Source organism: Pleurodeles waltl, chromosome 2_1 (genome assembly GCF_031143425.1).
Source record: "Pleurodeles waltl isolate 20211129_DDA chromosome 2_1, aPleWal1.hap1.20221129, whole genome shotgun sequence".
NCBI classification, from domain to species: Eukaryota; Metazoa; Chordata; class Amphibia; order Caudata; family Salamandridae; genus Pleurodeles; species Pleurodeles waltl.
The window spans coordinates 552,604,425-552,676,513 of NC_090438.1; positions in this window are offsets into that span (position 1 = coordinate 552,604,425).

The window sequence follows — 72,089 nt, forward strand, 5'->3', positions numbered from 1 at the left end:
AGTTTTCAAAACTGCACAGGTTTGCTAGGTTTCCCTAGGTGCTGGCTGAGCTACAGGCCAAAATCCAAAGCTAGGCACTTTGTAAAAAACAGCTCAGTTTTCTTTGTGAAAAGTTGATGTGTCCACGTTGTGTTTTGGGGCATTTCCTTTCGTGGGCCCTAGGCCTACCCACACAAGTGAGGTACCATTTTTATCAGGAGACTTGGGAGAACGCTGGGTGGAAGGAAATTTGTGGCTCCTCTCAGATTCCAGAACTTTCTGTCACCGAAATGAGAGGAAAAAGTCTTTTTTTGGCCAAATTTTGAGGTTTGCAAAGGATTCTGGGTAACAGAACCTGGTCAGAGCCCCACAAGTCACCCCATCTTGGATTTCCCTATGTGTCTAGTTTTCAAAAATGTGCTGGTTTGCTAGGTTTCCCCAGGTGCCGGCTGAGCTAAAAGCCAAAATCCACAGGTAGGCACGTTGTAAAAAACACCTCTGTTTTCTGTGGAAAAATGTGATGTGTCCACGTTGTGTTTTGGGCCATTTCCTTTCACGGGCGCTAGGCCTACCCACACAAGTGAGGTACCATTTTTATTGGGAGACTTGAGGGAACGCTGGGTGGAAGGAAATGAGAGGAAAAAGTGGTTTTTGGGCCAAATTTTGAGGTTTGCAAAGGATTCTGGGTAACAGAACCTGATCAGAGCCCCACAAGTCACCCCCTCTTGGACTCTCCTAGGTTTCTAGTTTTCAAAACTGTGCAGGTTTGCTAAGTTTCCTTAGGTGCCGGCTGAGTTAGAGGCCAAACTCCACAGCTAGGCAGTTTGTAAAAAACAGCTCTGTTTTCTTTGTGAAAATGTGATGTGTCCACCTTACGTTTTGGGGCATTTCCTTTTGCGGGCACTAGGCCTACCCACGCAAGTGAGGTACCATTTGTATCGGGAGACAAGGGGGAACACAGAATAGCAAAACAAGTGTTATTGCCCCTTGTCTTTCTCCACATTTTTTCCTTCCAAATGTAAGACAGTGTGTAAAAAATACGTCTATTTGAGAAATGGCCAGTAATTCACATGCTAGTATGGGCACCCTGAAATTTGTAGAGATGTGCAAATAACCACTGCTTCTCAACACCTTATCTTGTGGCCATTTTGGAAATACCAAGGTTTTCTTGATACCTATTTTTTACTTTTTATATTTCAGCAAATTAATTGCTGCATACCCGGTATAGAATGAAAACCCATTGCAAGGTGCAGCTCATTTATTGGCTCTGGGTACCGAGGGTTCTTGATGAACCTACAAGCCCTATACATCCCTGCAACCAGAAGAGTCCAGCAGACGTAACAGTATATTGCTTTCAAACATCTGACATTGCAGGAAAAAGTTACAGAGAAAAACGTAGAGAAAAATGGCTGTTTTTTTTCACCTCAATTTCAATACTTTTTTATTTCAGATGTTATTTTCTGTACGAAACACTTGTAGGACCTAGAGAAATGACCACTTGCTGAATTCAGAAATTTGTCTACTTTTCAGAAATGTTTAGCTGTCTGGGATCCAGCATTGGTTTCTCACCCATTTCGGGCACTAACTGGAAGGAGGCTGACAGCACAAAAAATAGTACAAATGGGGTATGTCCCAGTAAAATGTCAAAATTGTGTTTAAAAATTGGGTTTTCTAATTCAAGTCTGCCTGTTCCTAAAAGCTGGGAAGATGGTGATATTACCACCACAAACCCTTTGTTGATGCCATTTTCAGGGAAAAGAACACGAGCCACCTTCTGCAGCCTTTTTTTTCCTATTTTTTTTGAAAAAACAAAATATTTGCTGTATTTTGGCTAATTTCTTGGTCTCCTGCAGGGGAAGCCACAAAGACTGGGTACCTCTAGAATCCATAGGATGTTGGAAAAAAAGGACACACATTTGGCGTGGGTAGCTTTTGTGAACAAAAAGTTATGAGGGCCAGAGCGAGAACTGCCCCAAATAGCCAATAAAAGGCTTGGCACAGGAGGGGAAAAGGCCTGGCAGCGAAGGGGTTAAAGACCCATTCTGTAGCATGTATATCAATTGTTTGAAAATGTAATTGTGGTCGTAAACCATTGCCCAGTTACCAACTATTGAGTTAGAGTGGTAACTGATTGGCAAAGAAGAAGGTGTCCCTTTTGAGCCCCTTGACCTTTAGAAATCACAGTGGCAGATCCATAAGGAGCAGTTAGCGTTTAAGAGATCAAAATGTAAAATCCCAGACTGCTTTAAAAACAATTTTGAAATACTTTTAGAGGGATAGTAATTTGCTGTCCTTGTGATGGTATCCAATCAAGGGAGTCACAATTTGCGACGTGACTCATTAAAAGTAAGGGCCATATTTATACTTTTTGACGCACAACTGCGCCAACGCAGTTGTGCGTCAAAAATGTTAACGCCATTCCAAAGCGCCATGCGGGCGCCTTATTTATGGAATGACGTTAGCCGGCGCAGCTGACTGGTGTGCGTAAAAAAAAATGACCCACACCATGCAGCGCCGGCATAGGGGAAAATGGAGCTTGGGCGTCAAAAAATGGGGCAAGTCAGGTCTGAGGCAAAATATTGGCCTCAACCCGATTTGCGCCATTTATTTTGACTCCCAACCCCCATTGAAATGACTCCTGTCTTAGCAGAGACAGGAGTCATGCCCCCTTGCCCAATGGCCATGCCCAGGGGACTTATGTCCCCTGGGCATGGTCATTGGGCATAGTGGCATGTAGGGGGGCACAAATCAGGCACCCCTATGCCACAAAAAAATAAAAATAAAAATACTTACCTGAACTTACCTTAGGTTCCCTGGGATGGGTCCCTCCATCCTTGGGCGTCCTCCTGGGGTGGGCAAGGGTGGCAGGGGGTGTCCCTGGGGGCATGGGAGGGCACCTCTGGGCTCCTTCCGCGCCCACAGGTCCCTTAACGCCTGCCCTGACCAGGCGTTAAAAAATGACGCAAAAGCGGCTGGTCGTCATTTTTTTTGACCCGCCCACTACCGTGCGTCATTTTTGCACGGGAGCTTAAATAAGGCGCACATGCCTTGGAGTCATTTTTTTAGACGGGAACGCCTACCTTGCATCTCATTAACGCAAGGTAGGTGTCCACGCTAAAAAATTACGCAAACTCCAAGATCTTTGGCGCTAGACGGGTCTAAAGCCAAAGTATAAATATGGAGTTAGCTTTGCGTCGGATTTGCGTAAAAAAAAACGATGCAATTCCGGCGCAAACAGAGTATAAATATGCCCCTAAATTTGTCTGGTGGTTCGGCGACCCGTTCGAATTAGGCTTTTTTTTTTTAAACTGGCCTAGTAGTACATAGGTTGGTTTGAAAAACTGGATACTGGTCAAAGAATGTTGGTTTGTAAGTTGTGACCCATATTCATCTTCCAGTAAGTTGGTAATCTAGCCCAGAATTTTCAATTTTTCCTTAACGTTTGACAGGAATAAATGTAAATACATTGAAGTCTTGTATGTACAAAAACCATAATTTGTGAGCCAGTCTTCTGAGAGGACAAGGTACATGATGAAACAATTTTGTTTGTTATATGGTATACCTGAGTGAATAACATAAAGCAGCCTTAATGACACATGGGTGTTTTGCTAATTATCACAACATAACAGCATAACCCTACAAATGTGTATGCCTAAAACAATTGCTTCGTATAGCATCTTTGAAGCCACAAGACATCCATAATAATATAGGGTTCAAATCCTGCTATTCTCTGCTCTTAGGTAAGGATTGTGAAAAAGACTGCTCTTGTGTCAGTATCATGAACAAACAAGCAATGAAGATAATGGTTGGGTTAACACTGGTTTGTCACTTCCCTGGGAATTCACAGATCTGCAGAAGTTGATGTAGTGGTGGATGGTAGTTTATTGTCTCTTCAAACATTCCATTCTTCCAGGGGGTTGCAACAGAGAGGAGGAAGATGCTTGCCACTGTGGTGCCTCCAATCACCATCTTCCCTTTCCTGCCACAGACTAATGCTGACAAAGGGCCCTAATATGAGACTGGTGGCTAGACTCATGGTGGAGGTCAGACCGCTGTGGCTGTAGACGTTCCAACCGCCACATTATGACCCTTCAGGTAGAATCGCCAAAAGACCACCGTCTCCACAAGGATCTTTGATCCCGATGGGATGACCGCAGTCGTGGTTTTAATCAGTCACACCAGCACTGAAGTCAGCGCCACCCTGCTTACAACCATGTTCTCCACCAGCCTTTTCATGTCAGTTCAACCACCATAAAAAGGCTGGCAGAGAACAAGTGCTGGAGGCCACACTTCCAAAGACATAGGCAGTCATTTTGAACACAGCGGAAAACACCACTGACCGCCGTGGCGACGGTGAACAGAAGACCGCCATTGGCGGTGAACAGAAACCCGCCATATAATGAACCATCTGATTCAGACAAAAATCACTAGTCCACCAGTCTCTGCCAGGACCCTGTTGGCGGAAAAGCTGGACCTCCCACCCCGCCACCGCCAAGCACACCCACATCCCGCCCTCCAAATAATGATGCACAAATCACCTTGGCGGTCAGTGGAAGGCGAACAACCATTGGTGTGCAGACGACCACGGGCGGCATGTGGACCCAACAGTAAGAAGTGCACACATTCGATAAGTTAGAAACCCACACACCTGACACACATCCACACCATAAAATCACTCACAGACACACCCCACAATCCTTTGCAACAAAAGTAGGCCAATGAAGACAGAGACCACCAGAAGCAACACCGAACCATCACAATCCACAAGACTCACACCCAACCACAGAAGAGCACCCTCACCGTGATTGCACCTCAGACACAATTCACCACACTCATCATGTCACCCTCCAAACATCCACGCTTCACAGAAAGGGAGCTAAGGACCATGGTGGATGAGATCCTGAAGGTGGAGCCACAACTAATCAGGGCTCAGGTGCCGCATACACCCATGACCAGGAAGATAGAGCTAAGGCAGACGATTGTCAACAAGGTCAATGCAGTGGGACACCATCCACGCACCAGGGATGGCATCCGCAAGAGATGGAATGACCTGCGGGGAAAGGTCAGGGCCATGGCATCCAGGCACCACTTTGCAATCCAGAAGGCTGGGGAGGGACCTCCACCAACACCACCCAACTACACTGACTGGGAGGAAAAGGTATTGGCCATCCTGCACCCTGAGGGCCTCACTGGACTCACCAGAGGAATGGCTTTGGGTAAGTCATCTACATTTACCCCATATCCGTCACACCTGGAATGCATGCACCACCCCACCCCTCAAAACACCCACCAGGACCACTACCCCACCCAGCCCACAGGCACTGAATCCACTGCCCCTGCATGCCCACAAACCCACTAACAGGCCCACATCCCTCCCCTGTGCACAGCCACCCATCCCTGCTCATGTAAGCAGTGATGGACCTACCAAATACGTACAACAATGCTGCCACTATGTTGCCATTTAGGATAACCACCTTTGACCCACTGCCATCACTGTAATTTGTACGATTCAATCCCTAAACCAAATACAACACATATCACACCAGTAACATTGTCCCCTGTCATTATGTGTGAACAAAGTGAAGTATGGATGCAACTGGTTGATAACTACTTTATTTGTACCTGTGTAGCACGAAATGACCCACTCACCTTACATGTTGTTGTGCCTAAATATGTTTAGAAAAAGAAACACTAAATTGTATTCTGTCCTATATAGGCCTGGACAGTGGCAATTAGTACATTCCAACCCCCATTAGATGACAAGGCACACTGACAGTATGATTCACAGACACCAATCTCAGCCCTTAGTCCCACATAGTTACTGGAAATAGAGCTGTATCAGTTGGGTCTTGGAACTGACATCTTCCCCTTCCTCATCATCACCATCACACTCGTCCCCTCTCTGAGGAACCTGGCCTGGATATACAGCACCCTCCACCTCCAAGAGGGGGATAGAAGTCATGTTGCGCAGCATGCAGCAGGCCACCACTATTCTACACACCTTTTCAGGCCCATAGGCCAGGGAACCGCCAGAGATATGTAGGCAACGGAATATAGCCTTCAGGAGACCTATTGTGCGCTCTATCACCCTCCTAGTACGTCCATGGGCCTCACTGTAATTCCTCTCTGCATCTGTCCCAGGATTCCTCACTGGGGCCAGGAGCCAAAGCAAGTTGGGATAGCCAGCATCATCTAGAAGAAGGTGCAAAACAGAACTGTCATTGACAAGCCTCAGAGGCAGACAGCCTGGCTGTCTGCTAGGTGGCAGTTAGTGACAGAAACACCTACCTATGATCTACCCTCTGTCCTCTTGTAGTTGTTCCATCTTGTGTGGCACTCTACTGTTTCTCAGCACAAAGGAATCATGGACTGAACCACGGAACATGGCCTTCACATGTGAGATGTACCGGTCTGCAGTACATACCAATTGAATGTTCATGGAGTGAAAGTTATTCCTGTTTCTGAACAACTGTTCACTGGCTCTTCGGGGGATGATAGGTATGTAGGTGCCATTGATGGCACCTATCACATGGAGAATGTTTGCAAAGGCATAGAAGTCTGACTTGATGGCAGGGAGGTCAGTACTTTGGGGAAACCTCATATAGGACTGCAGGTGTTATACGAATGCATTCAGGAATCTTGTCAGTATCATGCTAAACATTGGCTGTGAACATCCAGCACCCATGCCCATTGTCACTTGAAATGAGCCCGTGGCCAGGAAATGGAGTGCAGAGAGCTCCAGTAGGGATGGCATGCTGATTACGATTTGCCAGAGTCAGTGCAGGATCCAGTAATGCACTAAGTTCAAGAATAGTTGCACGGGTGAGTCTGTAATTGATAATGATGTGACGCTCCACCATGGTCCGTATATCCACAAGTGGTCTGTACACAGATGGGGCCCTTCCTCGCCACAAGGGTCAGTACCTAGGAGGAGTTGGAAACACGTTTGAGGAACACACATACAATGGCACAAACTGTCAGTCATTGAGCACTGCTGACTTGATTGTAGGGACACAAATGCATAATGTGTTTGACATAACATCAACTAGACCACAATCATTGAGCAGGGCTTGTCAGGTGTCGTAATGTTAATGGTCACATGCATATGTGTGTTTGGTGAACATTAGGGCCTGCATTGTGCAGTTGGCTGTATTATAAATGTGTAGTTATTGCCAAAATGTCTGCCCCCTGTAATCCAAAACTGTTGTGCTGGAGGGGACCTCATACCACTAGCGGTTGACATAACAGCATAAGGCGGTGTTTTCCGCGGCGCGCAAAGTGATTGGTTAACATGGATGTCAATGGGGAATCCTAGCGTATCATGATCGCCGCCGGCGGTGAAGGTGCATACCGCCGCGGTGCGTACGCGAAGTCATCACCCCAACTTCACTTGACTCCCTGATCTCGTGCAAGCAGGTACTCCACTGAGTGTACTACTGTGTCCTGCCTCTGGTCATGGAAGTGGCTCGTGTTGCAGGGGAAAGGGCCCAGGCCCTCACCCAAGAGGAATTGGAGAGGCTCGTGGACGGGGTCCTGCCCCTGTACGCCAAGCTCTACGGACGGCCAGAGGTACAGGTGAGTAGGGGGATTGTGGGCAATGGTTGCGTGTAATGGATGGTGTTGGCAGCATATATGTGTTCACCTCTGACCCTGGATGTGCCATGGTTCCTGACATGCTGCAAGTGTATGTGCTGTTAGTCAGTTTGTACTATCCGTTCCATAGTGAACGTATAGACAGCTGTATATGCTTGCCAAGTGCCTGACCTCAGTGTTACATTTCTGTGTGTCCCTTTTAGGTCAGCGCCCACCAGAAGAGGGCACTCTGGCATGTCATCGCCAAGGAGGTGCGAACCCTGGGAGTCTACAACCGGTGGAGCACCCACTACTGAATGAGGTGGGAGGACCTGCGATTCTGGGTGTGAAAAATCTGCTAGGCCCAGCTGGGGAAGTCCTCCCAATGGGGAAGGGGTGCCCGTGGGGCACTGACCCCCTTTATACTACGCATCCTGGCGGTGGCGTACCCAGACCTGGATGAACGCTTGAAGGCTGCACAGCAGTCACGAGGGGGTGAGTACACATACCATATATTTGACCCCTGATGTATGTGTGTGTGTGCATTCAGGTTTATGCTGCTTATTTGCAGAGACTCCGACTGATGTCCATCTACATGATGGCCCCCGTAGGGAGTAGGGGTGTTTTGGTCAGGTCTCCGACACGCGAGGTCCTTAAGTTGTTTAGGGAATGGGTGTAGAGCAGGGTTCTGGACACTAGTCAGGGGATTGGCCATGGGTATAGTGGAAGGTGCTTCCTGTTGGAGTGTCTTCTGGGTTGGTGTATGTATGAACCACTATGTTCACTCCTTTCAGTTATTTAAAAGAGTCTCTCCTGTTTTGTCTCCCCATCCCTGTTCTCTTGTGTTGTCTGTTTACATCAGCATCATCTGGCGAGGGAGCTAAGGCACCAGTGAGTGGGGATGCAGCAGCCCAAGGATCCTCGGAGGCAGAGTCATCCTACGCCAAGGGGACCAGTGGGTTGGAGTACCAAGGGGGAGGCAAATACCACTGGAGGTAGTGACTCCGACACCTCCTCCGATGGGGGCTCCCTGGCGGTGGTGGACCCTAGTGGGCCCACACCTACTGTATCATCTTCTGCCAACCCCATGCCATCACCGCCCTCCCATTTGCTCCCCACTGAGTTGCCCGTGCCCGCTCACCCAGAAGGGTGGGTGTCTCCTTCGCCCCAGGCACCTCTTCCCCTGCTCCAGTCAGCCCTGCTGCCCCCATTGAGGAGGCAATTGAACTCCTGAGAACCATCTATGTAGGGCTGACAACCATCGTCAGTGCTACCAGGGGCTAGCATCAGGGATGCAGCAGACCAATGCCTATCTGAATGGCATTCACGGTGCTGTGTCTGGCCTACAGAGATCTTTTCAGGCTCCGGCCTCCTCTTTGATGGCAGCTAGTGTCCCTGGTCATTCCGTCCCCCCTCCAACCTCCTCTATCCCTTCCAGCAGCCCACTACCTTCACCCATCCAAAGCACGCATTCTGACACCCAGGCACACACCTCAACACACAACAAGCGCACTTCTAAATACAAGCAACACACCTACCACCACAAGCATTCACACAGCCAGCATACACATGCACACACAGCAACATCCACTTCCCTCAGTGTGCCCACCTCTTCCGCTTCCCTGTTTGTCCCCTCTACATGCACACCCCCAGGCACTGCATCTTCATTCACTGTTGCTGAGCCTATTCCTGCAGTCACCACAATAGCACACATCCATACATGCACCCCAGACACCACACCTGCACTCACCAAAACTACTTTAGTTGACACATGCAGCACACACACCAGACTTGCAGACACCCACACAACATACATTCACATTGGCAGCCTGTCTTCTCCCACTGTGTCCACCCCCCCTCCAAAAACACAGAAACGCACCAAAACACCCACCCATCACACATCTACCACACCTCAGCATATTGTCAAGTTACCTGCACTCACAACACGCACCCCTATACCACTTACGTCCACACCCGCTGCCTCCACTCCCACGCCCTCCTCCAGGTTCAACCCAATTGCTCCAAAAAAACTTTTCCTCTCCCATGCTGACCTCTTCCAACCCACTGGCCCACCCCATTTTGTCCCTAAATGTGCATACCTCCTTGCCCTTTCCACTCCTTCCACTTCACATCCCACCCCTGTCCACCCTTCACATTCCCTTGCCCCTTCCCCAGAGAGGAAGAAGCCCTGTGCTGAGCCAATTCCATCTGGCTCCCCCCAGTCTTAGGAAACTCCCCCACCTTCCAAGGCCAAACCCAAACCCCCTCCACCTTCCGAACACAAATCCAAGCCCCACCCCGTCGTAAATCCCCACCCCTACCACACCTGCCCCTGTTCCCTGAGGTGCCTGGATGTCCCATTTTTGCCCCTATAAGGTGGAGTATCGTAGCACTTCGGGGAGTCAGGTTGGGGCCAGTGTAGCCCATGGGACTTATGACACTATGGACTGACCATTGGCCTTACTTGAGAATCGTTTGCTCAGAGAGCTGCATTAAACCTTTATGTAAGGCCTGTGTTTTGGTGGCACACTGTGGATCCCTGGTCTCTTGTTTCATTGTTTGTGGGTGTTTGGCATTTGTATGTACTTTGGGCAGGTTGGATTTGCCTTGTGTTGGGTAAGTACCTCTTGCTGTGGGGTGTATGGCTTGTGCTGCGGTGAAGGGTTGGGGGAGCGTTGCGGGTGGGTGGAGTGGGTGGATATGTAACTGTGCCCTTTCTTGCCTTGTTTCGTAGGTTGCAGTACTTACCGTCGTCATCTTCGTCAGCTGTCTCGGTCGTGGAGGTAAATAGCAAGGAGCAGGGCTGGTATGATCTGCAGCTCTCTTTCCATGTCTGCTTTGGCGTGTTGTGTGAGCCTCCTGTGAGTGTTTCCTTATATTTGGTTTGTTTCCATCTGGCTTTGCATGGCGGTGGTTCCCACCCCGGAACTGTCAGTGATCTAGTGGTTCATTATTTGATGGGCGGATTGGGTCTTTCTGTCGGCCTGTGGGCGGACTCTGCCGTTGTTGTATGCACTCCTCTGCTGGCGGTGGGTGGTTTTCAAGATGCCTGTGTTTCTTTTGCTTCATTATTTGGTGGTCCTGGCCGCTCCTCTGTTGGCGATTTTTACCACCGCCACCGGCGGTGCGGTGTTTCCTGCCATGTCCATAATGAGGGCCATTGTCATGGGCAGTGCAGGGTCCCCCTATCCAGCACCGTTGGATTGCACACTGTCTGCTTAGAATACAGTGAGCTTTCCGAGGTTGCTAGGTGGAAAGCTTGTGTGACAGCATTGGACTTGGCTCCATGTGTAGCCGATTCTCATGCCGCTGCATGTTTTTTATTGGGCTGACCAGCGGAAACCTTGGTTTCCGTCAATCAGCCTAGTGAAAAACTTGTAATAGGGGTGGTGGGGAGAGCACCAAGCATGATGGTGGTCTCCGCATTGGGAATTTGGCTGTCAGGTTTTTCTGACTCCTAAACTCATAATCAACCCCAAAGACTCTATCAGGGGAGCTACCAGAAGCACTGTCTCTATTGTGATTACAGCTCTGACATAGGCTTGCAAGCACGGTGCCCACTCTCTTGTTTCTCATTTTGGACACAGACTTTTTTTCCTATGTAGGAAAAAAAAAGAAAGGGGAAAAAAAAACATCTGCACATCTGACTTGAATTCTCAGTGCTTTAATCTCTGCTGTGTATTACTCTAGTAAACCTAGACGTGTCACAGCTTCACAGACATATTACTGGAAGTGTTTGTGAATTCCAAAATGAGTAATCCTTCACCTGTTTGTTGGAATACTTTTTAAGATGCAGGTTAACTGCTTTCTTTGTGAAATGTACCACAGAGTCTAGCAATATCAAATGTAATACGTGGATTGTACCTAGCTTCTAGCACTTTCATTAAAAACAGAACAGTAGATGGTTGGTGTTGGACTTGACCCTCTCTGCAGGGTCACCCCAAAGTGTTTTGACTTTGTTTCTCATGTTTTTTTTGGCTTTTCTTGTGTGCTTTACTACTGCTAACCAATGTTAAAGTGCTTGTGCTCTCTCCTTTAAACATGGTCAAATTGGACTACAATGAATTGGCACCTTGTATTTACTTCTAACTTCCTAGTAAAGTAAACATCTACCCAGGACCTGTAAATTAAATGTGACTAGTGGGCCTGTAGCATGTATTGTGCCACCCATTCAAGTATCATTTTTGAAATATCTCTGATCTGCTGTTGCATCCTGTGTGCTTTTTTCACACTGCCAATTCAACCTGGCAAAATAAACCTTTTGCCAGGCCTAAACCCTCTTTTTAAGTGCATATTTCACTTTTAGGGTAGACCTTAAACAGTCCCTAGGGCAGGGTTCATTGTATTTTAAACATTGGAAATGTAGGTTTAAGTTTTACATGTCCCGGCAGTGAAAAACTCCTAAATTAATTTTTACTACTGTTGGAAATTGGCCCTCTATGAAGGGTCACCCCACATGATCTGCCCTCCTAATCCTCTTTTTATGACCTTGTCTTTGTTGGATTTGTTGGGTTTAGGACTCTGGGTACTTTGCCACTGCTAACAAGTGCTAAAATGCATGTGCCCTCTGCCTAAAACATGGTAACATTGGCTCATGCTCAATTGGCATATTTAATTTAATTTAATTTACCTAATTTACCTATAAGTCCCTAGTAAAGTGCCCAGGTCCTGCAAATTGAATGCTACTAGTAGGCCTGCAGGATTAATTGTGATAAATTCTGATCTGAGAAGAATAGACTTGTCATATTTGGTATGGTTGGAATGATAGTGAGAAAACCTACTTACTGGTGAAGGCAAATTTTACATTACTATTTTAGAAAGGTCAGTTTTAGAATGTAAGCAGATCTCTGCCCTGACTGCCATCTGTGCCTTGCAGCCTGACTCCAACCAAATGATGGTCTGTGCTGGTTGACACCTCCCCTTGTATTCCCCTCAGACAGCCATAAACACAGGACACTCGGCTGCATCTGCATTCATCTGCATACAGATGGGTTTCCCTGGTCAGGAAGGGTCCAGGGTCTCTCTCATTCATTTAAAAAGCCAGTGGCCTCACCTCACACAAAGGACTGATAACCTCCGCAGGGCTCATTGTAGACAGGGCAGCTGCCCCATGACTCTGCTGGAAGGACTCGACCATCCTTCACAAGTGCTCTTCAAGGGCTTGTGTTGAGCTTGCTTCCTGTTCTGAGGTCTCAGGGCTATCAAAGACTTCATCAAAGCAAAGAAAATCCAGCACATCAGAAAATCCATGCAATGCCTGCAAAATTTGAAGCAACGCCGGCCGGATCAATGCAGCGCCTGCTACAAGGCTGAAAATCTCCACCTCACCTGCTGGATTGATGCAGCACCTGATGCCTCTGCTCAACATGTTCTCGGTTTCCCATGCATCGTCCCTGGGCATAAAAAATCCCCAATTGCAATGAGGAACCAAGGCTGCACTCCCAGAAACCTATGCATTGCCTTGCAGCGTGGAAAGAAATGATGCATCGCCTTTGCCTTCTTCGAAAAATCAACAGATCGCTTTACTTTTCAACGCATCTCCGCCATATTTGCCCCTCTGCATCATTATTTATGACCCATCACAGGAACTGTGTGTTAAAAGGATATAAACACTGGTTCTTAAAAATTAAGACTCATTCAAACTTTTAAAAAGTGATAGCTTAACTTGCGCCCATTGAATTTTTTTTGGTTTTGGTCCTATTTTATTCAAATAAATATCTATTTTCCTACACTGGTGTTGAGTACATTTTGTACAGTTTTTACTGTGTTACTGTAAGTGTTATTGCACAAATGCTTTACACATTGCCTTCTAAATTAAGCCGGCATGCTCTGTGGCAAGCTAATGCCATGTGGCAAGCTACCAGAGGGTGAGCACAGAATAAGTTAGGTTGTGTTGTGACTTACCCTGACTAGGATTATGGTCCCTACTTGGACAGGGTGCATACCACCTGTCAACTAGAGACCCAATTTCAGCTTGAACCTGACTGAGTAAAGTACAAGCACCATGGATCCATTTTGCGCAACTGCCACCTTCAGTTCAAGTTCAACTTGTTTGATTACATTCTTCCACTGGAACTAAGCAACCTTAACAGTTAACTGTCTGTGTTTTTTCGTGTGGAACTCTGACTTTCACTTACCTTCCAGCAAACCTTTCAGGTGGACCGTGCACCTTTACATGAATAGAACTCATGCTACATCAAATTGCTATTTTAGGGACACTATTATCTCATTCAGAGTATATAAGTTTCAGTCTTTTCTGTGTAGATGTATCTGATATGGAAGGTTATGAGATCAATATGTTAATCCACTTCCATTGCTTTACAGTGATTGCTTTTATCATTCAAATCTGATTTGCTTATGATGTTTTTTGTTGATATTAGTTGTTTTTGTATGAAATAAGAGGTATGTGAAACAAAAATTCATTGTTCATAGGGTGGAATGTGATGCTATTAATTGTGTTTGACCAATGACTTTGTGTTTCACCACTGCGCATATTAGTTGCTCAATGTTCACTAGTAGCACATTATGGGTCGTCTTTACAACATTGGCGGTAAAAGCCGCTTACCGCCGTGCAGAAGACCGCCAATACACCGCCGCGGCCGCGGAATTCTGCCACAACTATTATGACCCACATCTTGGAAACCGCCGAAATTCAGACACCCACACAACTCCGCCACACCAAAGGTCAGTGTTAAACTGGTGAAAACAAATCCTCCACCTCCACGCCAACAGAAACACGCCCATGCTATTACGACCCACGAATCCACGCAGCGGTCTTTCAACCGCGGTATTCCATTGGCAATACACACCGCCGCGCTCGCAATACACACACATCTCCAAAACACCGCCACATTGGACAATTCCAAATACACACACCTGATACAAATACACACACCACTCCCACAAACCCAACACAATATAAAACACACACCCACATCACCCACAAACCCCTACGACAAAAAATTAGAGACGAAGGCCAGAGAGACTGCACAGCATAGACAACCCCACCACACAGAGGCACACAACACCATCACCCATTCAACATCCACGCACAAAACACCTTACACCACTACACATCATCACACACATCAACACTCACACCGCCCCACACATCACACACACCACCCCATGTCACACCAAAGACACCCCCGGTTTTCCGAGGAGGAGCTCAGGGTCAGGGTGGAGGAAATCGTCCGGGTACAGCCACAGCTATTTGGCTCACAGGTGCAGCACACATCCATAACCAGGAAGATGGAGCTATGGTGCAGAATAGTGGACAGGGTCAACGCTGTGGGACAGCACCCAAGAAATCCGGAGGACACCAGGAAGAGGTGGAACGACCTACGGGGGAAGATGCGTTCAACGGTCTCCAGGCACAACATCGCGGTTCAGCGGACTGGCGGCGGACCCCCACCTCCTCCCCCACAACTAACAACATGGGAGGAGCAAGTCTTGACCATCATGCATCCAGAGGGCCTCGGAGGAGTTGGTGGGGGAATGGACACTGGTAAGTCAAATCTTAACTATCATATCCCTCACCCTACCTGCATGCTATCACACACTCCCACCCTCACCCCCTCCCCTATCACTCAAACTCCTCACTAATGTACTCATAACACAAACCACACATCCCAACACCAAGCCCTGCATGACACAACTAAGCATGGACACCCATCACTAAAGCATGCTCACTGCACATACCCAGAACAAACCCCCAACCATCATCACACAAGCCCCCCCCACAGGAATGCTTGCACTGGTGTACACGCACACCCACCCATTGCACACCATGACACACACACATGCAATAATCATGCTCTTATGCCCCTGCAGGATCACGAAGGACCGTCACCACACCGGAGGGTCCAGACATCTCCACTCCACCCACAGAAGAGGCACACAGTGACGATAGAAGCTCTAACCTTCTGGATCCTGATGACCAGCCCGGACCATGGTGGGCCTCGGGACAGTCGGTTCCCCTTGCACAGGCACAGCCCAACACTGACCTTCCACCCTCTGGTAACACCAGTACAGCACCCACCCAGCGGGCCCAAACCTCCGTACCCAGGACAGGTCAATCAGCTGTGTGTCCACCACTACAGGGAACCCAGGAGAACCCACCACCCAAACAACAACAGGGACCTGGGGGCAGTGGTAGTGGGCACACGGTCCAGGGGACGGAGGCACAGGAACACAGGGGAACTGGGAGGGCTGCTGTGCGACAGGGGACGGACAGGCCAAGGGCATACCACCACTCCCAGGAGACAATGGCGACGTTCCTGGTCAAGTTTCAGGAGACCCAGCGTCTGCAGGAGGACCAGTATTTGGGGTTCAGGGAGGAGCTCAGGACCATCAGCTCCGCCTTGGGCACCATCGTAGGGGTGCTGAAGGACATACAGCAGACCTTGAGGGACACTGTTGCACTCCAAGGGGCCCCTGACACTAGCATGGACGATGAACTTTCCACCACCTCCGCCGGCGCTAGTGGACAGGACGCCCAGCCACAGGACCACCACACCAGCACCCCACCCCCTGCAGACGGACAACCACCACGCAAGCGGTCCCTGAGATCCAGGAAAAGGACAGAGCAAGATGGCAAGACCCCCGCCAGGAAATGAGACCACCCTGATTGTCCTCCCACTGTCCCACTTTGTTACCCTGTCCATACTTAAACTGCCCCAGCTCCACTTCCTATGCCCATATGGGCAGTGCACCTGTGTGACCAATAGACTGTACTCTGCCATGGACATTCCTCCACCATCCCCCATCACCATTTTACAACCCCCCTCCATTTTTGAGCACTTAAATAAACACCCTTGAAGCACAAAACAATCAGGAGTCAGTCTGTGATTTGGTTAATTTGTATTATCAATGACAGTGTCAAAAAGTGATTCTAGTTGTAAAGGCAACATACCAATGTCACACATCACAAGTCCTTGAAGGATGCATGCAGATGACACACGTTGGTAACCACACCTGTGAAACCGTAATGGAAAGAAACGACTCAGTTACAATTAATCCCATGAAATTACACACAGGATAGAGGAAGACGTGTGACAGTGAATGTAATGGTAAAAATGAAAATGTTCTCACCTGTGTGTCACTGGAAATATTGCTGTATGACTAACTCCCTGTTGTCGTTGTCTTCTTCCTCAGCTTCCTCCTCATCACTGTCCACAGGCTCCCCAGCTGCCACAACACCGTCATCTGGACCATCCTCCTGCAGAAAAGGCACCTGGCGTCGCAAAGCAAGATTGTGAAGCATCGAGCAGGCGATGATGATCTGGCACACCTTCTTCGGTGAGTAGAATAGGGAACCACCTGTCATATGGAGGCACCTGAACCTGGCCTTCAGGAGTCCGAAGGTGCGTTCGATCACCCTCCTAGTCCGCCCATGGGCCTCATTGTAGCGTTCCTCTGCCCTGGTCCTGGGATTCCTCACTGGGGTCAATAGCCAGGCCAGGTTGGGGTAACCAGAGTCCCCTAATAGCCACACATGGTGCCTCTGGAGTTGACCCATCATATTAGGGATGCTGCTATTCCGCAGGATGTAGGCGTCATGCACAGAGCCAGGGAACATAGCATTAACCTGGGAGATGTACTGGTCGGCCAAACATACCATCTGTACATTCATTGAATGATAACTCTTCCTGTTCCTGTACACCTGTTCACTCCTGTGGGGGGGGGGACCAGAGCTACATGGGTCCCATCAATAGCACCTATGATGTTGGGGATATATCCAAGGGCATAGAAGTCACCTTTCACTGTAGCCAAATCTTCCACCTCAGGGAAAATGATGTATCTCCTTACGTGTTTCAACAGGGCAGACAACACTCTGGACAGCACTTTTGAAAACATAGGCTGGGACATCCCTGATGCCATGGCCACTGTTGTCTGAAATGACCCACTTGCAAGGAAATGGAGCACTGACAGCACCTGCATGTCAGGGGGGATTCCAGTGGGATGGCGGATTGGTGACATCAGGTCTGGCTCCAACTGGGTAAATAGTTCCTGGATAGTGGAACGGTCAAACCTGTAGGTGACGATTAAATGTTGCTCCTCCGTTGTCAACAGGTCCACCAGCGGTCGGTACACCGGAGGATTCCGCCATCTCCTCACATGTCCCAGCTGACGGTGCCTAGGAAGGACAACACCGACGATCGAGTCAATTTTTTTCCAGGTATGTACCCACAGTTACACAGCAGACGACACCAAACACAAAACCCTTCCTGTATGTGTGTTGAGTGTAGGCCTAGTTATGTGTGACGCAGTAGTAAAAGAAGCCATGTGGGCCCCTGAAATGGCGGCTGCCTGACCTCTAAACTGGGACAATGGGATTGTGGGGTAACTGCGTTGCACACCGTTGCGGTAGGCGGTCGTAAACCGTGGCGCAATGCTGCATTGGTTAACATTGGACCCTATGGGTCCCAGGAGCCAATGAACAAGTGCGCCGGCGATGATGATACGCACTGCCGCGGACGTCACCGCTGCGGACATCACCGCCATTTTCTATCTGTTCAATCACTAGATACCTGATCTTCGACAGGAGAGGACCTACACTGCAAGTGCTGCTGTGACCTCGGTCTGGAAGCGACGATGGCTGCTGCGTCTGGGGAAAGGGCCCCTGCCTTCACTGCTCAGGAGTTGGAGAAACTGGTAGACGGGGTCCTCCCCCAGTACACACTACTCTACGGTCCTCCAGACCAACAGGTTAGTACACAGTTAGCACGTTATATGGGCTAGAGCTGGGTGGAGAGGGCTGGTTTTAAGAGGGAAGGGGGCACCCCATGTCACACCAAAGACACCCCCGGTTTTCCGAGGAGGAGCTCAGGGTCATGGTGGAGGAAATCGTCCGGGTACAGCCACAGCTATTTGGCTCACAGGTGCAGCACACATCCATAACCAGGAAGATGGAGCTATGGCGCAGAATAGTGGACAGGGTCAACGCTGTGGGACAGCACCCAAGAAATCCGGAGGACACCAGGAAGAGGTGGAACGACCTACAGGGGAAGATGCGTTCAACGGTCTCCAGGCACAACATCGCGGTTCAGCGGACTGACGGCGGACCCCCACCTCCTCCACCACAACTAACAACATGGGAGGAGCAAGTCTTGACCATCATGCATACAGAGGGCCTCGGAGGAGTCGGTGGGGGAATGGACACTGGTAAGTCAAATCTTAACTATCATATCCCTCACCCTACCTGCATGCTATCACACACTCCCACCCTCACCCCCTCCCCTATCACTCAAACTCCTCACTAATGTACTCATAACACAAACCACACATCCCAACACCAAGCCCTGCATGACACAACTAAGCATGGACACCCATCACTAAAGCATGCTCACTGCACATACCCAGAACAAACCCCCAACCATCATCACACAAGCCCCCCCCACAGGAATGCTTGCACTGGTGTACACGCACACCCACCCATTGCACACCATGACACACACACATGCAATAATCATGCTCTTATGCCCCTGCAGGATCACAAAGGACCGTCACCACACCGGAGGGTCCAGACATCTCCACTCTACCCACAGAAGAGGCACACAGTGACGATAGAAGCTCTAACCTCCTGGATCCTGATGATCAGCCCGGACCATGGTGGGCCTCGGGACAGTCGGTTCCCCTTGCACAGGCACAGCCCAACACTGACCTTCCACCCTCTGGTAACACCAGTACAGCACCCACCCAGCGGGCCCAAACCTCCGTACCCAGGACAGGTCAATGAGCTGTGTGTCGATCCACTACAGGGAATCCAGGAGAACCCACCACCCAAACAACAACAGGGACCTGGGGGCAGTGGAAGTGGGCACACGGTCCAGAGGACTGAAGGCACAGGAACACAGGGGAACTGGGAGGGCTGCTGTGCGACAGGGGGCGGACAGGCCAAGAGCATTCCTCCACTCCCAGGAGACAATGGCGACGTTCCTGGTCAAGTTTCAGGAGACCCAGCGTCTGCAGGAGGACCAGTATTTGGGGTTCAGGGAGGAGCTCAGGACCATCAGCTCCGCCTTGGGCACCATCGTAGGGGTGCTGAAGGACATAGAGCAGACCTTGAGGGACACCGTTGCACTCCAAGGGGCCCCTGACACTAGCATGGACGATGAACTTCCCACCACCTCCGCCGGCGCTAGTGGACAGGACGCCCAGCCACAGGACCACCACACCAGCACCCCACCCCCTGCAGACGGACAACCACCACGCAAGCGGTCCCTGAGATCCAGGAAAAGGACAGAGCAAGATGGCAAGACCCCCGCCAGGAAATGAGACCACCCTGATTGTCCTCCCACTGTCCCACTTTGTTACCCTGTCCATACTTAAACTGCCCCAGCTCCACTTCCTATGCCCATATGGGCAGTGCACCTGTGTGACCAATAGACTGTACTCTGCCATGGACATTCCTCCACCATCCCCCATCACCATTTTACAACCCCCCTCCATTTTTGAGCACTTAAATAAACACCCTTGAAGCACAAAACAATCAGGAGTCAGTCTGTGATTTGGTTAATTTGTATTATCAATGACAGTGTCAAAAAGCGATTCTAGTTGTAAAGGCAACATACCAATGTCACACATCACAAGTCCTTGAAGGATGCATGCAGATGACACACGTTGGTAACCACACCTGTGAAACCGTAATGGAAAGAAACGACTCAGTTACCAATTAATCCAATGAAATTACACACAGGATAGAGGAAGACGTGTGACAGTGAATGTAATGGTAAAAATGAAAATGTTCTCACCTGTGTGTCACTGGAAATATTGCTGTATGACTAACTCCCTGTTGTCGTTGTCTTCTTCCTCAGCTTCCTCCTCATCACTGTCCACAGGCTCCCCAGCTGCCACAACACCGTCATCTGGACCATCCTCCTGCAGAAAAGGCACCTGGCGTCGCAAAGCAAGATTGTGAAGCATCGAGCAGGCGATGATGATCTGGCACACCTTCTTCGGTGAGTAGAATAGGGAACCACCTGTCATATGGAGGCACCTGAACCTGGCCTTCAGGAGTCCGAAGGTGCGTTCGATCACCCTCCTAGTCCGCCCATGGGCCTCATTGTAGCGTTCCTCTGCCCTGGTCCTGGGATTCCTCACTGGGGTCAATAGCCAGGACAGGTTGGGGTAACCAGAGTCCCCTAATAGCCACACATGGTGCCTCTGGAGTTGACCCATCATATCAGGGATGCTGCTATTCCGCAGGATGTAGGCGTCATGCACAGAGCCAGGAAATATAGCATTAACCTGGGAGATGTACTGGTCGGCCAAACATACCATCTGTACATTCATTGAATGATAACTCTTCCTGTTCCTGTACACCTGTTCACTCCTGTGGGGGGGGGGGACCAGAGCTACATGGGTCCCATCAATAGCACCTATGATGTTGGGGATATGTCCAAGGGCATAGAAGTCACCTTTCACTGTAGCCAAATCTTCCACCTCAGGGAAAATGATGTATCTCCTTGCGTGTTTCAACAGGGCAAACAACACTCTGGACAGCACTTTTGAAAACATAGGCTGGGACATCCCTGATGCCATGGCCACTGTTGTCTGAAATGACCCACTTGCAAGGAAATGGAGCACTGACAGCACCTGCACGTCAGGGGGGATTCCAGTGGGATGGCGGATTGGTGACATCAGGTCTGGCTCCAACTGGGTAAATAGTTCCTGGATAGTGGAACGGTCAAACCTGTAGGTGACGATTAAATGTTGCTCCTCCATTGTCAACAGGTCCACCAGCGGTCGGTACACCGGAGGATTCCGCCATCTCCTCACATGTCCCAGCTGACGGTGCCTAGGAAGGACAACACCGACGATCGAGTCAATTTTTTTCCAGGTATGTACCCACAGTTACACAGCAGACGACACCAAACACAAAACCCTTCCTGTATGTGTGTTGAGTGTAGGCCTAGCTATGTGTGATGCAGTAGTAAAAGAAGCCATGTGGGCCCCTGAAATGGCGGCTGCCTGACCTCTAAACTGGGACAATGGGATTGTGGGGTAACTGCGTTGCCGTTGCACACCGTCGCGGTAGGCGGTCGTAAACCGTGGCGCAATGTTGCATTGGTTAACATTGGACCCTATGGGTCCCAGGAGCCAATGAACAAGTGCGCCGGCGATGATGATACGCACTGCCGCGGACGTCACCACTGCGGACATCACCGCCATTTTCTATCTGTTCAATCACTAGATACCTTATCTTCGACAGGAGAGGACCTACACTGCAAGTGCTGCTGTGACCTCAGTCTGGAAGCGACGATGGCTGCTGCGTCTGGGGAAAGGGCCCCTGCCTTCACTGCTCAGGAGTTGGAGAAACTGGTAGACGGGGTCCTCCCCCAGTACACACTACTCTACGGTCCTCCAGACCAACAGGTTAGTACACAGTTAGCACGTTGTATGGGCTAGAGCTGGGTGGAGAGAGCTGGTTTTAAGAGAGAAGGGGGCAGAGTTCAGGGAACAATAATGCATGTGAATGAATGTGCCACATGTCTAGGGTAGGGAGGGGGGCCACTCACATCGACGGTGCAGTTGGTAATGATTTTGCTTCTTCCCTTGTTCATGTCATCTAGGTCAGCGCCCACCAGAAGAAGGACATTTGGCGTGCCATCGCCAAGGACGTCCGGACCCTGGGGGTCCACCAGAGACGGGGCACCCACTGCCGGAAAAGATGGTAGGACATTCGCCGCTGGAGCAAGAAGACGGCGGAGGCTCAGCTTGGGATGGCCTCCCAACGTGGGAGGGGTGCCCTTTGCCCCATGATCCCCCTGATATTCCGGATCCTGGCGGTGGCCTACCCTGAGTTGGATGGGTGCTTGAGGGCATCACAGCAGACACAAGGGGGTGAGTACTCTCTCATTCTGTGGACTTTGTGCGCAGTGGAGGGGTTGGGGTGGGGGGGGAGGCCTGTGGGTGTACCTAGGCTAGGGCGAGTTCCGTAGGCTAGGACCCTCCGTAATGCAGGCCATGTGGCACTCTACCCCACCGCAGTAGAGTGCCAAGTACAGGTATAGATGCCCCTGTGGCATCCATGTGTGCAGATGTCCACCATAGCCATGTAGGCCAGATCCCAGAAATTGCATCTGCAGAGGCCAGGAGCACAGCAAAGTGCAGGGGGCTGCTGTGTCTGTATTGTCCGCCAACGGTAGCAGTATGCCATTCACTCAACCTGTCTTTCTTCTGTTTCCCCCCCCCTTTTTGTGCTCTCCCTGTTCTTTTGTGCATCAGCATCATCAGGCGGAGGTATAGTGGCACCGGGGCACGAGGGAGCTGCATCCCACATGGCCATGGACGGCCACACCACGGACTCAGAATGCACCAGTGGGACGGAGGGCGAGGGGAGCTTCACGTCGGCCACCGGATCACCAAGCAGTGACACGGACTCGTCCGCCGATGGGAGCTCCCTTGTGGTGGCGTCACCATCTGTGCGCCCCACTTCAACAGGTACAGCCGCCACCTCCCCTACCAGCACCGACCTCCCAGCAGCCCCTCAGCGTTCGCCCCGTGCCCGCTTACCCAGGAGGGTGGGCATCACCTTCGCCCCAGGCACCTCAGGCCCTGCCCCAGTCACCCCTGCTGCCCTCAGTGAGGAGGCCATTGACCTCCTCAGGTCACTCACTGTTGGGCAGTCTACCATTGTGAATGCCATCCAGGGTGTAGAAAGGGAGTTGCAACACCGTAATGCATTCCTGAAGGGCATTCATTCTGGTCAGGCTGTCCTTCAGCGAACCCTGCAATCTCTGGCCTCAGCACTGATGGCAGCCATTGTCCCTGAGTCTAGCCTCCCCCCTCTAACCTCCTCCACCAAGTCCCAATCCCCTGTACCCCAGCCCATCCCAAACACACCTACAGACCAGCATGCACACACGTCAACACACAAGGGAAGCTCAGGCAAACATAGGCACCACACAACCGACAGGCACTCACGCAAGCATCACCCACATACAGGCACAGCAACATCCACTGCCTCCACTGTGTCCCCCTCCTCGTCGTCTGCTTCCTCCCTCCCAGTCTCGTCTACACTCTCACCTGCATGCACTACATCTACAGGCACCAGGACTCGCACCAGACCACCCAGCACCACACCCCGCTCACCTGCACTCACCACCCCCACTACCATTTACACGTCCCCTGTGTCCTCTCCCAGTGTGTCTGTGATGCCCCCTCCCAAAGTACACAAACGCGGGCACCCACACACCCAACATCCATCCACCTCATGACAGCCTCCAGTTCCTGCACCTGCACCCAAAACACCTAAAGTGATACCTCCTACAACCACCTCCTCTTCCTCCAATCCCAGACCCCCTCCAACTACCCATCCCAGTGTTCGTCAGAAACAGTCCCTCTGTAAAGTTTACCTTTTTGCCCCCATCCCCCCCTCCAATTCATCAGTCCTGTCGTAGCGCCTCAGCCAAAAAGCCTCCAATACCAGTGGTGCCTGTTCAAGGTGTGTGGAGTGCACCGGCCACCAGGGCAGGCAGTGTGACCCGGAGTCAAGGCACTGGCAGCCCACCCCCTGTAAAGGCTCTGAAATTGGAAAGTGGACCAACGGGACCCTGTGAAGACTCCTGGAAGCAAAACAACTCACAGGGGTGCCAGGGGGATTGCAGAGTCAACTGTGAATCCTCCAAAGGTGGAGAAGGGCCAGAGGAAGTCTGCACAGCCTGGTGTGAGCATCACAGCGGAGAAGGGCGGCATCCTTCCCGGCGGTCGGGACGCCACCACCAGCACCGTCATCACTGGTCCGGAGACCACTGCCAGAGTCATTGCCCAGGAGGGCCCAAGTATCGTCACTGGTCAGGAGACCACCACCAGAGTCATTGCCCAGGAGGGCCCAAGTATCGCCACTGGTCAGGAGACCACTGCCACCGCCACCGCCAGTGCCCAGGAGGGCCCAAGTATCGTCACTGGTCAGGAGACCACCGCCACCTCCAGAGTCATTGCCCAGGAGGGCCCAAGTATCGTCACTGGTCAGGAGACCACCGCCAGTGCCCAGGAGGGCCCAAGTATCGTCACTGGTCTGGAGACCACCGCCACCGCCAGTGCCCAGGAGGGCCCAAGTATCGTCACTGGTCAGGAGACCACCGCCAGAGTCATTGCCCAGGATGGCCCAAGTATCATCACTGGTCAGGAGACCACCGCCAACGCCAGTGCCCAGGAGGGCCCAAGTATCATCACTGGTCAGGAGACCACCGCCAGAGTCATTGCCCAGGAGGGCCCAAGTATCGTCACTGGTCAGGAGACCACCGCCAGAGTCATTGCCCAGGAGGGCCCAAGTATCATCACTGGTCAGGAGACCACCGCCACCGCCAGTGCCCAGGAGGGCCCAAGTATTGTCACTGGTCAGGAGACCACCGCCACCGCCGGAGTCAGTACCCAGGAGGGCAATGAGGGAACGTCATGCCACACACCAATGCCCAGTCCAGAGAATGTCATGCCACACACCAATGCCCAGTCCAGAGAACCTCATGCCACACACCAATGCCCAGTCCAGAGAACGTCATGCCACACACCAATGCCCAGTCCAGAACCGCCATGGCAAAGCACCGCTCAACAGTCCAGAACCACCATGGCAAAGCACCACTGAACAGTCCAGAACCGCCATGGCAAAGCACCGCTGAACAGTCCAGAGACCGCTATGGCAAAGCACCGCTGAACAGTCCAGAGACCGCCATGGCAAAGCACTGCTGAACAGGGCATGCACCGCCATTGGCAAAGCACCGCTGAACAGGGCATGCACCGGGGACGAATGAAAAGGCCGCCACATCAGGCATCGTTATCCCATGTGCAGCTGGGACAGTGACGGGGCAGGAACTGTCACGGGGAGACTAATCAAGTCTGGGCACCAGTCCCCCTCCAGAACCAGTGGAGATATCCATCCACTCTGTCTGTCCTTCACAGGATGAAGCACTATGGGCACCAGTCCCCCTCCAGAACCAGTGGAGGCTGTTATCTACTTGAGAGACTGTGGCTTTGCACTCCCCAGGATGGCACAGTGGACAAGCCACCCACTGTAGAGATTTGAGAGACTGTGGCTTTGCACTCCCCAGGATTGAACAGTGGGCAAGTCACCCACTGTAGAGACTTGAGAGACTGTGGCTTTGCACTCCCCAGGATTGAACAGTGGGCAACCCACCCACTGTAGAGACTTGAGAGACTGTGGCTTTGCACTCCCCAGGATGGTACAGTGGGCAAGCCACCCACTGTAGAGACTTGAGGGACTGTGGCTTTGCATTCCCCAGGATTGAACAGTGGGCAAGCCACCCACTGTATAGACTTGAGAGACTGTGGCTTTGCACTCCCCAGGATTGAACAGTGGGCAACCCACCCACTGTAGAGACTTGAGAGACTGTGGCTTTGCACTCCCCAGGATGGAACAGTGGGCATGGAGCCCCGTCGTGGATCTGGCTTTGCAATCATCCGGCTGAGGTGCCCCCCCTTCCCTTCCCCCTGAGGTGCCTGTAGTATTTCGATCTGATGCCCCGGCAGTGTTCTCTCCGTCTGTGGACAGGTATCTTTTGTGGGCCTCACCCATGCATTTTTGGACTAGTGGTGCACGGACATTGATATGTGCATATCTGCACTACTTCTCGTACTGTATATACTTTTGAATGATTTTATAATGAATCTGTATATTTTAGAGACATGTATATTGATACATTACAATGTTTGAACTGATTTTGTTTAGTCTTTGCATTCTTCCGGGGGCGTTGTGGGTTGGTAATGTGATTTTTGTGAATGCATTTGTGTGTGTGTTGTAATTTGCGAGGGTGGGGGTGGGGGTGTTTCGTGTGTGTCCCCCTAACTTTTGCCTCCCCCCGTCCCCTATGTCGTAGGTGCAGTACTCACCGTTGTCTTCACCGGCGCCGGCGTTTGTCTTCGTAGATGAGTAGGAATACAACGGCCGGTAGGATTTGTAATTCGGGCTCCATGGAGTCCTCCTTCCTCGTGGGATGTGTTCAGGTGAGCGTTTTCCCATTGCAGTAACTGTTTCCGTCGTGTTTTTATCCACGGTGAATCCTCCCTGGAAAAGGTGGCGGATTGGTAGGCTGTGATACTATGGGCGGTACATTATCTTCCGCCTGCCTGTTGGCGGTGACCGCCGTGCTGCTTGTCTGTACCGCCGTGGCAGGCGGTGTGTTAAAGTGCCTGTCTTTGTTGGCGGTTTCCGCCAGGGTCATGATTCCCTTTTTTTGTCCACCGGCCTGTTTGCGGTATTACCGCAGCTTTAACAGCGTCAGCCAGGGTTGTAATCACCCTCTATATGTTTTGTTCAGTTTAGTTGCCTATTGGCTTTAACATGGAGTTAGCCATTACATTCTGTATTCAGTTTAGCTGCCTATTGGCTTTGACATGGCATTAGACATTACCTTCTGTATTCAGTTTAGCTGCCTATTGGCTTTGACATGACATTAGACATTACATTTGATATTTAGGTAAGCTGCCTATTGGCTTTAACGTAGGGTTAGACATTGCAGTTGAGACATTACAGATGTCTGTGTTTTTCCAAGCTGTGTTTTTCCACAAGATGAACCAAGCTGTTTTCTTCACACCAGATCTTAGCTGATAAGAGCGTGTAGATTTTGTGTTTACCTCGCAATCCAGTCTGAGAGCGGAATTGCTCAGGAGAACTGGCCACTCTCCTAGGTTGTTCAGATCTCACACTGAGCTTGCTTTTAAGGATGACTCTGGGCTACAGTGAGTTAGATTCAAATCTGCTTGACTTCAGGCTGGAGCTAGACGTCAGTTGTCAGTCTCACGTTTGGGTAGAAAATCTCTTTCTCGCAGTTGACCGGAGTCATCAACTTGCAGACCCCAGAAAGATGAAGCTGAGTTAGGCCCTAACGCCTTGCCCATACGGTGATGAATTTGACTTTTATGCTTTGCTTTGCAGTTATGTTATATATTTGCTGTGTACATTGCAACTGAGAAGTACTGTGATATATTTTGCTTTCATTGCTGCGACTACTTTTAAACGTGTGCTACCAATCTACTAATTCCGTCTCTCAGGAACTTGTGGGTGGGGGAGAATTAACAACAATAAAGGTCTTCTTTGAACTCAGAAGTGCATTCCAGAGAGGTTCTGTAAGCTCCGATAGGAGATAAGTGGGAAAGCAGAACAAACAGGTATATAATCCCTTATTGCACCTCCTTACTACTCCCTAGCCTATTATTTTTTTAAAGCTAAGGCACTCATAGAGGCAGCACTCCAATCTCACCATCATCCTCAACCATATAGCTAGACACTTTTCCTTTAGGAAGATATCAGAAACTACTTACCTACAACAGTGACCATATACCATCAAGAATATGAGGGCTGGTAGTAGAAATGGAGAAAGTGAATTGGGGATGAGTGGTAACAGAGAAGCCAGACAGCACTACTCTGACTCAAAACGTCTGCTGAGCACTGATGTTGGTAAGTTCAAGTGAATATTTAAAGTCACTAAGAGTTGTCTTAGTAACCTACATGAAAGTCCTGCATTTGACTATGAATGAACATATATACCTTACTTTTAGCTATGTTGAACCAACTCACTGTGTTTTCCATATCACACTTTTGATTCATAAACAATTCTACACAAGATGAGTAGATGAGAAATATGTTCACTAACACTTATCCCTATTAGTAAGATAACTACGGTTCATAACTATGCACTCTTTTGGCACTTAAATGTAATTAACAGGTAAGTTAATGATATGGTTCTTATCTTAACAATGTATATCTCCTTCCTAAGAACCCCTATATGACTTATGCATAGTCATTAATATATATCACATGTAACCTTGTAGTCTCATGGACTTTCATTCTGTTCTGTCATATGATCACAACACAAGTATAAATAAAGCAGCTTTTACCGTTGTTAGTAATTTTCAAATTTAAAAGTTCAAAATAATTAAAAGTTCATTATCTCAATGTTATCTGAATTTCAGAGTACGTTTCCTCTTCTCAAATGTTCTCCAAGGAACTCCAAAGGAAGCATCTGTTCTTTTCAAAAGTAGTAAGGTCCAGACTGCAGCAACATTGCCTGACAACGACGTCATAGAAAATGGGGAAAGTCACACATGATATTGGAAGATAGCCGCTGTCATGTCTAAAAAAAGTAAGAATTCATGGAGTGCTAGGAAATGTAATTCGTCATCAGGGGTCTGCTACAAGATGTATAGGCCAAACACACAAAGTCTCACATCAGGAAGTGTCCACACTCTGTAAAGACCAGCGGTTGTTCCTTGTCTGAGATGTACTCAGCAAGAGTGGGTTTGGAATATCACTGCCCTGCCCCCACCAAGCAACAATAAGCCACATCTCCTGAGATGCATCCTCACAAAGACTATGGAGTGAATGAACCCTGCCATGTACCTTATTTTTGCCACCACTATTCTCACTGAACTCCAATGCTCTCCTGGACTTCAAACCCATATTGTTCTGGTTCAGCCCAGCCTTTCATTTGTCCAAAACCAATAACCTCTGCTCCACTACCAGGACTACTGCTGTTCACTTCTACTCAGCAGCCAAGGCTCCAGCTGCATTTTTCCTTAGCTACTAGCTTCAAGTCTTCAACAGTCTCTTTTCTCAAAAATGTTCTCAGATTGTTTCAACAGTTCAGTTCATCAGCTTCCTTTAAATGCCGAAATACTGAACCGGAATGTCTCTACCAAATCAAAAAGACAAAAACTCATGCTGCCATTCACTTGTAATTGCAGACGCCCATTCAGGACCTGCGTATCTTTGACTTGCTATTGTCTTTCTTTTAAACTTTTGATCACCATTCAATTCTCCTTCACTTAGATCTTCTCTCCTTATTGTATTTACTTCTTCCTCGATTGTTGCCTCAACAACCACTTCCTTTTCTCTTTCTATTTGTGACTCCGGCCACTTATCTCCTTTCGTCTGTGTTCTCTTCAGTGTCAAACTTGAACTTTCTTGTTCTGCGGTGTTTTCTCTTGACGAACCTGCAATCGGTTCAGGAGGAGTCACATCACTATGACTTTGATACACCTCAACTCCTTTGCCCTCTGGGTCTGGTAATTGCTCTGTTTATCTCTCAAGATTGTCTGCTTCTGAAAAAACCCTCCTCTGATGAGGCTCTCCTGCTGCCTCAATTGAGATAGGCTCTCCGTCACCCTCCTGGAGGTCTTCTACTTTGACTCTTGCATGAGTGACTGAACCGTCCTCAACGGGCTCAGATCCGGTCTCAGTTCCCCTTTTGTTCTCTTTCTGGCCCTGAGACTAGTTTTGCTTTTGTTGGTACTCTCAACAACTCTTCTTCCTCATGATCCAGTGGACATACCACTTTCTTCATGTGACTGGCTAGAATCCAGTTTGGAATTCCAGCGCCCTTCACAGCTTTGGTAGTTGTCAGAACTAGCTGATAAGGACCTTTCCAACGAGGCTCCAAACACGTTTTCCTCACGTGTTTCCGGACCATAACCCAGTCTCCAGCTCTCAGGTTGTGCCCTGGGTCACTGATCGGAAGTGTGGTGGCTTCCACCTGCTGAGAAAAAGAGTGAACCACATCAGCCAGACCTTTGCAGTAGTCCAACACCCTATCATCTGTAATTTTGACAAGTGCATTTGCAGGCACAGCTGGCAACCTCATGGCTCGGCCAATAAGGATCTCATGTGGCGACAATCCTATCTTCCTGTCGGGTGTGTTTCTCATGGACATCATCACTAAAGGCAATGCATCAGGCCATTTCAGATTTGTGGACGCACACATCTTTGCGACTCTTGACTTCAAGGTACCATTCATCTGTTCCACTAGTCCTGATGCTTCAGGGCGGTACCCACAATGCAACTACTGCTCAATGTTCAATGCTGCACAAAGTAATTTAATTACTTCATTGTTGAAGTGACTTCCCCTGTATGATTCCAAAGAGATCGGAAACCCGAAACGCGGTATCAGTTCCCCAAGCAGTAGTTTCGCTACTGTGAGACTATTATTTCTTCATGTAGGGTAAGCTTCAATCCAGTGACTAAAAATGCAAACAGTCACCAACACATATCTCAAACCTCCACACAAAGGTATCTCAATAAAATCCATCTGCATTCTGCTAAATGGACCTCCCGCTCTTACAATGTGGCTCAAATTAACCACTGTCCCTTTCCCCGCTTTTAATGTTTGGCAAATGACACAACGATGGCAAACTGCTTCAGCAACCTGTTGAAACTTTGGGTTAAACCAATCAAGTTTGAACAATCGAATCATTGTATCCCTCCTAATATGTGCTTGACCATGATAGCACCTTGCCATTTGAGACAACAGACTATTTGGCAAAAGCAACTGACCCTTTACTGAAACCCACAATTCATCTTGCCTTTGTACGCATTTCATTTTGCTCCACAAATGTTTTTCTTCCCTGTCAGCATTATTCTGCAACATTTTCAATTCCTCCAAGGTGTCAATTACTTTCAGTGAAAACCTTGGACATTTTTCATCTTCTTCACATAGCAGTTCCCACTTCACCTTGAATGATATACAGTTCAATGCGCAAAACCTTGCGACTTGATCTGCATATCCATTTCCCAATGATACAAAGTCCGGCGACTTCAGATGTGCACTGAATTTCATCGCAGCAATCTTTTCTGGTATTTGAATAGCATGTAACAATCCTTTCACCATTTCTCACTTGAGAACCAGAAGAGGTCATGAAACCTCTCTGTTACCACAACTGGACAAAATCATGGACTATTCCAAGCCCATACTGGCTATTCGTATAGATTGCAACTTTCAGCTGAGCAGAAACATGGCACGCTCTAGTAAGGGCAACCAGTTTTGCTGCTTGGGCAGAATACACACCTCTAAGCCAAGAAGCTTCCACAATAACAGTAATTGTGCACACAGTATATCCTGCTCTCAGTGTTCCTGCATTGTCTTTCAGATAAGAACCATCTACAAAGATAATTTGGTCATTTTCCTCCAATCAGGTGTCACTAATGTCAGGTCTTGGTTTGGTGCACAAATCAGTTACTTCAAGACAATCATGCTCAACATCTTCCATCTTTTCAATTTCAACACTTTAATTTGGGAGTAAAGTTGCCGGGTTCAGCACTGTACAACTTTTCAATGACACATTTGATGACCCTAGAATACTCGTTTCATATCTAGTCAACCTTGCACCAGTCAAATATTGGGGTTTTTCGTCCTTGTAAGTAAAATCTCAATAGAGTACGGGACCATAACAGTCAGGGGATGTCCCATCACAATGCCTTCACACTTTATAAGGCTTTGACCAACTGCTGCAACTGCGCACAAACAACCTGGTAAAGCTGCTGCAACAGGGTCCAAAGTAGCTAAAAAATATGCTTCTGATCGGTTTACACCTCCATGGACCTGTGTCAAGACAAGCAAAGAACATGCATCACGCTCATGACAAAACAATGTGAAAGGTTTTGTGTAATCAGGCATACTCAAAGCTGGAGCCTTCCACAGACTCTCTCTCAATTAAGTGAACACTTTCATTCCAGCCTGGTCTAATACTATAAGATCAGTGACTTCCTTATGAGTCAGCTTTTGCAATGGTCTTGAACTGACTGAAAAATGTGGGATCCATTGGCGACAGTAGCCTACCATCTCTAAAAACATCCTGACATGTCTCTGTGTTGTTTTGGAATATATCTGCAATATGGCTGTAATTCTTTCTCTGGATATCTTTCTTGATCCCTACTCAATCTGGTGACCCAAGTATTTCATGACTTTCTGACAGTACTGCAGGTTCAGCTGAGACACTTCTGTGACCATTCTTTCCCAAGTGGTTCCACAGGGCAATCGTACCATCCCTTGTTTTGGACGCAATCAGCAAGTCGTCAATGTACTGCACCAAGGTTGATTGGAAAGGCAATTCCAGCATCTCCAAATTCTTCTTCAATATCTGATTGAATATGGAAGCTGACTTTTAAAACCCTTGAGGAATTCTGCACCAGCAGTAAACTCGATCAAGAAATTTGAAACAAAAGAGAAATTGCCTATACTCATGAAGAGGCACAGAAAAGAAGGCTTGTGACAAATCAATGACAGTGAACCACTCAGCATCACATGGAATCTGAAACATTATCACAGCTGGATTTGGCACCACGGGCCAACATTTGACCACAATCTAATTTATTTTTCTAAAATCCTGGACAATTTGAACTTTCCCACAAGGCTTCTGCAAACCCACTATTGGTGAATTACATGGACTGCTTAATACTTCCTTCAAAACCCCTTGCTTTCCAAAGTCTGCAATTATCTGGTCAACCTTCATAAGGACTTCTTGTGGCATGCGGTACTGCAGAAGTTGAGGAAAAACTGCATTAGGCTTCACTGTAACTTTAACTGGCCCAACTCCCATTATCAGACCTACTTCTTTTCCTGTCAACTCCCACACTGTCTCTTTAACTATTCCCTGCAAATCAGGGTGAAGCTCTTTCACTATGAACATTGGGAGAAATTCAATCAGAGGGTACTCCTCATTTGTAGTTTCACTTTCTAACTCAATAGGGCTTGGTCATCTTCATCATCACTATTCATCTGAATCTCAGTTCCATCATTTGAACAAGTGATCGAACATTTCGTTTTACACAGCAAGTCTCTTCCCAGAAGAGACACCGGACTTGAATCTTAGACCACAAATTTTTGCAATCCCTGAAAGTTGCCAATTTTAACCTGAACCGGCTCTGTAATCGGTTTGGTCAAATACTGATTTGCTACTCCTACGATTTGAACTGTTCTACCTGAAAGGGGCAAATTTGGAACTTCTGCACTTCTCACTGTGGAGCGTGGAGCTCCCTGTGTCAACCAAGAATGAAACTTTGTGACCCATAACCTTTCCCTTCACATAGGGACTTCTTTGATCTACTTCTAAGGAATTTGCAAGCACACATGGCTCTTCATCTGAACTGTCGCTCATCCAATCATCATTTATTCCATTCTCACTGTGTAACGGGAATTGGTGCACTGTGTTACTACTTTGGTTAAGCCTATGACCTGTTGAGAAAGTGTCATCTGTTGCTTTTCCATTGGGGCTTGAGGTGTTTGAATTTACTTTCGAGGTACCATAGGAACCTGCTGTTGCACTGGCTGTTACTGTGTCATTTGTGCATATGGCATTTGCACCTGCTGCATAGGTTGAAAATTCTGCACTTGATTCACATTATTCTGAAAATTTGGATTACGGACTCTCACTCTTGGCCCTCTCATGTTCTGGAATGAATTGCTGTCATTACTTTGCTGAATGACAGCTTCCTGCACCATCATTGGACACTCCTGCTTCCTATGGCCAACGGCTCCGCAAACATGACATGGCAATAATTTCTTCATTTCCTGCACATCATTCTGAACCCCTACAGAACCTAAGTCTCGACCATGATTCATATTACCGCCGCGACCTCTACCTCTCATCTGGGGCTAAAACATCATGCTTCCCTGCTGTGGCTGCAGTAACTGCTGCAGGAAATTCCCTTGCATTCCTGTGTGAGCTGCTTTAATCTGCATCACCATTGCCTTGTCTTTCAACTTTTTCTGCTTCAACTCAATCTTATTACTACAGTATTTCACATACTGCAACACCTTATCAATCAGCTTTGCTTGCCAGCAAATAAAATGACTCTTAATCATCTGACCAATTTCGGGTCTCAACCCTTCCACAAATCTTATAAAAAAATTAATCATGTCTCTTGCTTCAATTGTCTCTTTTACACTATAATGCTTGAACACCTGCAACAATCTCTCATAATACGCATGTATCGACTCCTTTGCTTCCTAAGCTTTCCTGTCAATCCTCTACCGATCGATATTCTCTCATTTTCAAAAATTCAATCACCTTATAGTAATATTTCATTACCTCAGGAGATGGTGCACCTGTATTTTTGTTTCTCTCTGGTTCGCTTGTTGGCCAATCTACACTCCTCTTACACTCAATCCACAGATCAGCTGGAACCACTTTCTACAGTAATGTATTCAAATTTTCCCACGGGCACTTGGCAAGTTTCACAAACCTGCCTGCTGATACCATTCTACTGGCTTCTCTCTCAATTTTGCGTGATCATTTGTAAACAATAGAATGTCATTTCTGCTCCAAGGGACATGAACAAAATACCCTCCTGGAATCTCCCTCATTGGTAACATTTTCCCTGGATCTTTGTCCTGCTGCACATTTGTAGTCAGCTCCACAGAATCCCTTTTCCTCTTGTCTCTTTTTTTACTCATCTGCCTTCCCACTTGTCTAATGCTCCCCATTTCTGGGCACTTTGAAGCAATTCCTTAAGGTGTGCCTTCATTCCGGTAGACCTCATATGTTCAAAATCTTTAGCCTCAAAATCTAACCTGTAACTCCTTTACAAATACTTCATTTTATTTATTTCTATGTCACACTTCTCTTCCAGGTCTGCTAATTTCTGATCCACATTGCTCACTCCCCTGGTAATCTTTGGGCACAGATATCTCAACTTTGCCTCTGTGTAGGATTCTAACCTATTCTTCCCATAGTTCCCTCAATAAGTTCACCCGTTTCCATGCTTAACCTAGCAGAACTCAAACATTCTTCTCCCTTAGGAGCACTCTGTGGGGTAATCAGCTTGTTTAACCATTCAGTCAACTGCTATGCTGTCAAACCTTGCAACAAAATGTTACTTGCTAGGACTGGTGGCACCTGTTGTGCAACTGCATTTGGGGTCTGCGATGTCAACAATTTCACACTCTGGCTAACATTTGACCCTTCCGTAGTATCTGGAAGTACTGCAAATGGACTGAGGTCTAACAATGATCTTGACCCGTCAAAAGTCTGTCCCACAGGAGAGATTACCTGAACATTTTAATTATTTCCTCCCCTCATCATACTCTGGGACATTGCTCCCTGTTCACCTACAGTAGGTTTCTTCTGTGCAAATAAGAGTACGGCTGGATCAACAGTAATAGGTAGCGATACAGCATCTGGGGTTGGTCTGGCATGTATGCTCTGTGGAAGAGTAACTCCCATATTCTGATTCATCATAGGAGTCATGTCTGACTGTGTCCCTTTACTGGAGTGAATCTTGGCATTACCTACGGCTGCGCTTGGGGCAGTAAAAGTGGAGTTGGTTCAGTCTGAGCCAACATCCGTCTCAGGTGAACCTGCTCTGTATGCACCATTAAGTATGAAATTGTTTCCATAATGGGCACATCAGGGTAAATTCTCTGAACCTGTGGCGGATGCAGGAGTAATAGGCACACTAAGACCACTCTGCATCGCATGCTGTGTCAGGGTAGCATTAACCTGCATCAGATTCATTGTCCCATCAATGTGTGTCGGAACTGTGAGATCAGAACTGGTACTTGGACCACTCTCATGTGCTTTGTATGGTGGTGGGTGATTTCTCAATAACTGTGTAATAAACTCATCATCATCTTATTCCTCTTCTGCTGTTGAAGACTTTCTAGCCTCCCTACTGTCGAACTGAACTGACTTCTGTTGGTCTTCCGAGTAGCTTTCCTTCCTTCCTTCTCATTGTCCTGTGATTGCCGGGAACAACTTAATTCCGTGCAAAGTCTCCATCGCCCAAACTCTCTGATCACTGTCTCATTTAGCCTCTGCTAAAGTCTTTTCTGCCTTTCTCATACTCCTCTCGAACTTCTGTTGCTGTCTGGCTACTAACTCCCAAATTGCTAATGCCTCAAACTGTCCTGGTCTCATGAGGGGCTTCTATTCATATATCACCATCCTTAAATGCTCCAAAACCCTCAAATTGAACATCCCATGCTAAGTTTCCATCTTTCTCTGTCAATTTGGACCATTGCTTTAGCCAAAGACATGGCGCGACTCCCTTCTCTTCCATTACAATGTAAGCTGGTCTATTTGCTCACGGTGTAGCCTCGCCCATACTCGTTGTAATATATGTATTTCCCCTTAAGGCACTCTTTAAAGCTTTGAAAAATGTCATCTTTTTGAACTTTTAGCTATTCAAAATCAAATCAGGAAGTGACTTTTAATTCCAAGATTCCTTTCACCTACTTTCTCAAACAATTGAGAAAGTAGGTGCCTCACACAGATGGCTGCCAATCCATGCGTGACCATTCTCACTAACCAACCTACCCCTGCACGGCTCCAATGACATCACACTCACATGTACTGTGGCTGACAAAGTCTTGCAGCTTGTCCTCCCAAACTCCATTTTACACAAACAAATGCAAAAAATGCTAGCACTAATCAAAAAACAAATCTGCTGGCTTACTACAGGAAAAGTAACACAATCGCTTCAGAAACCTTATGGATTTTTCACTGACGGCTCTCGCTCTAACAGCTACTCCTTCTGTCTGGGTCTCCCAGATTCGCAAGCAAAAATTCAACCCACAAATTTTACTCTCAACTGATCAATGGGTCTGTCCTGGTGCACATAGGACTTGCCAAATCTCAGTCGAATTTTTCTTCCACTCACTTTGACTCACACTCTGACTTGTCGATCACACCCAATCGACTTATTAAACCAGACAGATTACAACATAAAACCAAGTGTCTCATACACTTTCAATATACTCCGGAGTCTTAGACCAGGCAGGGTCCGTACATCAATGAGCACATGGACAATATTTTAGCACAAAGTGCCACACACATGTAAAGTTCGAAGACTTCCCTATTCTCACACTGCGGAGTACGCACTCTCCTTCTACAACCTTATTTAGAGTATGCAAACTCCCTAAAACCATCACAAACCTCACCATTCACCTGCGATTTGCATAAGCTGTGCAAACACAACCTACTTCATTCACACTGTCACTAGAACACCAAGAACATCCTCAAACAACCATTAGCAGGATCCAGGATTCTGGGAAAATCATTTCTGGGCCTAAGGAAACATTTTCTCTCCAATTAGCAGAATTAAAACAAATAAAATACAAATCTTAATGATAATGAACCTTCACCTTCTGTTACTATCGCTGGACATCTATGATGGGCTCCTAAGGGGAAAAACCTTCACATCTCTTTACCAACACCTGTTATCCTGTACCGGACATCTATGATAAGCTCTTAAGGAGACTAACCATTATACCTGTGCTACCATCTCTGTTAGAGCGTCTGACCTTGATAAGTAAATTTACAAGGGGACGCGAATAGGTTGATGAACCTTTTGACTAGCAATTAAGATGTCCTTACCATAACTCCAGTACATTGCAAATCAATAATCAATACACAATATCAAGAATCAGCAATAATCAATGACATTAATAATCTATAGAGTCAGTCATTGTCACGCAGCATGACCTTTCAGTCACGAATAACCACACCTTTTAGTAAAAGTTCAAATATTTATTTCCCTATGTTAACAATGCTAAGGTCATGTAGATTAATCTCAAAATCAAATGAAACACATAGATAAATAATACTGGCTGTCCAAAACAGAAGAAGAAATGTAATCAAATCAAAGCTTGAACTGCAACACATTCTAAGGTTATGGTACAAATGAATAATAAAATAAACTGTGTCAAAGTGATTACATAAATTGATTTGGGAATTTTATTGCGCTGTTGTCTTTACTTTAAAATCTACTGGCTCTTCCCAAACTTAATGGACATTCTTCTGAGAATTTCCCTGTTTCTTCTGCCATAGGTCGGAGAGGTTGAGTCGTTGTTCAAAATAAAACAGGTGCAAAAACAAAGCTCGTTCAAATCAACATTTTCATCTTGAGCAACACTCTGTTCTTCATCAGAAGTTAATATTGTTTTTCAGTACAACAATATTTGTATATTTTTTAAAGCTCTTGTGATGACTGAACTCCTAGACTAAAATTAAGCTTCCTGGCTTGAGAATAAAAGAGGGAGAATAGTTAAATTAGAGAACTTTGGTGACGAGTCATGTCGTCAGAAGCATTAAAAACGTGGTGACTGATGTGGATTCATGTAGTGCGTTATTTTAGATCAATCTGATTGAGATGCTGTCTGGAAATTGCCAAACTGCGAGGTGCATTCTCCAACTCCACAGGTACCAAACGAATCTGCTGGGTGGGTGACTGACCTAAGCCTTCCCACTCCTTCCTTTCTGATGCTTATGTACATTTTGGCTGGCAGTGAAGGCAGCTGGTAGCCTGTAAATTATAATATTCATTTCCAAAATGTCTGCAACTTAAAAAAATTGTTTACCACAAAATAAAGTGCACCACTTATGTCGACCATACGAGTAAGTGTGTAAGACAGTACAAATATACAAGACCAAATACATAGAATCTGAAGTTTGAAAGAGAAGGCAAAATAGTGGAGGAATTATGAATGTATACGTATCAAAGTAATAGAGCCAAGTGAAAACAATGATACCAGCATAACTTCGGGAATTTCTCACTACTCTTATCACGCTAAATAGCAGAATGTATGCCATGCCATGCAACTACGACATGTTGGTGGCAAAATCATAATGCATGAGCGAAGTAGTTTGAAAAAGCGAAAAAGTATGACTTTTTGTAGTATTTATGTTTTTTCGTACTATTTATTAGCATGAAATCCATTCACGCTTCCAAAGGGAACGCAAGGACACATCTTGAGCTATAATATGGCTCAAATGAGGGATTTGCGTTTCATCGAATTACACATTATTTTGCATAATTTTCCTGAACCTTCTCATAACTTTGCAAAAACAAATTATGTTAATTTCCAACACTCCTATTTATAGGCCATGCATACCTGCCACTTTCTACTTTGATACACAGAAATCCTAAAACATGCCAGATGATAACATGCTTCTGGGTAACTTGATTAGGCTGGGAAAATGAACTCGAAGCATGTCTGAAGAGAACACCATTAAGAAACAGGACAAATGAAATCTCAGAAACAATGGGTAGAGGATTGCCATTTTGACCCAACCTAACAACCATGTATTTTTTAAATACGTTGTATTTTAGCTTTTGATTATGCATCCGTAGAAAGCAGGATAATGAGCTCTCGATGCCCATTAAATAAACCCACGTGGTTACTTTCTAGAAAACGGAATGAGTATGGTGTAAAATAGAAATCTCAGAGTAAAAAAGGAGAATCAGAAACACGAATAACTTCGTGCCGACGGTAAAATACAAGCAGAGGTCGTTTTTGAGTTAAAAAGATCATTCTTCTAAAATACATGATGTTTGAACTTGTCATTTCAATCTTTTAAAGGACGTATGAATCAAATTGAAAATATATCTCTGCAGACAGAATGATGAGAGGCCTCTGATGCCTTTAAAACTGCATTTAAAATATTCAATGAATAATACATAAGGAGATCACATGATAGAGTGTGTATTGATCAGCTCTCCAATGCAGGCGTTTAAAGGACTACAAGAGATATGCCCTCAATCGCCAGTACATTAGCACCTCTGTGCCCCTTACATAAACACGGATGCCTTTACAGCTCTAGAGTCGTGAAGGGGAAACAAAGAAAGTACATGTAGGAACCATGCTTTAAAACGCACCAGAAATCGCAGCAATACGAACAGAGTGGGATTGGCTCAGCAGGCCAGTGCCTGAGTACAAGCCTAAGGCCGATTTTTTATGGCCTCTGTCACAGAGCACAGGTCCTAAACAAGCACTGGAAAAGCCAAAAGGTCTCGCCTTTCCGTGAGTTAGAGCTATTTGGTGTTGTAAATGACAATGTCTTTCACCCAAGAGTTTTTGAGTGGTGGATGTTTGTGGTGAAGAGTGGATTTATATGTGTTGTATTAGAATTGTTAGTTGTAGAATTGTGGTGTGGATTTGTGTAGTAGAATTATGTGGCATGTTGTGCAGTGAAATTATGTGGACAGTAGTTATGTGATTTTGAGTGCAGTGGGATTATGTGGAGTAGGATTGTGCGTCAAGGAGTGTAATTATGTTGAATGGTATTTTGTGATGTGGCGTGTTATGCAGTAATTATGTGGTCTGCTGTTGAATTTTGTGGCATGATGAGGAATTATGTGGTGTGGATTGTACGTATGTGATGGGTTATGTAATTGTGAGTAGCACAGCACTGTACAGAATAAGGTTACATGCAAAACACGTCTTGTTCCAGCTCAAAGCTGTTAGATTACAGCATTGCACTGTGTACAATAACCTCTTTTGTCATCTCCAATAAGTAACAGTTTAGAACAAAATGTCTATCACATACCTGATGTAATATATATTAAAGCTGGCTTTTCTATCAAGACTAAGGTCCTAATTTCGTCCTCGGCTGTCTTTTTTAAAGACCGTCGAAGTACCGCTGTGCTGAAGACCGCCAGTGCAGGCGGTTTTCCGCACAACGTATTATGACTGCTGGCAGCCCTCCGTCCTTTTTTGGATGGACAGCCGCCAGCAGCCATACTGGCGGTCGGCAGGGAAGTGGAGGCTGCTCCACCTCCACCGCCCTGTCATCAGAACACCCCCCACCGACTCACGTCCCATGATTTGGTGTGGTGCTGTTCTGGTAACTGGGAGCTGGCAGCGGAGCAGCCCCATGGATCCCGTCCCCTCCCAGAGGATCAACAGACAAGGTAAATTGATCCTCTGTTAGGGGGGTGGATGGGTGTTGTGTGCGTGCATGAGGGTGTGTGTGTGAGTATGTAGAGGAGGTGTGTGAGTGTGTGTATGCATGCGGGGGGTGTTGTGTGTATGGGAAATGTGTGCGGTCTGTGTGCAATTCTGTATGTGTGTGGCTAGGTGTTGTAGTGTATGTGTGCGTGTAGGGGTGTGTGTATGTGCATGTTGGGGCGGGGATGGAGAGGGGGTGTGTGTATGTGCATGTTGGGGGCGGGGTGGGGAGGGGGTGTGTGTATGTGCATGTTGGGGTGGGGGTGGGGAGGGGGTCCTGCCGCCTTTAGGGGCTGACCGGGGGGTCGGGTGTGGGGGGAGGACTTGGGGGTGGGGGAGAGGGATGGTGGAGACCCCTATCAGTGCCAGGGATGGAAATCCCTGGCACAGATAGTGCCTACCGCCATGGATTTCGTGTCGGTTCCAAACCACCCAAAATCTATGGCGGTCTGCATGGTCCTGATACCGCCGGCGGTCTGGTGACCGAAGTCTCCAGCCCATTGGACGGAGTGGAGAAGTGGCAGGTGACCATGGCGGTAACCGCCATGGTCATAATTCCATATTTCCACCAGCGTCGTCATGAGGGCCTAAGTTTGCAATTCCATCAGACATACTTTTGCGAGTTCCTGTTTCTTTTTAACTCCTTTCCTGTTATGTTTTTCAAATTGATGTAACATTTCTGTATTTAAGCTTCCACTGTTTTGATTACAGTTTATTGTCTGTATGATATTGAGGAGGGTGTGTGCCAAGAATTAATTTCCATTAGTTAGAAAGAAATATCAAAACATGTTCTGGAACTTTTCGTGGGAACCAACACTATAACTGGTGAATTTTAATGGTTTTGTACATTTAAAATGGAAGATTAACTATAACGTCTCTGTAACCTTTGCTTTTTTAAGTGAATTTCTATGTTTTTTTAACGTATATTAATTCTCATTACTATACCTTAATTCAAGCTAGCTTTGATATATATTACAGCAGGTGTGTGACAGACTTTTTGTTCTAAACTGTTAATTATTGAGGATGACAGAAGAGCTTCTTTCTCTCTTTTTTTGATACATTACAAATTATTATATCTTTTTAAAATGGCAGTGGGCTTATGAGAATTATGACCAGGTGCATTCTGGGAATTGTAGTCCCAACTCTCAAGAAGCAACTCAGAGCTTCTGGAACCTAGGACCAAGTTTGTGGACAATGCACAACCCCAAATAGGAGTTCTTGAAGAACATCCAGAAGTTTTAAGAAGTTTGCAGCAACGTTGGGAAAAAGCTCCATAACATGACTAACTCATTGACAAAAGTCAAGCTGGTGATGTTAAACCACGACCTGGCCGGAATGTCAGGTTCGTCCAGCTAAAGGTCCAGAGCTTTCCCCATTGACAAGACTTCCAGGAGTTGATCAGAACCTCCCACTGAGCCAAGCTGAAAATGTTGCATCGAAAGCCAGCCTGAAGAGGAGCGTTGATCGACATCAGGAAAAAAAGGTCCATAGGAAGACTAAAAGCCTGATTTAGAGGTTGGCAGTAATAGTCCCGATGTTGGTTTTCCAACTAAAAACCCACCTACTGTCTTGATGGTCTGCCAGCCCTATTTAGATGTTGGTCTTCCCATAGACTTTAACCCACTGAGTCCCGCCAACTCCAGCGAGGAATCCCATCTGCCGCCATGATGCCATAGGATACTACATCCCATTAGACAGTGATGCCCCCTGCTTGCCAACCCATTAGCAATGATAAATATGTTGGAGCTGCCCAGCAACTCATCATTAAGCATGTAGTATGGAAAGAACTCTAAATAATCTCTCCTATTCCCAATTTTAAATCACCTTTAAGCAGCATTAAGGTTTGCAATATATGCAGCAGCGGCTAGTGGTTTTTAGAAGTGAGGGAGGTGCATAATACTTCCCCTGAATTACAGTGAATGAGCAAAAGGAGCACACCCAACGTCTTGCAAGGATACAAGAGATTTCTCCTCCTAAAACATTATTTTTTTTTTAAACCAGGTCAAATTGTATATTTTACTGCATAATATTAATCTAACATTGCTCACAAAACACTGTCTTTGAAATGGCACTTATTAAATGCTGATGTACTTTAAAGGTGTGCCCAGTCAATTCAGCTGGATAAACCTCAGGAGTAGTCCCCGTTTAAGACAAAATGCAGTGTGTGTCCCTGCATGCCAATATTTATCTCCATTGTTCCAGGGCAAGAATTCTGCATGAATGCTTCCCATATAGAATGGTTAAGCACAGGTCAAAATTACGATTAGTAGGTCAATGCCAGAATTTCGTCATGGTTGCCTGCATACCCACGCTCAATATGCCTTGGTTCTCCTCCCTAAGGCCAATAATTACCCTGAGTATGGTAGCACCAACATTTTGCACGCGTGCAAAGTGCCAAGAATAGTCTCCATTATGCTATTGCCATCATTTCACCATAGGCGTCCCCTATACCACAAGATACCAGTATTGTGCAAGTGCCAGCACTTTCCATGGGTGCTTCAACCCATATGCCAAGAATTACCTCCAGTATTCCAGTGTCATACTTTTCCCTTAAACCAACAAATATGACTGGAATAGCAGTAACAACATTTCACCATAAGTGTCTCATATGCCAAGAATTACATTGTATATACCTACATTGTGCCCGGGCACCTCATGTGTCAATAAAGACCTCCCTTACTCTTATTCATTCTGTCTCACTCAATCACTCTAGCTCACACTCACATGTACTCAGGTATACTCACTCTCTAATTATAACATATCCCCCTTAATCTCACTCACCTTGACTCACTTATTCTCACTGTTGAACTATTTCTCATATACACACGAACACACACTATTTCACTGGGTTTTCTTTTACTTATTTTCCTTTAGCTTCTTGAGCCTTTTCTGCTTCAGCTGGCTGTACTGGGTAGACATTCAGCGCAGGAACACAGCATCTTTAAGCCTCGAGAACTGAAGCAAAAAGCTGGTGTCTACACAGTCATGCGTATGCTGTAGCTGTCAGTTTCTAGCCCTTTCACCTCAACTTCTTCTACCTTGTCATAAGGTAGGGCACAGTGAGTTAGACTCTTGCCAACCCCACACACCTGTGATGAGATGGGAGAGGATGTGGTGAAAAAATTATGGATGGGTAGTGCTAGCACTTTAGGGATTAGTGCAAAGCACCCAAGGCTACCAGTACCAGTGTTGCTACAGTGTGTCAATAATGGGGAGAACCTGAAGCCAGGCAGGACTCTGAGGCCAAGGGTAGGACTTTGCCTGTTCTGGTCAAGCTGATGGCTGGTGCCGGTGCTTCTGCGCGTCTATGACAAGCATTGGACAGACTTGCTGCAGCGAGGGTAGGCATACTTTCTTTTATTCCTCTGGTGATTAATAGATTATAATTCACTTATATTCTTAAGAAAAATGGGGCCGAAACAAGAGTGAGCCACTACTGAAAATTAAAGATTTCTGATGTATGTGATAATCAGGGTTTACAAATTCCAGTCTTCATTAATGCTACTCACTTAATGATATAAAACGCTTAATGTACCAAACATTTCCCCAACTAGCCCACTGATACTAACCGAGCAATATTTTGCCAAGGTTTGCACTCTTCGAATGTGGGCCGCTTTTTTTGTGGCTGCCTTGGCCTATTTTTGGTTCCAATCCCACCCTGTAAATAAACACACCGACGTGGCTCTCTCTACTACAGTCATATTGTGCAAATAATTGTTTGTTGGGTAAATCAGATTTAAAAAAAAAAGTCAACAATCATTTCAGGGGTGATAAATTTATATCATTTTTTAATTAATGGAAAGTGTTCGTTATCTTTGTTTAGAAAACAGCAGTGCCCTCCTGACACCACATCCACTGGTGTTCGAGCTATGTCGATGGCTACCTCTAGGGATCGAAACGATCTTCCTTTAAATATGAGTATCTGGTCATATCTGCAGAAGATGAGAACAGCACCGCATGCGTAGCTCTGTCCTAATTCTCTTCAAGATCTATCGGTTATTTTCTACAGTGTGATTTGTGTTCTTTTTGGGCATATGAATATTTAAACAACGTTTTTGCGGTTTCATGGGGGCTGTGGGCTTATCTCGGTACCGAATATACATTCGAAGGCTGTAATATAACTTCTAACCCTCATAAGAGGTCAGTAATAAAATGAAAGACGAACTTAAACAAGTGTGCGTGTTCTATTCAGCAAATATCCAAAAATGAATATCTTACTGTTTTTTACACTGCTACGATGCTTCACTGGTTGGATGCAAAGCTTTAAAAAAATACAAATATAATCACATCATCCTCCATACGTTTCCTAATACCTGTCACCACCAGCAACACTTGAAAGTAGCCTACTAACCTCCAAACACCACAATTTTTAACATGAAGAGTTATCTTGTCCGCAAACGCAAGAACACCTGTTTTTCCTGAATAAAGTATGTTATGCACATTTCCCGGAACAAAATATAGGTCCTCAGAGGAGCAATCGAATCAGTCAGTTCACTATATTGACTACCTCACAATGTAATATAGGAGGTCTTATTTATATTGAACACTAAAAATTTGTGCTGTAATTTAAAGCTACGTTTTTTGCTGTCCAGGACTAAGTACTTAAGACAGTAGGTTAACATCTGCATAGTGGCTGATAAATGGATGAACAGTAGTGTTGGAAAATGGCCCTCTCTGAAGGGTGACCCAAAACTTATTGCCTTCTTCCTCCTCTTTCTCTGGCCTCATTTGTGATGGTTTTAGGACTCTGCGCACTTTACCACTGCTGACCAGTGCTTAAGTGCATGTGCTCTCTCCGCTAAACATGGTAACATTGGTTCCTACCCATTTGGCATATTTAATTTACCTTTAAGTCCCTAGGAAAATGCATTACCTGTGTCCAGGGCCTGTAAATTAAATGCTACTAGTGGCCTGCAGCACTGATTGTGCCACCCACATAAGTAGCCCCTTAACCATGTCTCAGGCCTGCCATTGCATAGCCTGTATGTGCAGTTTCGATGCACCTCGGCTTGGCATTTACAACTACTTGCCAAGCCTTAAATTCCCCCTTTTCTACATGTCACCCCTAAGGGTGGACCTAGGTAACCCATAGGGCAGGGTACTATGTAAGTAAATGGCAGGACATGTACTTATGTGTTTTACAACTCCTGGTAGTGAAAACCTCACAAATCCATTGCCCACTATTGTGAGGCCTGCTCCTCTTACAGACCAGCGTTAGAACTGCCCTCCTATATTTTTAAGTGGTAGATTCTGATCAATCAATCAATCAATCATTAGATTTATAAAGCGCGCTATGTACCCGTTCGGGTTTCGAGGCGCTGGGGGGAGTGGGGGGGGTAGCTGCTATCGTTCGAAGAGCCATGTCTTGAGGAGTCTCCTGAAGGTGAGGAGGTCCTGGGTCTGGCGTAGTGAGGTCGGGAGTGAGTTCCAGGTCTTGGCGGCGAGTTAGGAGAAGGATCTGCCGCCAGAGGTCTTGCGCTGTTTTCGGGGGACGATGGCGAGGGCAAGGTTGGCAGAGTGTAGTTGGCGTGAGGGAACGTAGAAGTTGAGTCTGGTGTTCAGGTAGGTGGGTCCGGTGTCGTGTAGTGCCTTGTGTGCGTGGGTGAGGAGTTTAAAGGTGATCCTCTTGTCCACGGGGAGCCAGTGGAGGTCCTTCAGGTGGTGGGAGATGTGATATCGGCGGGGTATGTCGAGGATCAGGCGGGCGGATGCGTTCTGGATGCGTTGGAGTCGTTGGATGTCTTTAGTTGGGATGCCTGTGTAGAGTGCGTTGCCGTAGTCGAGTCTGCTACTGACGAGGGCTTGGGTCACCTTCTTTCTGGTTCCTGTTGGAATCCACTTGAAGATTCTGCGGAGGGTGTTTAAACAGGAGGAGGAGACTGCGTTGACCTGTTTGGACATGGTGAGAGCGGAGTCGAGGATGAAGCCGAGGTTTCGTGCGTGGCTGGCTGGGGTGGGTGGGGGGCCCAGGTCGGTGGGCCACCAAGAGTCGTTCCAGGCCGAGTGGGAGCGGCCGAGGATGAGGACTTCCGTCTTGTCGGAGTTTAGTTTCAGGCGGCTGTTGCTCATCCACTCGGCGATGGATTTCAGTCCCTCGTGGAGGTTGGCTTTGGCGGTGTGAGGATCTTTGGTCAGGGAGAGGACGAGCTGGGTGTCGTCAGCGTAGGAGAGGATGCTGAGGTCGTGCTGATGAGCCAGTTGTGCGAGGGGGGCCATGTAGACGTTGAACAGCGTTGGGCTTAGCGAGGAGCCTTGGGGGATGCCGCAGATGAGGTTGGTGGCTTTCGAGCGGAAGGGTGAGAGTCGGACTCTCTGGGTTCTGCCGGAGAGAAAAGAGGAGATCCAGTTGAGGGCTTTGTCTTGGATACCGGCTTCGTGGAGGTGATTTAGTAGGGTGCGGTGGCAGACCGCGTCGAAGGCAGCGGAGAGGTCTAGGAGGATGAGGGCTGAAGTTTCGCCATTGTCCATTTGTTGTCTGATGTCATCTGTGGCGGCGAGGAGTGCAGTCTCTGTGCTGTGGTTGCGTCTGAAACCGGATTGGGAGGGGTCTAGGATGGAGTTGTCTTCGAGGTAGTGGGAGAGCTGTGCGTTGACGATCTTCTCGATAACTTTCGCTGGGAAAGGGAGGAGGGAGATCGGTCGGAAGTTTTTGAGATCGTTGAGGTCAGCCTTAGGTTTCTTGAGGAGGGGTTGGATTTCTGCGTGCTTCCAGCTGTCCGGGAAGGTAGCGGTGTTGAAGGAAAGGTTGATGATCTTGCGGAGTTTGGGGGCGATGGTGACTTCGGCTTTGTTGAAGACGTGATGTGGGCAGGGGTCACAGGGAGATCCTGAGTGGATGGAGTTCATGGTCTTTAGTGTTTTGGCGTCGTCTACGTGGGTCCAGGTGGTGAGGCGGTCGGCGTGGGAGGAGTTGTTGAGGGTGGGGTCAGGCGGAGGTGCGGTGTTGAAGATGTCGTGGATGGCTGCGATTTTCTGGTAGAAGAAGGTGGAGAGATCGTCGCAGAGTTTCTGGGATGGTGGGACGTCGTTAACGTTGGGGTTGGAGAGCTCCTTCACGATGCAGAGGAGTTCCTTGCAGTCGTGTGCGTTGTTGTTAAGGCGTTCTGTGAAGTGGGAGCGTTTGGCGAGTCAGATCAGTTGGTGGTGTTCGCGGTTGGCTTCCTTGAGGGTAGCAAGGTTGTCGGGTGTGCGCTCGAGGATCCATTTTTTCTTGAGTTTCTGGCAGGTGCGTTTGGAGGTGGTCAGTTTGTCTGTGAACCAGGCTGTTTTTTTCTTTTCTTGGTTGACGGTGGGTCTCTTGAGTGGTGCTAGGATGTTGGCACAGTTGAGGATCCATTGTTGGAGGTTGATGGCGGCGGAGTCCGGGTCGGTGGGGTCGGGTGGTGGGTTTTTGTTGAGGGTGCTGGCTAGTTGGTCTTCGGTGACTTTTCCCCAGCGGCGGTGAGGCGGTAGTGGGGTGCGGTGGTGTTCGGTGTTTTTCTAGAAGGTGAAATGGACGCAGTGGTGGTCGGTCCAGTGGAGTTCGGAGGTGTGGCTGAATGAGATGTGGTTGCTTGCAGTGAAGAGTGGGTCAAGGGTGTGGCCGGCAATGTGGGTGGGTGTGTTCACCAGTTGACGGAGTCCGAGGTTGGAGAGATTGGTGGTCAGTGATGCGGTGTTGGTGTCATTATTGTTCTCCAGGTGGAAGTTGAGGTCTCCCAGGAGGATGTAGTCTGAAGAGGCGAGGGCGTGGGTGCTTCCGAGGTCCGAGATGGTGTTGCTGAAGGGGGCTCTTGGTCCCGGAGGACGGTATATGAGGGTTCCTCTGAGGGTAGTGTTAGGGTCCGTGTGGATCTAGAAGTGGAGGTGTTCGGCTGTCTTGAGGGTGTCGTCCGTGTGGGTGTGGATCTTGAGGGTGGATTTGTGGGCGATGGCTATTCCTCCGCCAATTCCGTTGGTGCGATCTCTTCTGGTGATCTTGTAGCCGTCAGGGATGGCGATGGCGATGTCTGGGGCCGAGGAGTAGTTCCACCAGGTTTCGGTTAGGAAGGCTACATCTGGGGCGGTGGTGTCGAGCAGGTACCAGAGCTCGATGACGTGCTTTCGTGCGGAGTGTGTGTTAAGGAGGATGCAGTGCAGGTGGTTTGTGTTGGTTGTTGCAGACTTCGTTGTTCTGTTGCAGGTGAAGTTGCAGGTGCGGCAGGAAAAAGGTCCTTTGGTGTGCTTCGGGGTGGCCTGGAAACATTCTGTGGAGGGGCCAGGGTTGAGGGCGAGGAGTTCGCTGGCCGAGTAGCAAAAGGTGGGGATGCGGGGGGTGTGAGGACCAGGGGGGGTGGCGCTGGGCGCGGTCCAGGCGCGGACGGCCGCAGACGGGCTTGCCTCTGGCGCGACTCCGGCGCGCCAGCGGCGCGCCCGCTGCACGCGGACGCGCAGCGCCAGCCATTAAGAAGGGAGGGGGGAGGGAGGGGCAGCTGGGAGGTGGGAGGCGGGAGGGAGCGGCAAATGGGGGCGCGAGGGGGGCGGGGCCGCAGGGAGGCAGCAGCAAGGATGGATCGGCAAGGGGGAGCGCCCAAGGGGCAAAAAAAACAGGGAAAAAGCAAGGCACAAACAGTAAGGAAAAGTTCAAAAACAGTCACAAAATACAATTATGGCACAAATTACAATCGGGGTACAGTAATCAGAAGGGGCACAACGGGGGCAGAAGCGCAAGGAGGCAAGGCGCTGAAAATTAGGAAAAACACTAACAGGACGGCGAAAAGCGGCACACGGGTCAAGTGAGGCTTACCAGGGCCTCGAACACGCTAGCAGCAGTGTGGGCGGGGGTCAGGAGCACGAGACAGCTGGGTGGTGCTGCGGACGTGGGGGGCGAGCTCTAGACCTAAAGCAGGTCAGAGGTCGCTCACTCACAACGCGCAGCGCCAGCCATTAAGAAGGGAGGGGGGAGGGAGGAGCAGCTGGGAGGCGGGAGGGAGCGGCGAATGGGGGCGCAAGGGGGGCGGGGCCGCAGGGAGGCAGCGACAAGGGTAGATCGGCAAGGGGGAGTACCCAAGGGGCGATAAAACCAGGGAAAAAGCAAGGCACAAACAGTAAGGAAAAGTTCAAAAACAGTCACAAAATACAATTATGGCACAAATTACAATCGAGGTACAGTAATCAGAAGGGGCACAACGGGGGCAGAAGCGCAAGGAGGCAAGGCGCTGAAAATTAGGAAAAACACTTACAGGATGGCGAAAAGCGGCACACGGGTCAAGTGAGGCTTACCAGGGCCTCGAACACGCTAGCAGCAGCGTGGGCGGGGGTCAGGGGCACGAGACAGCTGGGTTGTGTTGCGGACGTGGGGGGCGAGCTCTAGACCTAAAGCAGGTCAGAGGTCGCTCACTCGTGACGCGCAGTGCCAGCCATTAAGAAGGGAGGGGGGAGGGAGGAGCAGCTGGGAGGCGGGAGGGAGCGGCGAATGGGGGCGCGAGGGGGGCGGGCTGCAGGGAGGCAGCGACAAGGGTAGATCGGCAGGGGGAGCGCCCAAGGGGCGAAAAAACCAGGGAAAAAGCAAGGCACAAACAGTAAGGAAAAGTTCAAAAACAGTCACAAAATACAATTATGGCACAAATTACAATCAGGGTACAGTAATCAGAAGGGGCACAACGGGGGCAGAAGCGCAAGGAGGCAAGGTGCTGAAAATTAGGAAAAACACTTACAGGACGGCGAAAAGCGGCACACGGGTCAAGTGAGGCTTACCAGGGCCTCGAACACGCTAGCAGCAGCGTGGGCGGGGGTCAGGGGCACGAGACAGCTGGGTGGTGCTGCGGACGTGGGGGGCGAGCTCTAGACCTAAAGCAGGTCAGAGGTCGCTCACTCGCGACGCGCAGCGCCAGCCATTAAGAAGGGAGGGGGGAGGGATGAGCAGCTGGGAGGCGGGAGGGAGCGGCGAATGGGGTTGCGAGGGGGGTGGGGCCGCAGGGAGGCAGCGACAAGGGTAGATCGGCAAGGGGGAGCGCCCAAGGGGCGATAAAAGCAGGGAAAAAGCAAGACACAAACAGTAAGGAAAAGTTCAAAAACAGTCACAAAATACAATTATGGCACAAATTACAATCGGTGTACAGTAATCAGAAGGGGCACAACGGGGGCAGAAGCGCAAGGAGGCAAGGCGCTGAAAATTAGGAAAAACACTTACAGGACGGCAAAAAGCAGCACACGGGTCAAGTGAGGCTTACCAGGGCCTGAAACATGCTAGCAGCAGCGTGGGCGGGGGTCAGGGGCACGAGACAGCTGGGTGGTGTTGCGGACGTGGGGGGCGAGCTCTAGACCTAAAGCAGGTCAGAGGTCGCTCACTCGTGACGCGCAGCGCCAGCCATTAAGAAGGGAGGGGGGAGGGAGGAGCAGCTGGGAGGCGGGAGGGAGCGGCGAATGGGGGAGCGAGGGGGGCGGGCCGTAGGGAGGCAGCGACAAGGGTAGATCGGCAGGGAGAGCGCCCAAGGGGCAAAAAAACCAGGGAAAAAGCAAGGCACAAACAGTAAGGAAAAGTTCAAAAACAGTCACAAAATACAATTATGGCACAAATTACAATCGGGGTACAGTAATCAGAAGGGGCACAACGGGGGCAGAAGCGCAAGGAGGCAAGGCTCTGAAAATTAGGAAAAACACTTACAGGACGGCGAAAAGCGGCACACGGGTCAAGTGAGGCTTACCAGGGCCTCGAACACTCTAGCAGCAGCGTGGGCGGGGGTCAGGGGCACGAGACAGCTGGGTGGTGCTGCGGACGTGGGGGGCGAGCTCTAGACCTAAAGCAGGTCAGAGGTCGCTCGCTCGCGACGCGCAGCGCCAGCCATTAAGAAGGGAGGGGGGAGGGAGGAGCAGCTGGGAGGCGGGAGGGAGCGGCGAATGGGGGCACGAGGGGGGCGGGGCCGCAGGGAGGCAGCGACAAGGGTAGATCGGCAAGGGGGAGCGCCCAAGGGGCGATAAAACCAGGGAAAAAGCAAGGCACAAACAGTAAGGAAAAGTTCAAAAACAGTCACAAAATACAATTATGGCACAAATTACAATCGGGGTACAGTAATCAGAAGGGGCACAACGGGGGCAGAAGCGCAAGGAGGCAAGGCGCTGAAAATTAGGAAAAACACTTACAGGACGGCGAAAAGCGGCACACGGGTCAAGTGAGGCTTACCAGGGCCTCGAACACGCTAGCAGCAGCGTGGGCGGGGGTCAGGGGCACGAGACAGCTGGGTGGTGTTGTGGACGTGGGGGGCGAGCTCTAGACCTAAAGCAGGTCAGAGGTCGCTCACTCGTGATGCGCAGCGCCAGCCATTAAGAAGGGAGGGGGGAGGGAGGAGCAGCTGGGAGGCGGGAGGGAGCGGCGAATGGGGGGGCGAGGGGGGCAGGGCCGCAGGGAGGCAGCGGCAAGGGTAGATCGGCAAGGGGGAGCGCCCAAGGGGTGAAAAAAACCAGGGAAAAAGCAAGGCACAAACAGTAAGGAAAAGTTCAAAAACAGTCACAAAATACAATTAAGCACAAATTACAATCGGGGTACAGTAATCAGAAGGGGCACAACTGGGGAAGAAGCGCAAGGAGGCAAGGCGCTGAAAATTAGGAAAAACACTTACAGGACGGCGAAAAGCGGCACACGGGTCAAGTGAGGCTTACCAGGGCCTCGAACACGCTAGCAGCAGCGTGGGCGGGGGTCAGGGGCACGAGACAGCTGGGTGGTGTTGCGGACGTGGGGGGCGAGCTCTAGACCTAAAGCAGGTCAGAGGTCGCTCACTCGTGACGCGCAGCGCCAGCCATTAAGAAGGGAGGGGGGAGGGAAGAGCAGCTGCGAGGCGGGAGGCGGGAGGGAGCGGCGAATGGGGGCGCGAGGGGGGCGGGGCCGCAGGGAGGCAGCGACAAGGGTAGATCGGCAGGGGAGCGCCCAAGGGGCGAAAAAAACAGGGAAAAAGCAAGGCACAAACAGTAAGGAAAAGTTCAAAAACAGTCACAAAATACAATTATGGCACAAATTACAATTGGGGTACAGTAATCAGAAGGGGCACAACGGGGGCAGAAGCGCAAGGAGGCAAGGCACTGAAAATTAGGAAAAACACTTACAGGACGGCGAAAAGCGGCACACGGGTCAAGTGAGGCTTACCAGGGCCTCGAACACGCTAGCAGCAGCGTGGGCGGGGGTCAGGGGCACGAGACAGCTGGGTGGTGCTGCGGATGTGGGGGGCGAGCTCTAGACCTAAAGCAGGTCAGAGGTCGCTCACTCGCGACGCGCAGCGCCAGCCATTAAGAAGGGAGGGGGAGGGAGGAGCAGCTGGGAGGCGGGAGGCGGGAGGGAGCGGCGAATGGGGACGCCAGGGGGGCAGGGCCGCAGGGAGGCAGCGGCAAGAGTAGATCGGCAAGGGGGAGCGCCCAAGGGGCGAAAAAAACCAGGGAAAAAGCAAGGCACAAACAGTAAGGAAAAGTTCAAAAACAGTCACAAAATACAATTATGGCACAAATTACAATCGCGGTACAGTAATCAGAAGGGGCACAACGGGGGCAGAAGCGCAAGGAGGCAAGGCTCTGAAAATTAGGAAAAACACTTACAGGACGGCGAAAAGCGGCACACAGGACAAGTGAGGCTTACCAGGGCCTCGAACACGCTAGCAGCAGCGTGGGCGGGGGTCAGGGGCACGAGACAGCTGGGTGGTGCTGCGGACGTGGGGGGCGAGCTCTAGACCTAAAGCAGGTCAGAGGTCGCTCACTCGCGACGCGCAGCGCCAGCCATTAAGAAGGGAGGGGGGAGGGAGGAGCAGCTGGGAGGCGGGAGGCGGGAGGGAGCGGCGAATGGGGGTGCGAGGGGGGCGGGGCCGCAGGAAGGCAGCGGCAAGGGTAGATCGGCAGGGGGAGCGCCCAAGGGGCGAAAAAAACAGGGAAAAAGCAAGGCACAAACAGTAAGGAAAAGTTCAAAAACAGTCACAAAATACAATTATGGCACAAATTACAATCGGGGTACAGTAATCAGAAGGGGCACAACGGGGGCAGAAGCGCAAGGAGGCACGGCGCTGAAAATTAGGAAAAACACTTACAGGATGGCGAAAAGCGGCACACGGGTCAAGTGAGGCTTACCAGGGCCTCGAACACGCTAGCAGCAGCGTGGGCGGGGGTCAGGGGCACGAGACAGCTGGGTGGTGCTGCAGACGTGGGGGGCGAGCTCTAGACCTAAAGCAGATCTGAAAGGCTTAACCCTGCCATGTTTAGTATGGCCAGAATAGCAATCGAAAATCCTGCTTACTGGTGAAGTTGGATTTAATATTACCATTTTAGAACTGCCACTTTTAGAAAATGGGCATTTCTATGCACTTACAGCCATCTGTGCCTTACAGACTGCCTCCAATCCACATCTGGTCTTTGCTGATTAAAAACTCCCCTTGAACATTATACTAAGATAGCTATAAACATATGGCACTCAGTCACATCTGCATCCATCTGCATCCAAAATGGGTCTTCCTGGGCAGGAAGGGTGGAGGGGCTCTCTCTTATACTTCAATGGCCAGTGGCCTTCCCTCACACAAAAGGCCGATAAAACCCCCATAAGGGATCCTTGCAGACAGGACTGGGCCCAAATCAGACACTTCTGGACCTACACCTGGACTCTGTCAAAGACTGCCTTGCTGCCCAAAGGACTTATCTGGACTTCTTTGCTAAAGGACTGCTTTCCTGCTTGGTGCCCTGCTGCCTGGTGCTCCTGACTCTGCTGACTCTGTTGAAAGGACTCTGCCTTCCTTCTAAAGTGCCCGCCAAGGGCTTGGATTGAACGTGCCTACTGTTTCTGAAGTCTCAGGGCCAAGAAAGACTTCACCCCTTATACAATAGAAAATCAATGCAATGCCTGCATAAATCGACGTAGCACCTGCATCGCGGCAGGAAAATCACCACACCGCTGACCGGAATGATGCAGCACCAGACTCGCAACTGGAAATCTAATGCAGCGTCTGCTTTGCGGCTGAATAATCACTGCAATGCCTACCAGATCGATGCATCACTTGCTCCTTTCTACCAGCGTGTCCAGGATTTTCAATGCATTGCTCCTGGGTGTCAGAATATCCCTGCATCACAATCAGGAACCAATGCTGTGCTCCTGGAAATTGATGCATCAGCTAGCAGTGTGGAAAGAAATGACGTATCGTCTGTGCTGCACTTACAAATCAAATGCAGCGCCTTATTTTTCAATGCATCTCCTCCTTTGCAGCCCTCGTGCATTGTTGTTTTTTACGCATCCCAGGTACTGTGTGTTACAAAGATATATCCACTGATTCTTAAGGATTGAGACTCATTTAAACCTTTGCAAAGTGATATCTTGATTTGTGCATATTGGGCTTGTGTCGTTCTGATCTAATTATTTCAGATACATATTACATATTTTTCTAAGCCTGTGTGGTGCATTTCTGTGGTGTTTTCCCTGTGTTACTGTAAGTGGTATTGCACAAAAAATGTACACATTGCCATCTAAGTTAAACCGGCCTGCTCTGTGTCAACCTCCTACAGGGTGAGCACAGGATAATGTTGTGACTTACTCTGACTAGGAATGTGGCCCATATTTGGACAGGGTGCATATCTTTGCCAACTAAAGACCAAACTTCTAACAAGTACCATAGGTGCAAGGGTAAAAAAGTGAAGTTTTTGGATCTTCTCTTAGGAGGAACTAGGAGATTTTGGACCTTGCCTAGGTTCAAACATATTTTTTTAAATTGTACCCCAAATTGGCAGAGGATCCACTGTAAATTTTTTTCTTTTTTTAAATAAGAGGGTGGGCCACGGCCTGGGAATTTGGTGCAACATATTTTTATAGGGGAAGGGGCATAGACCCCAACCTTCAACAGAGTGAAGCACCCTTCAGTGCCATTCGGCACAGCAAAAGGCTGTGCACAGGCACTGTACAGTGGGTGCTGCATCCAACCCCTCAAAGGTGTATGACAATATAAAGGATTACATTTAAAGCAACATAAAGCGTCAGTTTTTGTTAAAAAGTGTACATTAACTATAATCAAATGCATGTTTTATAAATTCATGTTACAATGATTAACAGCAGTGATTGTCAGAAACTATTTTGAATAAAACCACTTTTAAAAAATCACTCAATTGAGCCTTTCATTTAACATTTTTAAAACCGCAAAATGCAACCACCTCAAGTCTCAATACTCTAGCTGAAGAGCATACAGCTCCAGCTTGGAGCGCTTTTAAAGAATAAAAGCTCTCCTTGGGTCATGGATTTAATGACAAAGGTGACTTACTTTTTTTACAGATTTTAAGGGCTGCAAAATAAGCTAAACTGCACATATAAAGTTGCAGACCTACTACATGAACAACTGAAAGACATGTTTATGGTCACATGCTAATTGAAACCAAGAAACAAATACATAACAAATAGAATACATCTTAATCTAGAACAGTTCTATTTGTATGATCTCAGGTCATAAATTAAAACGGTGCCCAACAAGCCAAACAAAACCAATTTCCTCATGCACTCCTGTGCAACAAAATGGAAAAGTGACCTTGCTGTGAGCTACGCAACCTACTATAAGGAGGACACTATAATTGCCCACTAGGAAAAAATATATAATCTCAATTCTTATAACAACAACAGTTATTGGCTTTCATTCACTTTGACCTTCACATGTAGCACAATCCTACTTGAAGTATCAAGGAAGCCAAACAAATAAAAGTAGACTGCATATAAAAGTTTCAGATTTACTACATGACAACTTGAAATACCCATTAGTAGTCACATGTTAATGGAGACCAATAAACAAGTACATACATGGTATACACCTTAATCTACAAAAAATGTCTTTGTATGCTCTCCAGATCACAAAATAAAACGGTGCCCAACAAGTTAAACAAAAATCATCTTTCTTATGCACTCCTGTGCAGCAGAATGGAAAGGTGACCAAGCAGTGAGCTACACAAGTTACTATATGGAGGACATGATGTGTGGCCACTAGGAAATGTAGCACAGCCCGTCTAAAAGTAGTAAGGAAGGCCAAAAGATAAGCTACGCTGCATATGTAAGGTTCACAAATTACTACATGAACAACTAAAAGACACCAATAAGCAAATAAATAACAAATACAATTGATAATAAACAAAAAAATCACATTAACCTGTCACAAGGGAGGGCTTTGAAAAGTCCTCTGGTGCAAGGCATCAGAGGATTTTCTTTTTATCCTGGGGACACTCAGAATAACTTCAGCGGTTCTCCCCACCCCTGTCTCCCACCAGAGCAGCCATTGAGAAGCAGATAAGGTCTGCTCCTGCATCTGGTGGGTTTTTGGGGTGTTTTACATGGCCCCTATGTTTTTAGGAGGCATTGCTGGAAAGGGCCTTTCACAAACAGATTCCTGATCAAGAATCCCACTGTGCCCCACTAGGCCACCAGGGAGGTCAGCCTTCATGGAAACAGGCCAGCCCCGCTCTCAAGGGCATTTAAATTATATATGTGTATATATATATATATATATATATATACACGCACAACTTTAATGCAGTAATAAAAATGTGACGATAACTCTTGTGATCATGTTCCTGCTAGAGAGATTGGCGTTTTCTGATAGTTTTGCCATAAAATTGGGCAGACAGTTACCATGATGTTGCAGACACCAACCTTGCAGTCCTACTGGTCGACTCACACAGTTTGGGTATTCTCCATCTTCACACCGTACATGAGCAGAGATCATTTTTTGCATTTCAGAGACAGTTCTGCTGCATTGCCTCATGACCATCCATACCATGAAAGGTTGTTCAAAATTCAGCCTGTCGTGGAACATTTGTCTGCCAGGTTTCCAGAGATTTATACTCCTGGGAAGAATATAGCAGTCAATGAGTCCTCGGTCCCATACACGTGGCGGCTGCTGTTGAGGTAGTACATTGCAAGCAAAATAGCTCACCACAGCATCAAGCTGTACATGCTGTGTGAGAACTCCACTGGCTATGTGTAGAGTTTGAGAGTGTCTACAGGTGTCTACAGGGAAGGACTTCACTCTAAACCCTGTAGGTTGCCCTCCAATGCTGGGGGTCATTGGAAAGATTGTATGGGAACTTCCCCAGCCTCTCCTTCACAAAGGTTATAATCTTTATGTGTACAATTTATATACGGGAGTAGAGCTGTTCAGTGATCTCTACAAAGCTGGCACTATGGCTTGAGGTACAATTCATTGTCACAGCAGAGGATTCCCATAACATTTCTGAAAACTAGATACCTGGGGGGGAGGGGTCCAGGAGTCCAGGGAGGTATGGCTTCCGTGGATTTCCCAAAGGTTTTTTACCCAGAGTAGCCTCCAAAGCTGAAATGTTGAATAACAAAATGCTATTTTTCCTTGCATTTCTGTGATGTAAACAACAGGAATTTGGAGGGATCCAAATAATTCCTACCACCCAGTGTTACCTCATTTGTGCTCCTGTGCCTAGTGCCCCTCGCCAGGAATGGAACACCCCAGAGTCAGAAGTAGCTCTCATGCAAGGACTAACATTGACCCTTGTGTGATCCATTCCTGTCTCAAGCACCAGGCCCAGGCACACCAGTGGGGTAGCATTTTTATCGGGGCAGGTTGTGGACACTGAGTGGTAAGAAGTTTGTGGATCCATGCATATTCCTGTAGTTTACGTCACAGAAATGCAGGGAAAAATAGTGGGGTTTTTTTTCCAATGTTTTACATTTGCAAATTATTATGTGCAAGAAAATTATGAGAAATCCACACAATCGATACCTCCTTGGCCTCCATTGATGTCTACTTTTCAGGAAATGTCTGGGTTTGATAGGTTTCTTTACATGGTTCCTGATCCCATGATTAATTATTACACCCACCTTAGTTATCATTATTGCCACAATAGGTTTTGGGCCCTTCAATGTCGGAGGCACTTTTCCCACCCCCATAAGTGAGGTAACATTTTTATTGGGAGACCTGGTGGAATGTTGGGTGGAAGAAAGTTTGTGGCTCCCCACAGATTTCAAAACTTTCCATCACAGAAATGTGAGAAAAATGTGTTTTTTTGTGTGAAAGTTTGAGGTTTGCAATGGATCGCGGGTATGAAAATGTGGGCCCATCTTGGGTACCCCTAGCAATCTAGTTTTCAAAAACATACAGATTGGCCAGGTTTCCCTAGGTTCCTGCTGAGCTAAGGTCCAAAATCACAAGCTACCAAAATGGGATAAAAAGTCAGTTAAGTGGAAAAATGGCCTGCGTTCATGTTGCATTTTGGGCCATATCCTGTTGCAGGCATTAGGCCTACACACACAAATGAGGTCCCATTTTTAACAGGAGGCTTGGTGGAATGCCAGGTGGAAGGAAGTTTGTGGCACCCCACTGATTCCAGAACTTTCCATCACAGAAAATGGTATGAAAATGTTTTTCTAGTCTAGACTTGAGGTTTGCAGGGGACTCTGGGTAGAATAACGAGGTAAAATCCATGCAGGTCAGCCCACCCTACATATCCCTATCTGCCTAGTTTAAAAAAATACATAGGTTGGCTAGGTTTGCCTAGGTGCACGTCTGAGCTAGGGTCTAAAATCTTGAGCTACCCACCTTGGAATAAAAGGATAATTTTTCGGTAGAAAAATGCACTGTGTCCATGCAGTGTTTTGGGCCATTTCCTGTTGCAGGCACGTGGCCAACCCACATAAGTGAGGTACCATTTTTATTGGGAGACCTAGGGGAATGTAAAGTAGAAGGACGTTTGTGACTCCCCACAGATTCCAGGACATTCCATCACAGAAATATGAGAAAAATTTGCTTCTTTACTGAAAGTGTGAGGTTTGCAAGAGATTCTTGAGAAAAACAAAACCTGGAGTGAGCCACACAAGTCAGTTCACCTTAGATACCCCTGGTATCTAGATTTAAAAAATGCACAGGTTGGTGGTTTCCCAAACTACAAGCTGAGCTAGGGTCCAAAATCTGGAGCTACTCACATTGGAAAAAAGGGCCAGTTTTTGGTGGAAAAATGTACTCCATCCATGTTGTATTTTGAGCTGTTTCTTGTTGCAGGCTGTGGGAAAACTGTGCTGATTGCAGAGCCCCCCTAACATTTCGCCCACATTTTTCACGTTTTGCTGGTGTTTTTCTGACTCTGATGGTGCCATGGGTACTGCTAACCAGTTGAAGGGCCTGTGCTCTGTGTAAAATGAGTATGCAAATTAGGATAATTACAATTGGCAGTATCAACCTTTCTATAAGTCCCTAGTATATGGTTGGCCATGTAGGTTTAGGCACCCCAGCATAGGTAGTGCACCCATAGGTGCACTGATGAGGTGCCCAGTATCATTGTAAGGGCAGTCCTGCCTTGCTGGCTGCTTTTAAACTAAAGTGATATGCAAATTCGAGTTTGGAATTAAAAATATTTCCAAAGTCTTAAACTACCTTATTTGTACAAATAAGTCACCCCAAAGGTGTGCCCTAAGTGCACCTGGGGTTGGGTACAATGTAACTATAAGCAGGAACATTATAAACATTATTTTATAAGCCCTGGTGAGGTAAAATAGCCAAATTTCTTGCCCCTCACTGTAGTGAATTGTCTCCATAGGCTAAAATGGGGAGAATGTATTTTAATTAACAAAGTCCCAATAAGAGCCATGTATCTTGAGTTTGGTATCAAATTAGTTGTTATAATAAATCTCACAACTTGCCATTGTTGAATTTCATATAACTAGTTCAGGTAATGAGTTTTAAAATTCTACCCGAAAGTTTCCCATGTCAGCTATATAGTGCCCTTCTCTGATTGGCCAGCCTCCGGCAGCCTGACTGGGCTGCACTGATGAAATGTGACCTGGGCTGAACACAAAGGATGTGCCTGGGGGTGGAGATCTCCCTCTGCAGATGGTCCAACAGGATGGGGGGAGAGCAGCCAAACTGGTCCTCAAAGGCAGGAAAGGACTTTTGGAGTAGATAAGGACCTCTCCCATTCCATACCACCCCAGACAATTAGGTGCCCTCTTGATTAGATTTGGAGAGGGCAGGAGAGGGGTGTGTTAGCCACACCAGTAGGTGGGCTCAGCCAGATCTAACCTCCAAAAATCAGTTTCAGCCATGTTGGATTTTTGAAGAATGTTGCTTACTGGGATTGATTTTTGCCACACTTCCCAGGAAGTGGTCATCCCAGGGGGAAGTGACTTGCCTGTGATTGGACAGTCGAGCCCCCTTGCTTTTTTCACTGAAGGAGCAAGGATAAATATGGCAGAGCTGCACCCACACCTCAGATCCCTACAAGGAAAAAGACAAAGAAGAAGAAGGACTGCCCTGCTGGACCCCTGATCTGCATCTGGACACTGCACTCTGAAGGACTGCACCAGATGCACACTTGGAGTTCACCACTAAAAGGACTTTGCCTGTCTTCTACTTCAAGAAGGGACTCCCTGTTTTCTACAGGTACAAAAGAGATGCCCAGAGTCCCCAGCATCAAGTCCTGCAAGCAGAGCCCAACTGACAAGTGTCCAGTAGCCATTTGAGGATTCTGACTAGATGCATTATGGGAATTGTGGTTCCAACTCCCAAGGAGCAACTCAGACCTTTTGGAGCTTTGGAAGAAGTTGTGGACACTTCAAGGACCCAAAAATGACATCTTGAAGAAGATCCAGACGTTTGGAGACGTTTGGAGCAACTCCATAAGTTGAAGAGGTGCATTGTGGGAGCATTAGTCCCAGACCACACTTGGCTGGTACGGTGGACCACTTTCCTGATTCAAGAAACACTTCTGAAAGTAAGTGTCATAGTGTTACATTGTGTGTGGCCTGAACTCCAGACCTTATCTCTGTCCAGTGTGCCCTTTTTTAACCCTTTGAGCGCTATTTGCTTTTCTACGCTAGAAAACATTTATTCCTTAAAATGTATATCTCTGGTCCCCCTTATCAGATTTTAATCATTTTGATGTCATTCTAAAGATAAAAATATAATCTATTTTTAAAAATTGGTGTTTAATTTGTATTGTGTTTTGTATTTTACTGATTTACTGTTTAGTGATTTTTAAATGCTTTACACACTTGTCTCCTAAATTGAGCCTTGTTGCTCATTGCCAAGCTACCAAGGGTTGAGTTGGTTTTAAATTATTGAGAGCTAACTGGACCTAAGTGGGGGTTGGTGGCCGATTGCTAGGTGCAGGTACTTACCTGTTCTTACCAATAATCTACTTTCCAACACAGGCACTAGACCTACCCACACAAGTAAGGTACCATTGTTATTGTATATTTGTGGGAGCATGGAAGAGTAGAACAAGTGTTAGTACCTATTGAATTTCACTGCATGTGTACCGTACAAATGTATGTCAGTGTATAAGAAAGATGACATTTTGAAAAACACTCTCCAAATCATACGCTAGTATGGGTACCCACGAATTCAGAGATGCAGAAATAACCACTGCTCCTAAACTCTATTTCTTTTGCCCTTTTCAGAAATACATACATTTCTTTGATACCCATTTTTCACTTTGCCTATTTTGCTGTAAGAATTGGCCTAAAATTGGTCTATACTCAGTACTTAATGAAAAAACATTTTATGGTGCAGCTCAGTTGTTGGATAACCACCCTATACATCCCCACAACCAGAAGGGTCTAGCGGACATAATGGTATATTGTTTCTGTCAATCGGCCATTGTTACCAAAAGTTACAGAAGAAAATGTTGTCACTAATGCCCATTTTTTCGTAACTCATGTTCAATATTTCTTTATTTCAACGGTTCTTTTCCTTGGCAAAACCTTGTGAGATCCATACATATGACCCCTTGCTGAATTTGTAATTTTGTCTACTTTTCAGAAATCTATACCTTTTCTGGATCATCGATGGCTTTCACTAGTTTTCACCACAAACTGTAAATAGGTTGAGAACACAAAAAACTGTGAACTAGGCTACCTGTTAGATAAATACCAAAACTGTGGTACAATGTTAGGTTTTTGGATTCAGCTCTGCATGTTCCTGATGCTGGGAAGATGGTGACTTTAGTACAGCACACTGTTTGTGGCTGCCATTCTTAGGAAAATCAGACACTTTTATCTGGAGCACATTTTCCCTATTTTTCTCAAAACACTCAAAATATTGCTTTATTTTGCCTATGTTCTCAGTCCATTCCAGCGGAATCCACAAACCCTGGGTACCTTTACAGTGCCCAGGATGTCGGAACAAAAGGACACACATTTGGCATGGATACCTTATGTGGAAAAAAGGTTATGGAGCCGTAAGCAGGAACTACCCCAAAAAGCCAAAAAATTGCTCAGACCAGGGAATGGGGGTGAGCAGTTAAAAGGCTCAAAACTAAGGCCCTCATTTAAACTTTCTGCTGCAAAACTGCGCTAACGTAGTTTTGTGGCAAAATGTTTAGCACCGGCTTGCATCATTTAAAAACGCCAACCGGTCGCCTTATTTATTGAAAGATCCAAGCCGGCATTAAACCTGGGCTAGCATCTTAGTAGAAGACGCTAGCCGGGTGGGGTTGGCGGTAGGGAAGGAGGGGTTGTGCGTCAGAAAATGACACTAGCCTGGTTAGAGGCAAAAAAATCCTCTAACCAGACTAGCACTATGTCCTGGTGCATAATGTCCAAAAACATGACTCCTGTCTTAGGAAAGACAGGAGTCATGGCCACCACCCAAATGATCAGCACAGGACACAAGTGTCCCCTGGCCAAATCAGGGCCCGATGGCAGTTTAAAAAACAATTAATTAATACTAATACTTACCCATATTAACCCTACTTACCTGGGATTGGGTCCCCCATCCTTTGGTGTCCCTATCGTATGGGTGGGGGTGTTCCTGGAACTTGGGGAGGGCACCTGTGGACCCATTCTATGGTGCATTACCATGTAAATGGGTCCCCAGGTCCACTAACGCCTGGTCTAACCCAGGTGTTACATAATGGTGCAAAGCAAGCTTTGCACCATTATTTGGCCCTCCTCCCACCCGTGCGTCATTTTAGCATGGGGGAATAAATATGGGGCAATGGGGTTAGCACAATTTTTTGGATGGGAATGCCCTACTTTGCATCTCATTGGCACAAGGTAGGTTCACACATCCAAAATAATGGTGCTAACTCCTATATTTTGAATCTAGACATGTCTAATGTCAAAATATAAATATGTAGTTAAGTTGGCACCAAATTTGCGTCAATAAAAATGACGCAAATTCGGCCCAAACAGAGTATAAATATGCCCCCTAGTTGTCTCTCTGTAGTTATAGTTAGTATTCCCAAAGACAGGAATTCCTCTGATATTGACTCTCTAATAGCTTTTTACACATCTGATGAATCACCACAAAACTTTCTAGACCTATAGTATTTTCTACATTTTGTGATGATGTCAATTTTTATGATGAATCATTAAAAGGATGGTAATCAGCACTCTGGGCAATTTTGCAACATCAAACAAATTAGAAATCAATAGCATGAAAACAAAAACCATGTCTATAGGATACTTCTCTAAAATTAAGTTGGGCAGCATCAGCCTTGAAGAGACTCGCTGCTATAAATACTTGGGCTTTACTATAGACAACAAGGCTATCTTTATGCCGTAAAAGCAGTACATTGCTCAGAAATGCAAAGTGCTGAAATTTGCTTTCTGTGAATAGGCAAAAGGTTAAAAGGGCCTTCGTACAAACCTTTACTGTCTGTCATGTTGGCCAAATTATTTCCAGCTACTACATACAGAAGCGCAGCACTATATGGGAAAACAAGTTTGCAATCTTCCCTATACTGCTTCCACTGCTCAAGTTGGGCTTGAATTTGGACTCAAACAACAACAGTTGGACAGGAAAATACAAACAATAGCGCAGTTGTGCATCAAAAAAATTAACGCCGCCTAACAACATTTCTTTGTGCCATCCATGCGCCGTAGTTAGAAAACGATGCACCATGGCGCTAACGAAAGTTACTCTAACTTTTCCGACACTTTGTAAGTAAAAATGAGGCTAATGCTGCAAAAGTGCCATTAGCATGATTAGATGCACGTTTTATGATGTTAATCATGATGGCGCCATATTTTGCACCATTCGCGTAAAAGAAGCCTGGGAGAAAGGAAAAAAAATAAAACACACAAGGACCCAGAGGGAGAATGCAGGACAGGATAGACCCTTTGGAGACACCAATCAGCACAGTACAAGCCAGAATGGACCAGCAAAATCCCAGGAGAAGAAGAAAAGGAAGCGGAAGTGTTGCTTCAGTGAGGAGGAGAATGACATCTTTGTTAGAGAGGTGACAGAGCACCAACATCAGCTCTTTGTCACCTCCAAATTGCCAATACGTAGGAAGGAGGTCATTTGGCAATTATTCGCCAATAAAGTCAACAGTGTGGCTTCTTAAATCATTGATTTAAGAAGCACTGGTATAATTGCAAGCGCAGAACTAAAAATAAATTAGCCAGGAACCGAAAAGGCAGCACTGCAGACTGGAGGTGGAAGTCCCACACCCCAGGAGGACCTGGATGAGCTAGAGGAGATGGTGGCAGGAGTCATCCTGGAGGAGCTGGTAACCGGAGTCTCAGGACAGGACAGTGCAGACTTTCAAGACCTACCACAAACGCAGGGTTGGTTGCAGTGGGGGGCAATCTTGAAACTAACAAATGGCAGATTCCCCCTATATGCAGAGACCATTTCTCAACCCTCACATCAATCCCTTCACTGTTGCAACTGAACCACCTGCCCATGTGTAGCCCTCCTTGATCAACATGTACTTTGCTTGTCGCATAGGGTAGGCCAACAAGAACTGCAATACACCTCCATGCACCATTTGGAATGACCACAAAAGTGATCAGACACAACATATGGGGCATGTCTGTGATCATCATCTCTGCTGCTGTAGAAGTAGCTTCCATGTCACCAAGTAGCAAGATTGCCTGTGTACTGGAAATGGCTGGTGCCACCCACAAAAGGATACCTTCATGCCTAACATCAGCTACAAGTAATCTCACTGTCTTTACTATGGCACATGAATACAAGCCTTTACTGCAGATTTAGCACCATATCAAATGATGCCAATGTGGACTCAAGCCGCCCATTCCCATTGTTCTACCTTAACAAGTCACACAATACACACATAAATCCACTTTGTACATCCTTGCACCACAATATGCCTCTGTCAAATACGATGTATGCAAGTAAATATTTCTCATGCAGGGAGGGAAGAAGAAATGGGGCAGGCATTCCATAAAGATTGCACTGTAGTATACCTAATTTGAGAGGCCTGCCAACAGCATATGTGAAAGTAATGCAACCATTCCAAGCAAAGGACCTCCTTGTGCTTTGCTGCACTGGTGACATCATATATGGTGCCAATACAGTAAAGCACCACAATAGTGACAGAAATTATGAGGCTACTTGGGAAATGTTCACCAAGGTAACAAGTAATATAAATATGGTGGTTCAGTGGAGTTGTTGGCTGGGGCAAGGTAGCTGCTAGGAAAATGGTGGTCTGGGATCAATGTATCCAATTTACAGAATGTTTGCCCTATGTGTGATGCACAGTGCAACATGCAATGAGCAACTACTATCTTTGGAAATACAACCTTGTCACACACCCACTTGTCAGTCACATACCAACCTTAAGTTCCTGGACTACACTGAACCAAATACAATTGTGAAATATTTGTAAAGGCATCAGAGGCTGGGTGGGTCACACATGTGTTGCATGGGAAGATCCCAAATATACACCTGGAATGCCTACTACATGCAGTGTCAGGTGTGAGAGGGGGACATGAGATTTAGGACAGGATAAGATATACATGGTACCTTACCTTGTCATGGTACTTATGAGCTCCTATTATCCAACACTGGAGTGTACGGTAACAAAAAGATGCATTGGTAGAGCACTATGATGTCTGTGTCCAGATTTTGTGTCACATATGTACCCATTATGAAGAAAGAAGCAGTGCATCATCTTAGCTTGCTGTGCTGCATCATGTCAAATGTGCAGGGATGTGTAGTTGTCACAGATAGTCAATGCATCCCTTTATTAACCTTGTTTGTGTCCCAACATATGACGGACAATACCAACTTTGTCACACAAAATGCATGGTGTAGGGGTGTCCCTCTTGCCAGTCCTAATACACCTGTGCAAGAAGGTACAAATCCTGCAAATTCAACCAACAGGAATGCTGTGTGCCACTTACAATGATTGCTGGTGCTTTCAACACACATTGAAAGTAATCCACAATAGGATTACAACAGTCAGTCACTAGTACTACGACTACAATGCCACCCCTGATGTGGTGTCCAAACATGATGCATCCACACATCAACAAGCCTCAACATGTGTAATGTCCTCCTGCCACCTCACATGTTATCTGAGTGATGGAAGTGGGTGGGCTTTCCAAGTGCATCCCCCTAGCCACTTTGAGTCATGTGTTCAGCATCCTGCACCACACAACATAACGATGGACCACCACATGTATATGTGTGCAAACACGAAGTTCTACCTTCCAGAAAAACAACACTCATTTGAAACCTACAGCCACCAGTGCAGCTCTGCAACAAGGAAAACTGTGATGCATGGATAAGTGTTGTTCTGTAAGAAGGGATACATTCCTGTTTGCACTCATACACACGTGGTGGCTGAATCTCAAAATGGGTGGTACAGGATGCTGGATACATGACTCAAAGTGGCTAGAAGGATGCATATTGACAGCTGAGACTCTTCCATCACTTCAACAATACACATAGGGTGGCAAAAGGAGTCAGCTACTCACTCAAATATCTCTAAAACCAAATGCAAAATATTCTGTTTATCTCCATTTGTGGTGGGTACACAAATCCCTAACAACGCCCATTGCATGCACATGTAACACAGTCAAATCAATGAAAGTCTAACATATGCAGAAGACAATGATAAGGCAACTAAGGTGGAGGTAACACACTGGGGAGTGTGGACTGGCAGATTGTGCCAATGATGACTCCATTGAAATGTTGCTCAGGTGGCACACCATGCCACTAGGGGTCCGTAAATGTGTGCGTTGATGTGTGGTCTTTACCATGTCACAAATTCACCTGTAGCAAGTAAATGATGACTCATGTCAATAGCCACAGAGTCTGATATTGACCTTTCATTATCCCATTGCAGAGGATGAAGTCTTACCTCCTGCGGAGCTGCCTGTCCTGGATTTTTCTGATGACCTGGATGACCAGTTGCCGACCATAAATGCTGACACTCTCAAGGAAGTCCTTGGTTCATTCCAGTCACCATCTCCACTCACAAGGAGGGCACACAGCGCTGCAGGGTCTCCAAATGAACCACCCAACAATCAATACACTGCACTGACCAGTCCAGCCACAGCCGTGGACTCTGAGAGGACCCAGACATTACCTTTCAGAGAACAGCCATGAGTGCATTTAGGAATGGAGTCCATGGTGGGCAGCCTAGAAGGAGTGAAGAGGTACCTCAGTCCAAATAAGGACAACTCTGCTACCGTCAGAGGCACCCACTACGTGGACTTCAGCAGTCCCTGGACCAACATAGCTCTTATTCTGAGGCAGACGCTGGTAAAATTGCCCTTCCCAAATGGCAGCAGCATGATTGACAGCAGGCTGGGGGCCATCCAAAAAGTCCTGGAGTCTATGCTGCAGGATCTGGCCTCCCTCACTGAAAACATGGCAGCCTACCACCATGATGTAGCTGATATGTTTCAGAACCAGCAGTTCCTTCTTGCTGCAGAGATGTCTTTCACTTTCCGACAAATGGCAGCGGCCAGGACCTTTGCTACCACATCTCTATCCCCTGATGTGTGTGTGCCCCCCTCAACCTCAACAACAGTACCACCCATGGCACAGGAGGCACCACACCCATCAGAGGATGAAAATGAGGAAGGAACAACATTCACTAGAAAAACCACCGAATAGCTACAGTCTGTGCCAAATGGACAGCATCTCTTTAGTTCTGTGCTTAATATCATGCTAGTGTAGTGACAGCTGCCAACATGCCCTCTTCACTCTACCACTGTTGACTCCTCATGCTTCAAATGCTATAGTCTCAATTCCTACCTATTGTCAAAATGGACATCTCCTCACTGATGCTCACCTCTCCTACACATGTCTCATGACATGTACCTCAGCCCTAGACTCTGACTGGATATTCAATGGCTTGGAATCTTTCATAGGGTCAGTGAACTGTACATTGCACATCATCTGGTACAAAACGTGCACATGTAAATAAATTATCATAATCAGATATGTTCTGTATTTTGCAGTGATCCATCAACTGTTTCAAATGTATACATTGATTGAAGCTAGGACAATAACCACAGGAAAAAGGACATGTGTAGATCTCTGTCTGACACAAAGCCACACAGATAGATCCAAACATGATTAAGGTGACTGATAGCACTGTGGACTATGATAAAATGTCTAAGGCCCTCATTACAACCCTGGCGGTCGGTGGTAATTTGGGGAAAGGTACTGTCAGCAGGCTGGAGGTACCTTTTCCCAAATTATGACATTGGTGGTTTGGCTCAAGCCAAACCGCCAATGTACCACTCCATCCGTCAGGGTGGTAAAGACCGCTGGGCTGGAGACTTCGGTTTCCAGGCAGGCGGGCGACACAATCCCACCCTCGAGATCATGACCCCACCTACCGCCATGGTTTTCGTGGCAAACGTCTCACCACGAAAACCATGGTGGTAGGCACTATCAGTGCCAGGGAATTCCTTCCTGACACTGATAGGGGTCTCCCCTGCCCCCTCCCACTTCCCAGTGCCCTCTCCCACCCCCCCCTCTCCTGCCCCTACACACTTACACACCCACATGCGCACACATATACCCACATACACACAGATACCCACATCCACCAATGCATGCACACATACATAACCACACACCGCAACACACCAACATACTTTGTCGCACACACGAATTCGCAACACCCAACATACACGTACACTCACATTCAGTCATTCACGCACTCATTCAACGCGACTCACACCTGCATGCATGCATACAAAAACAGACACACACCCCCACACACTCCCACAACACCCCCACCCCCTCTCCTGTTGGAGAACCCGACTTACCTGCTTGCAGGGGGTCCTCCGGCTGGAGAGAGGGCGTGGTGCTGCTGTCAGCAGCACCGTCTGCCAGCAAAAGACTACCAGGCCATGTCATTGCTCATGATACGGTAGGCGGTGTTTTGGTGGCGTGGCGCTGCTGCTGACAGCAGCACCACCTTACCGCCGTCCGCTGCCATGACCGTCAACGGAATTCCGCCAGCCTTCTGGCAGAATTCTGTCGATGGTCATAATGCGAGTGGGCAGCTGGAAGCCATAGCTACGGTATGTTGGCGGCCGTCGCCATGGCGGTAGCCGGCAGTTACCGCCAAAGTTGAAATCAGGGCCTAAGTCTTCTAAGCATGTGATAAACAGGTACCATATGAGTTCACATATGGCATGTGTGGTTCAGAACACAAGTGTCTATAAGTATTCCTGATCATTTTACCAGTACAACATTGATGCGACCAACAAAATAGGTGTATATAAGACTGTGAGGGGCAGCCGTTTGTGTGCCAATATCCAATCCCCAAATGAGGTAGAGTGCAAAGTGCTAAACATTTCAAGAATTAATTTTACAGAACTTAGCACAAACAACAGATGTTGCATGATTACCGGTCTATATCCTTACGCAATCCTAGTGCCAGGAACTACACTGAAAAGTATATTGAGTAGCTGATGTCATACTGCTGCTAATCAGACAGGTCCTTGGTCATAGGGGAGACACATAGTCACACATGTAAATCAATACTGAATGCATAGCCAAAGGCATTTGTCTAACGTAGCTAGTGCAGACATGATAACACCCAGATAGTCAATCATTATGGACACCATATTATAGAAAACTAAAAAGATTTATTATTACTAAGAAACACTACCTCAAATAAATCTAAACTATACATTAACCTCCACTATCCTAACCTATACTAACTTATCTTAACTTATCCCTATAACTATCTATCCTAATCTAATCTTATCTTATACATGTAATGCCACACAATGAACATTGCCCCTCCCTTAAGAGACATTAGACGAGTAGGACAACATGAACTAAAGCTAAACATGGACTAACTAAACCTATTGCCTACACAAATATGTATGTTTTTCATTTATTTATTTTTTAAAAACATATATCCCAATCTATCAATCAATCATAATACTTGTAAAGCATGACTAGTCACCCACTAGGGTACCAAGGCACTGTGGGGGACAGTAAGTGAGAGGTCATCGATGAACGGAGGGGATCAGGTGAAGAGCCAGGTTTTGAGGTCCTTTCTGAATTGCGATAGAGTGGGAGATCTTCTGAGGTGGATGGGAAGGGAGTTCCCGGTCTTGCTGACGTGGTGGGAGAAGGATCTTCCGGATGCATGGAACAGTGGTGAGTACGTGGCCGGCAGAGTGGAGCTGTCTGGTGGGCATGTAGAAGTGGAGTCTTTGTTTGGGGTATTCTGGTCTGATGTTGTGGAGGGCTTTGTAGGCGTGCGTGAGATGCTTGAATGTGATTCTCTTGTCTATTGAGATCCAGTGCAGGTCTCTCAGTAGAGCAGAGGTGTGGCTGTGTTTGGGGGTGTTCATGATGAGACTGTTGGAGGTGTTCTGGATGCTTTGCAGTCTTTTCTGTACCTTGGTGGTGGTTCGGGCATAGTGTGTGTTGCCGTAGTCTAGGCAGCTGCTGACGAGGGCCTGGGTGACGTTCTTTTGGATTTGGTTGGAATCCATTTGAAGATCTTCCAGAGCATGCTCATGGTGTTGAAGCAGATGGAGGGGACTGTGCTGACTTGATGGTTCATCAAGAGGGCTGAGTCCAGGATGAAGCCGAAGTTGTGGGCGTGGTCGTGGGGGCTGACTCGCTTCCGAGGGCAGTGGGCCACCAGGACATGTTCCAGGCTGTGGGGTTGTTGCAGATGACGAGGACTTCTGTTTTTTTGGTATTAAGCTTGAGATCATTGTGGAAGTTGGTTTTTGCTGTGTGCGAGTCTTTAGTGAGGGAGATGATTATCTGAGTGTCATTGGCCAATGAGATGATGTTGAGTGTGTGGTGCCTGGGGATGGTGGCTAGAGGAGCCATGTGGAGGTTGAAGAGAGTGGGGCTCAAAGAGGAGCCTTGCGGGATGCTGCAGGTGATCTTGGTGGCCTCTGAGTAGATAGGG